At 29.5% G+C, this 72,089-nt stretch overlaps 4 protein-coding genes across 8 annotated transcripts in view; 3 read left to right on the top strand and 1 right to left on the bottom strand.

Annotated features, from left to right (window-relative positions):
- The first annotated feature begins 11,775 nt into the window (after window positions 1-11,775).
- LOC107449196 (alcohol dehydrogenase class-3 chain L-like) lies at window positions 11,776-35,549 on the top strand. Of its 4 annotated transcripts, none has more exons than XM_016064668.3 (11): window positions 11,791-11,942; window positions 15,769-15,795; window positions 20,089-20,190; window positions 21,936-22,077; window positions 24,158-24,246; window positions 25,090-25,212; window positions 27,631-27,847; window positions 29,354-29,481; window positions 32,167-32,302; window positions 33,835-33,973; window positions 35,338-35,549. In XM_016064668.3, the coding sequence occupies exons 2-11, from the start codon at window positions 15,778-15,780 to the stop codon at window positions 35,372-35,374; spliced, it is 1,131 nt and encodes a 376-aa protein (XP_015920154.1). In that variant the 5' UTR covers window positions 11,791-11,942; window positions 15,769-15,777; the 3' UTR covers window positions 35,375-35,549. The 4 variants fall into 4 exon arrangements, with proteins under 4 accessions (XP_071038503.1, XP_015920154.1, XP_015920153.1 ...); XM_016064667.3 differs by lacking the exon at window positions 11,791-11,942 and adding an exon at window positions 15,355-15,664; XM_071182402.1 differs by lacking the exon at window positions 25,090-25,212 and having other exon boundaries at window positions 11,776-11,942.
- Window positions 35,550-39,574: 4,025 nt separating this feature from the next.
- On the bottom strand, window positions 39,575-40,991 carry LOC107449185 (dynein regulatory complex subunit 4-like). The gene has a single exon (XM_016064637.3). The coding sequence runs from the start codon at window positions 40,751-40,753 to the stop codon at window positions 39,632-39,634; it is 1,122 nt and encodes a 373-aa protein (XP_015920123.1). The 5' UTR covers window positions 40,754-40,991; the 3' UTR covers window positions 39,575-39,631.
- Window positions 40,992-45,183: 4,192 nt separating this feature from the next.
- Window positions 45,184-60,623, top strand: LOC107449201 (alcohol dehydrogenase class-3). Its single transcript, XM_016064672.3, has 10 exons — window positions 45,184-45,305; window positions 46,792-46,818; window positions 48,710-48,811; window positions 50,809-50,950; window positions 52,973-53,061; window positions 54,863-54,985; window positions 56,207-56,423; window positions 57,716-57,843; window positions 58,976-59,111; window positions 60,481-60,623. Exons 2-10 carry the CDS (start codon window positions 46,801-46,803, stop codon window positions 60,621-60,623), a joined length of 1,098 nt encoding a protein of 365 aa, XP_015920158.2. The 5' UTR covers window positions 45,184-45,305; window positions 46,792-46,800.
- A 3,819-nt stretch (window positions 60,624-64,442) lies between these two features.
- LOC107446064 (alcohol dehydrogenase class-3 chain L-like) overlaps window positions 64,443-72,089 on the top strand; it is a 37,400-nt gene continuing 29,753 nt past the window's right edge. For both annotated transcript variants that reach the window (XR_011637030.1, XM_071182401.1), the window contains exon 1: window positions 64,443-64,577. Coding sequence is in view for 1 of the 2 variants with exons in the window: in XM_071182401.1 (XP_071038502.1) it covers window positions 64,566-64,577 (12 nt within the window). In the remaining variant the exon portion in view is untranslated. The remainder of the gene's footprint in view (window positions 64,578-72,089) is intronic.

Below are 72,089 nucleotides of genomic sequence, written 5' to 3'. Positions count from 1 at the left end.
TGGTACTTTTAATCATAATTTTTTTCTCTGTGCGTAACTTTAAAAGCTGTTTTATTATGTAATTTTTCTTTTATAAAAAATTAAAATTTTTATTTGGAAATTTTTAGAAGGTTACATTCCATTATAAAAATTAATAAGTTTGTTCTTTTGCTCAGCGTTAAAAGTGTTATTACTTATTTTTACACCTAAAGTTCTATCACTAAAGAAAAAGAACAGCATCTGTCGGAAACAATATCATGAGTTATTACTAATTTCCGCGTTATCAACCAGGCGCGATCCATTATTATAATGTAGACAGAATGTTTTCATTCGATACTCGGCTTCGAAATGTAAGTTTTGTTTCAGCCAAAATCATGCAACTAATGCCTCGAAAACCGCCAAATATAGAAACAATAGGTTGATGACCGTGAACTACTACATTTTTGGTCAATAACACTAAATTCTTTTTTTGTAGACAAATTTCCATAAAAGTGGGCTTTATTTCTTGGAATTATCGTTTGAAAATAGAAAGTGAGGTAAAAGGGGAGTAAATATGCTTTTAAAAAGAATTAGCTGATTAAGAATTTCTTGGTAACGGAGAAAAGCAAAGCACCTGTCATTTTGATCTCTTTGCTAATTTTTTTTTTATCTGGTAATGACTGTTGAATATGGCCTCACGGAGAGAATAATAATGAAGCGTCTCGGGTACTAGACAAGAGTTTTTTTTTTTTGGTTGTTAGTTATAGTTTCTTGACTGATGTTATTAATCTAAAGGTTAAGGAACTCGTTTTAAAGGTTACAAAATCGAACTTAATGATTCCTAATTTCATTGATAGTTTTTTTTTAGAAAAATTTTTATGCTTTAATTTTCTAACTTATAAAGACGTGATAGAAGTATGTTTTCATTATTCTTAAATTCATATTAATGTGAGATTTTTTTTTGTTGATGAAAAAATATTGATCTAATTTATTGGTTGTAAATTAAGAAAATTCACTACAAACAAAATTTATAGAAAATTAATAAGTAAACATACTGGTTTGATATGATGTATTATGTGATTGTGATACGTTTTATTTTAGTTTTCAGTAAATTAATAAAAACGTAAGACATTTTTTGTTAAAATTATCAGATATATTTTATTTGTACTCAAATAAAAAAAATTTACAATAAATAATATTAAATAAAATTTAATTTACTGTTTCCATGTGATAAGAAATAATGAATATTTGTGAAATGTTTTTATTTCTTTTTAATAAATAGTCATATTCATAATAATGTGATGCATTTTTTTCAAATAAAAAAACTGCTATATTTTAATTGTTGTTTATTGAGCAAAGGACGCACCGAACGAAAGCATTTTTTCAACAAAAAAAAAAGTGAGTAGAGTCGTGGTGGCTCAGGGGATAGAGCGTTCGTCTTTCAACTAGGTGAACCGTGTTCGAATCCCAACGAAGGTTGGTCATTACGAATTCCGCATGCGACTCTCACCGACCACAGTGCAAACATCCTCACTGGTAGACAGATCATGAGTTAGAGTGCCCTTTCCGTCAGGCTAACCATGGGAGGTTTTCGTGGTTTTCCTCTCCGTGTAACACAAATGTGGGTTAGTTTAATCTAAAAGTCCTCCACGAAAGCATATTTCTTCTAATACTTGATGCAGAAGTCCCTCTGTCTTCTGGATTGGGTTCAAAATTACAAGGCTTCGGAGTTGAATATTAGTAGCCGGAAACCCGAAATTTGGTCTGTTGTTCAAGAATGGTTATAAAATAAAAGTAAGTACGAAAAAGTAACATTGTGAATAGTAAAAAAGTATATATATTTGTACATAGTGTACAATTATACTATGTACAATTATTTATAATAAAGAATAACATTAATTATAAAAGTAATAAAATAAAAGAACCGTTGCGCTTTATTTATAGTAATTGAGATAATTGAGTAATTATTTGGCGGAAAAGTAAATAAACATGAATCAGAAATAAAAGGAATTGCAACAAAGTAAATGAATTTATAATAAATTTACCAGTAATTCTTAGTAATTTCTACAGATAATCAAGGGAAAATTGTTATAATTTTGTTTACATTTAAGTTTATCGTATAAGGTAATTGGGTAGATAAGAAAACTGACTGTAATTTTTTTATTGCAAAAAAGGTAGATGAGTAATTGTTTAGCATAGAATGAAGTAAACAAATATCAACATAAACGCAAACGGAATTTAATAAAATCGTACATTTTTATATTATTATAAATTGCAATTCATCTGGAAGTAAGCTAATAAAAATCAACCTGCCGAGCTAGATAAAATTAGTTTTACCATTTTGTTCACACTTCAGTTTATTTACTGGAATCATTATAATAGGATTTTATTAATTGTGAGTAATATTGAGTAATTATTTAGCACAAAAATGAAAAAATAAATTGCTGGAATTAAAGTGACTAGTACATTCAAAAGCCCTTTCCCTAATAAGACGATAAAAAATTTCAACATCACATACATAAAAATTACAACGGACATACATACAACGAAATTCTAATTCTATATCGTGAAAAAAAAATGCTGGTAAAATTGCTGTAATGCATTGTTATGACATTTCCGTTATAAGAACATAATTCTGGATTATAGAATCAAATATACTATATTTAGACCATTCATTTGCTAATGCTTCTGCTCATATGGTTAATGGTTTACCGGAAATTCTGGTTTTTAAAAGTATAGCTCTTGTTAACACATATTAAGTATTAAAAGTACAAAATTGAGAAGTAAATTTAACCGAATAAATTATTTTTAAGCCATATCATGATAAAATTACTAAATTTTACCACATTTGCCAAGTTTTATCACCCATTATAAAACTATTTGTTATTGTAAATTTTACCAAAATCATGAAAGCGCTTCGGTAAATATTACCAAGCTTTTTGGTGTTCCCAAACTGCCATAAACACGATAAAGTTTACCATAATCTGATAGTTTTGACCATACTTTTTTCAGGGTACATTCTATTCTATATATTCCATTTTCATACATAATTCAATAAGGACAGCTGTTAATATGTAATTTTAGATGATTTGTAAAAATGAAAACAAAAAAGTGTACAAATAAGGTTTCAGACTATTATTTGTGTGTAGAACTAGTAAAAATGCTATCGAAATCTGTTAAATTGCAGTTGATGTAGGCTCATGTAATAAAAATTAAAACATACATAATTGGAGAATGAAATTTGCATGTGTTTCAAGCAATCGTCTTTCAACTCCGCTCCGTTACCTCCTGCAATCAAACCTGTCTTATTGTTGTTCAGTACGTCCTTTTTCCTGTACTGCCATTTGTCACATTTTGATATCGTTTTTGCTTTTTGCCTGCTTAAATATTTATTTCTAAATCTCAATGAGAGTAATTTTTGGGTTTGAGTTTTGATGAAGATACTAAAAATATGTATGAAGGGTGATCTTTATTGAACACCTTGTATATCCTATAAATATTTTATCGCTTAGTTAAGGTACCAGTACATCACCATACTTCTATAAAATCATCAAAGTAATAGTAAACATGATGTACTTCAAATATTACATTAAATTTTGAATATAATCCATATTTCTATAAAAAATATAAATAGTTTTTGTTGATATATCAAAAAGACTTTTCTTGTAAGGAAAAGGATGTTGATTTCAGATTTGCTACGTAATTTCAATGAAATATCTTTCAAGGTTTATAAGATAGCATTTATTTTTTTTCGAAATATTCCATGGCAAAAGATATACTAATGTGTTTTTCATAGGAAATCGATAAGGACTTTCCAATCCCAAATTAAGGTTTTATTGATTTTTTTCTATGAAATTGGTTTATTAAAATTTTAAAAACAAACACATGTTTGATATTTACTACTATATTTTTGAAAAACACTAATATTCTAATCATTTTTTTCAAAGTATGGATCAGTTATATAAAAAGCATGAAAATATTAATGAATTGCAATACAATGAGAGACCCACAGAAGAGGATTTGTATTCTTTTAATGCCATATAAATAACAAAAACTATTCAAGCACACCATGAAATATGATTCAATAGAGGATACGACACCAACCAACCAACAATGAGAGACACCCAAGACAACTTTTGACTTAGTGGTCGGTTTTTTATGTACTAAAATGGTGTTTTGATAATTTAATCTTGCATACTAAAATGCATATTTAATGACTCAGATAAATATCACTTTCTAATATTCCTTTTTTAAGTGTTGTAAGTGCAAAAAACAAGAAAGGATTAAATGGTAGTGGATAGATTAAATAGGAGACACCTAAAATAACTTTTGACTTAGTGAGTGGGTTTTTATGTACTAAAATACAATCTTGATAATTTAATTTTTCATACTAAAATGCATATTTAGTAAATGCATATATATATATANTTAATTGAAGATTTAATACGACAAACTGCTATAATTTTGCTACTACTAAGAAGTTTTTTTCTCAATGGCCGTACAAGTTTGCAGCTATATATATATATATATATTCTAAATGCAGATAAATATCACTTTCTAATACTCCTATTTTAAGTGTTGTCAGTTCAAAAAACAAGAAAGGATTAAATGACAGTGGTAGCGCAATGAGAGGTAATCTGAATAACTTCTTAACTGGTGATCGGATTTTTGTCACTAAAATGCTATTTCATGGTTTTACATTGTATAATAAAATTCAATTTTACTTATTTTAATAGATACTACCTTTTAAACCATATTTTTTTAAGTATTGATTGATGATTAACGATAGTGATGCAATAAGCTAAGAACCCTGAATAACTTTTAAAGTAATGATCAGATTTTTATGTACTAATACATAATTTTAATATCTATGTAATTTACGATATGCTAAGAAACTAGTACAAATAATAATTTAAACAGCAATCAGGTGCAAAAGTTTACTTTCTCTGAATAAACATACCATGGATTTATAGGTACATATTACAGGTAGTCAAAATTTCGTTATAAGGAGTGTCCCGTAATCACCACTTTTAAAATGTATTTTTAAAACCATCATCCAAGAACGAATTTAAAACAATTTGCATTTATAAAGGGATGTAACTGAATGCTTAATTTCAGAATAAAACAAAACAATAATTCTATCGAAAAATAACGAATTACTACTGAAAAAGGTGTGCAATGCCTTTTTAGTATTGATTTGTTGTTAGTGGTGTACTTTAAAACCTGTTTAGCTGTCTGATTAAATTAGAGGTGTCTCTAACAATCGTGTTCCATATCTATTCTGTTTTTAAGCCATAAAGCAGGTTTTGATAAATGTTTGATGCAGGATATGAATGTTTTTTTACTTAATTTTTGATAAAAATTCCAAAATTATATTTTACGGGTGGTCATAATAAAACATCCCGTATGAAATAAGTATTCTATAAATTTATCATGAGAGCTCTTCGCATTTAAAAAAAGCAAGCTTGAAATATATTTTCTTCACATTGAAAACAAAATAAAGAATTTTTTTTTGTTTAGATGAGTTTCTTGGAAAATCAGAAAAATATAAAAGCTACATTTTTAAATACTTAAGAAAATCGTAAGATTGTTTAAAGTAATTTGTTTTATTTTATAATATAATCAATCGGAAATAATTGTCTAATGTCTTGAAATTGTAGAATTAATTTTTTTCATAAAACAAACAATAGAATAGAGTCACTCATTGTCTGGCGGAGGGAATTATCATCGCCAAAAATACCACCGTTTACGAATTCTAGTTAAGTTGCTCGTGTGACAAGTCTCCCTAGGTAACGGTATACAGGCTATTCTGTAATAAAAGGACTTACATATTTTTTTAAGCCTCGTCAAAAATCAAATCAAAAACACATTCATATTAAGATTCGAAAATTAATATTTAAGCGATGAAAAATAAATATATTTAAAAATTGTAAGCGTAGAGAGAAACACCGGTTAAAGTGCTTTAAAACCAGTTTGCTTGACTGATAAATCTTAGAGGTGTTCCTTAAAAGCACCTTTAAGATCCTCTCTTTTCAACCAAAACGAGCTTTTGTGCTATTACCCTCGTTTTTTTCAGCTGTTATTCGGCAGATTTCAATGGATTTTTTTTGTTTCTCCCTCCCCCTCAATATTAACTAGTGATGTGTATATTTTTTTAATTCAGTTTTGAAAATAATTCAAAAATGACATTAAGTGTCATTCCAATCAAGTCACTCTGATTATGATCTGCATAATTTAAAAAAGAGACCGGTCAAAAGTTTGGGCTCTTTATTTATTTATTAATTTTTTTTTTTGCGTTCTACTCACAATTCCTAAATTAAGAGCTATAATCAAAAACCTGGTTTTAAAATTATTTTAGCTGATGGTAATTTTTAGTAAGAGTCGTTTTCTTTAATTATTTATTAATATTCTGCAAAGAAATTGTGATTGTTAATTTCAAACGACAAAAGAAGAAACAATTGTTATTCCCATTTTTTTTACACTGCACAACTGTTTGTAATAAAAATCAAAATTGAATTAATACAGAATTAATACAATATAAACAAAACCTGCATTAGTGTTTCTATTTTAGTTAACCGTTTCTCTCAAACAAATCTTCACCTTTCGAAAAGTCAGATTTTTGGCAGAAATATCACCCAGACAAGTCTAACTACAAAGTCAAGGTAATTTAAGAATTTTTCATGTTTCTTTTATCCAAAATCTTGGTAAAGATTACTGCAATTTGTTGAAACAAAAAGGAAAGAGGCGTGATAAATTTTCCCTACCCAACAATTTCGGTAGGGACTCTGGGGAAAAACAGGCATCATTACTGCTGTTAATCATCTTGTCGTATCATTTCTAAAGAATTTGAATATTTGCCGAGTAATACATATGTTTCTTGACTAATGGAAAATTGGAAACACTGCTGGGTGTATTGTTAATAACGAATCATTATTCACTCATTTTGTGTTAAAAATAATGGGTAATGGGTATTTTTGGATCTAGACGAATAGCCATTAAAGGTTAAAAGCTATTTTGTCTACCCAGCTGTACGTTGTTATTTCCAGAATGTTGCTTATAAATCAAGGCACTATAAATAAGTGATTAAATTTTTTTTTAAACTTTCAAACGCTATCTCTGCAAATATTATACTTTTTATAACACAAAGAACGACAAGTTTAAATTAAATTTGGTAAAGAAAAATAATTCAGAAATCTTTAGATTTTAAATATTTTCCTCTAATGCAGGCATAATGTGGTACACTTTCGTCTTTCGTATAATTGATGATTATTTTATTATAATATTTAAGCAAAGGAATGTCACAATGTACTTTAAATAGGTTGACAGAGAATGATAGTCATATGATATTCTGTTTCAGAGATGATTCGTGTTATAGACATATCAAAAGTAAAATGTTAAGTGATAAGGTGTTATTTTCTAAACACCCAAGGAATAAAATAATTTTAGAATTATATTTAAGAATGATAGTGCTTGGATACCCTGTAACAAAAATGGTTCATGTTAGAGCCGTAGTAAAAGTAAAATGTTAGATGATAAGTTGTTATTTTCTAAAAAAAAAATTGAAGAATAAAATAATTTTAGAATTACTTTTAAGAATGGTAGTGTTAGGATATCCTGGAACAAAAATGGTTCGTATTATAGCCATAGTAGTAAAAGTAAAAAGTTAGGCGATAAGTTGTAGTTTTGTAAACAACCAAACAATAAAATAATTTTCGAATTAAATTTGAGAAGGATAGAGCTTGAATATCCTGTTACAAAAGGATTCATGTAACAGACGTAGTAAAAGTAAAATGTTATTTCTTAAAAAAACAAACAATAAAATAATTTTAGAATTACATTTGAGAATGATAGAGCTTGAATATCTCGATACAAAATGATTCATGTAGTAGACGTAGTAAAAGTAAAATGTTATTTCTTAAACAGCTAAACAATAAAATAATTTTAGAATTACATTTGAGAATGATAGAGCTTGAATATCCTGATACAAAATGATTCATGTAATAGACATACTAAAAGTAAAATGTTATTTCTTAAACAACCGAGCAATAAAATAATTTTAAAATTATGTTTTATGCTAATACTGCAATTACATTTTTATGAAATCAAAATGGCTGAGTGTTTTAAACTATTTTTACATGTCTTTACATAATTTCAGATTTATGTAATCTTTTTAAAAATCAAACTGCATCAATAAATGGAATAAAAAATGATGTTTTTTTGCTGCAATATTATTTTACTATAAATTGAGTATGTTTGTGTCATTTGATATGCGTCATTTTTCTTAAGACGTGAATGAGAAAAATTAAAATGATTTGAAATATATCTACCTATCGTGTTCCCTAAGTCTAAATTTTAGAGCGTCTAGTCTAATTTAAACTTAAGGAACACGATAGATATATCTGCTATCGAGAGTATGAGAAATCATCAACTGCTGAACATTTCTGGAATCTTTGGCATTTAATTCAATCTCAAAATTATTTCTACCCCGGTCGAATCAGCTCATCTTGATACACTAGAATCCTGTTTTATTCATATGAATGGTGATTCCCATCTTAACAACATTAGTTTGAGTTCCATCCACTTGATCCTCCAACACTTGCTCTGGAGTTCCTTTGCCTTCAGGATTGGGTTCAAAATTACAAGGCTACGAAGTTGAACATTGGTAGTCGTAAACTCAAAATTGGGTTGGCTGTTTAACGACGGTTTCAAAATAAGATCAAGCACATTCCCATATCTCTTCATATAAATAGTGCAAAAACAGAGAAAAAACCAACAATAAATTTGATCTCTTTCTCTACTCTTCCCCAATCCCAGTAGCGGCTGAGAGGAGAGAAGGGTGAAACCCCGATTCAAAAATCTCTGCTATTGTGTCCCTAAATGTTGCTTTTTCCATTATATGCAAGGACTGCACAAAACTTTGAGGGAGCAGTTTATATTATGTCTATTGAAACTAGCCTTCTTACCCTGTGTATTTATTCTTTGACGCTGCAGAGATTTTGATGGAACGAGGAGTAGGTTCTTTTACTAAATTTATGAGGGCTAATTTGAAAAACTGAATCGATTCTTTTAAAAGTAAAACTCTTGGCCCACTCTGAAAATAATGTTGTCGCAAGGGAATGAAAAAGGGAACAAACAATCAAAATAGAAGTGCGGCTGATACCAATACTACTATCATTTATCGATAACATATTAAAACATTCTCCGTTTGTGTTTCTGACCCCGGAAATCAGTGTATTTGTTCGAGCATGGCGCTCTCGGTTTCGGTCATGGTTACCTGATCCTTCCCAGTTCGCGTGCCATATCTTATTAAAAAATATTTCTCTTTTTTATCTGTCACATAGTTTAACTAGTACAAGCAAGTGATAAAATCGCCCACCTTGAATTTGCAAAGCCGGCACTTATTCGTTTCTTGACTTCGTCGTTCGCAAAAAAGGGTGGAGTTCTAAAAGCAACGTAAAAATTATTTCTGTACACGTTTTGGCATCAACCGCTATTCATTATTCAAACTTTGGGATAAATGAGCCTTCATTGTTTCTAGATTTGGTTAGGTTTATTCAGATTAGCTGCTATGGAAATCATGCTCTAGGTCTAGTTTAATGATTTAAGCACGCCAAGGTCGAGGTTTTTTGGAATTTAATATTCCAATAATCGTTACTGTGTACTTAGTTTTTTCTGTTAAAAGAACATTTATCGGCAATAACTGCTGCTTACCATTTATTGTGATGTAAAAGTAGAATTTTGGAAAGTGGACGATAAAAGAAGGGCTGCTCGTAATTTCTTTTATGGTCTGTAATTTAATAAAGCTTGCTAAAGGTCTTTGAAAATTATAATAATTCTTTTGAAGAAGGTATAATTTTACTTTCGATTGCAGTGAAGAGAAGCAAGTTAATTTTGTTGGAGCTAAAATTACGCTTATGTTTCTTTTCTGATAATGATTTGAACTGAAGTATTCAGAAGATCATCCACATAATGATTGAATTTACAGAAAATAGGAGTTACAAATAAAAATTTAAACGAAAATAACAAGTAATAATTATTGCTGTTTTTTTTCTGATATTGTTTTGAGCTAAAACATTCAGGGAATCATGCGCAAAATGAATAAACTTACGAAGAGTACAAACAACAAAGAAAAATTTAAAAGAAAATAACAAGTTAAAATTATTTCTGTTATTTTTCCGATAATGTTTTGAGCTAAAATATTCAGGGGGTCATGCACAAAATGAATAAATTTATGAAGAGTACAAACAACAAAGAAAAATTTAAAAGAAAATAACAAGCTAAAGTTATTTCTGTTTTTTTTCCGATAATGTTTTGAGCTAAAATATTCAGGGGATCATGCACAAAATGAATAAATTTATGAAGAGTACAAACAACAAAAAAAAATTTAAAAGAAAATAACAAGCTAAAATTATTTCTGTGTTTTTTCTGATAATGTTTTGAGCTAAAATATTCAGGGGATCATGCACAAATGAATAAATTTATGAAGAGTACAAGTAACAAAGAAAAATTTAAAAGAAATAACAAGATAAAATTATTTATGTTTTTCTTTCTGATAATATTTTGAGCTAAAATATTCAGGAGATCATGCACAAAATGAATAAATTTATGAAGAGTACAAACAGCAAAGAAAAATTTAAAAGAAAAAAGTACATACAAAAAAAGTAAGATTCGATTGAAGTGAAATGAGGTAGGTAGGTACTTTATTTACGTCACATTAGGGCTGAACAATGGGCTATTGGCGATGGTCTAGGAAAAATCCCTGAGGATGATCAGAAGACATGCCCGCTCAATTTTGATCCTCTGCAGAAGGGATCTCATTTGTGAGGCTACTTCCTCAATTTAGATATAGATCAGAAGGGGAGGAAAATTTTCAACAGATCCCTGTACCTATGATACTGTTCAGAAGGGAACGGAAGGAAGTTCATTTCTTTTAGAGTTAAAATTACAACTGTGTTTTTTTAATTTTGTTTTTGATAATAATTTGTGCTGAAATATTCAAGGGATCATGCACAAAATGAATATATTTACGAGAAGTACTGAACAAAAAAAAAAAAAAAAAAAAAAAAAAAAAAAAAAAAAAAAAAAAAAAAAAAGCATTCATGTTCAATTTAAGTTAAAGAAAAGCAAGTTAATTTTATTGGAGCTAAAATTGTATTTTTTCTGATAATGTTTTTAGCTAGAATATTCTGAAGATCCTGCATAAAATTACTGAATTTACAAGAAGTGCAAGCAAATTTAAAAGAACGTTTAAGTTTGATAGATTGACCGGGTCAAAATGAGTTACAAATGTGTCTGTGACACATAAAATGGACATATGTCACTGTGCAGTTTCATATTTTGGTTTTTTTCTTTTCAAAATTTAAAACAGAACTGCATAAAATGACCGGTAGCATTCATGACCTGCATGTTCAAAAAGACCAGTCCGTTCAAGGATCACACTATCTAAAAATATTTAGTCCGGAGAGGATTTTGAGTAAAAGTTTTTTGAAAAAATAAATGTACAGAAACGCCTTTTTGTGTGAATCTGTCAAAAAAATAGACATTTAAGTAATAATTATGTTAATCAGAGGAATATAAACAGATGTTGAATCAAGATTTGCCGCAGCGCAACAGTCCAGACAGACCTTATTAAACAAGAAACACTGAGATGAGTAGTGAAATATTTCTCTTCAAGGCTAATTTTGTTTAGTTTAAATCTTTTTGCATTGTTGGCAGAAAGATCTACGTAGTAACTAATATACGAACGATCCTGTTCACCTTCACCTTTAACCACCTGTGATTTCTATTACCTTCGTGAGACGAATGGTCAGGAAAGATAAAAAAGAGTAGTTTGTTAAAAGGAAATCTTGGACAAGGAATAAAAAAAATCATACAGTTAAGCTCGAAGTGATTTTAAACTTTAAGTATTTCCCCAAACTATAGTTGCATTTTTGAATATAATTGAACAAACTTTGAGACACGCGACATCTGCAGTTGTTAAATAGGTAAATTTACGATAATATTTTTACTATTATGCAAAGATTTTATGTATTTTATCGAGAAAAATTCATATTAAGATTTTTGTGCAGTTTCATTATATGAGATTATTAGTACGTTTAATTTTTAAAAACTTTATTTTCCTAATTGTTCTAGTAAATATTTCAGACCAGAGAACTCCGAGTTAATTGTAATATATTATAGGATTACTTTTGGAAGTCCATAATATTGTTATAAATAAAATACATAACAGTAAATAATTCTATTTTTAGAAATAATATTTAATTTTTTTAATTCTTTACTGTCGAAACAGTTTTTAATTGCTGTTTAAACTATTATGATTGGCATTAATTAGGGAGATAAATATTTCGAGGTGCTTGATTTTTTCTCCTCTAACTTAATATCTAAATTTCATGAATTGAAAATGTAAAAAATAGTATTATTTATATCTTTGTATTTATTACTCAATAATTTCATCAGTATATGCGCATTTATTTTAACCTTTCAATCATTTTTCTGTAATTAACATGAGCAAAATACTGAATTCATTACTGCTGGCTTGAGTTACCTCATATTGAGGGGTAACTTAAAAACCACCCCATGTTTTCTTCATTCATTAGAATGAAATGTGGAATTGTTTATACATATATATATATTATTATTATTATTATTAGTTGGAGGTATTAACATGATAAACACTCGAGTTTAATTTTTATTGCGATTCTTCCTAGTTGAGGGCATAGAACACCCAAAAGTGTTTTGAAACAATTTTTGACTGTATATTATAAAGTAATATGATGTTTGCATCGGGTAAACAAAGTGAGCATTTTAGCCAACCACATATTGAGTTGTTTCTACAAAAATCATGCAGTGAGCAAACAAGTTGAATGTAATTTTACTTCAATTAATGCTTTAAGTCTAGGCCAATTTTGTAGTTATTTTTTATCCTTTTTCATGCACTGAAAAGCGAAGTGAATAATTTTGAGGCAAATTGTTTTCTTAACCTCAAAGCACTTTTATCAACCCACTAATGTTTTGCCATAAAAAGTGGAATATATATGAAAAAAACGGATGAATGAAAGACGTGTGTACAATTTGTTAATCCAAGTGGTTTCTGCTATCTACCACTTTAGTTTCAAAAAGCATTGTGCAAACATTGGAAACAGATTTAAAGATAAATATTTATATTATAGTAAACAGAACCACTTTATTTCTGCGAAACACTTGTGTTGCGAACCATAGCGAAACACTTGTGTTGCACTTGTTTCTTTTTCGAAAAAACGCGCTTACAGTGAAATCTCCTTCAGGCCACGAATACCGCTGTACGAAGCGTATTTTGCTGAGTACCCCCACCGATATTTTAATAATAAGAGTCTCCGGTGGTCATTGGAATAATATATCGCTCCGTTTGTTTCCATGGTATCATGTCTGTTTATTTGTGTCCGTTGCTTCGCATCAGTTTCTGATCTCGCCACTTTACACAATCAGTTTGAACCTTTGCCGAGTAAAGAGGAGTATAACTTGAAATATTTACCCTAATAAGTTGAAATTTCGAAAAGAAAAATGGAAAACTTATTTCTTAGTGAGTCAAATAGCAGTGAACAAGAAAGATTTCATGAGGCTCACAATAATTTTCTTAATAAATCATTTTAGTAATGCTCTTATAACAATTCAATAGTTTTGTTACTTCCTGTGAAATATCTTTTCAAATACACACGAATATTTTTCGCAAGTAGTCAAATAAGCGTCACCCCAATACGGTTGTGGCGGCCCGATCAGAAACTTTGCTGTCATCCGAATATGGGTGACGCGACAGTCAACGCGTTAAAAGGGCTTTAGATTCAAATGGGTTACGAAAATATAGAATATTTGATCAATAAAAATGATTTTTTAATACTTGAAAGATTTTATACAAGAGAAGGATGTATAAAATATAAACTTTTAATATCTGTGCTATATAAAATCTTAATATATTGATTTCATTGTAGACTAAGAGAACCTGTGCCTGGCTTATCCACTCATAAACTGCCTTAATTACTTCTTAGTCATCATTAGTTTTGTAAAGTTAATATTTCTTTGTAGTTTTATGTATGAACATTTTGTGAACGTGTTATAGTTATAACAAAATAAATGATTTCCAGGATTTGAAAGAAAATCATCTTTGCCTTAAAAAAAAAACCTTTTGGAGAACTAATAACGTGATTCGATAAGAAGAAATAAAGGACAATTATACTCGTTAACGTAAACTTTTATCAAAACTTTAAACAATACTACTGAAAGCAATGAATTTTGATTTTGCATTCAGGTTAATTTTTTTTATAATAAAAGAGGAGATATAATATAAGAGATATTTTGAAAATGCAATTTGAATAATTTTTGATAAAGCTCTAGTCAGTAAAATTATAAAAAAATGGTATGACAATGAATAAAATTAAATTTTGGAACTACTTGAGATTTGAATTTGGGGCGCACTTTTATCATACATGCTACTATTATGACTTAAAGTTCCTAGCTATTTATTCTTATTCTGTTAAGCTGTGTTAATGCTTTTTTGAAGAATAAAATTGCAAACCGTTAAAATAACGAAATCAAAGCATTGGAATGACTTGGTTCTTTCTTATTTTTTCTTTTAAAACTAATCGAATTTTATAGTCTATATGAGATGCATAATTAAAGTAAAAAATAGAATATAGTGTATGCGCAAAAATGTTGTTTTTATTGCAAAACAAGCTTGATGCTTTTGATGCCTTTATCAAGCGTTGCTGCCTTGATCATCGAAAAAAATTCTAAAGAATGTTTACTTTTATAAAGATAAATAAATCAATTCCCTATTTTCTCATGTTTCTCAAATCATAAAAATGTAAAATTTGTTTTTACTTTCATTTTTTCCTTTTGCAGTTAATTTATGATGTATTTTATGCATAATTTAAGTAGTTTACTTGCAATTAAGTGCCTAGGACATAATATTATTATACAACAAGCATGTCCGAAACTACGATAATGGATTTTTTTTAAAAATTGTTAAATTATTTAAATTTTTTATCTTAATGAAAATACACACATGATTCTAATATGTGTATTCTGACATTGAATAATTTATTCTATAAGTTTTAAAAAAGTTTCATGTTAATAAAACCTTAGTGTTTAGTTATTAAAATTCCATTCATTAACAATTTCGATTACTTTTTCCCATTATTAGTATTAATACAAATTGATTGCAATCATTTATGTATATTATGTATCTGTAGATAAGTTATAAAATTTTGAAATTAAAATAACTATGCTTTACAATTTTTCCTTACTTGTTTAATTTCAATTACTTTCTGTAGTTTTTCTAACGTTTTGGTCACAAAACTTAAATTTGATTATTGCAAGGAATCACGTTTGCATATAAAAACTCCAATCCCCCACTTTTCAATTAATTAAAGGATAACAAAGCATCAATAAATATATAAACACTGTTATCATATGAAAATGACATGAGTCATGTTTTCACTTTAGTATAGAAATAAGAAAAAAACGAAACTGAATTTCAAGGTAATCAAGATAATATATGTGTCTAGCGCAACATTTTTATTTTCCTTTACATTCATTTTTAACCTTGTATTTTAAATTGCTTTAAACTTCCTCTTTAAACGCGTGATTCTATAGTTAAACAGAGGCAGAATAATTTACATTTAACAGAGTAACATTTTAATACAACGGATATTTGCATCTTTTGCGGTTATAGGTAAGCTGCTAATAGTATTTTTTTCATGTTCAAATGTTTTTGTTCTTCTCTTTCACGATTGTTTGCATATATATTTTTCTATCTTAAATAAGATTTTCTTCCAGATTCACATAATGGCAACAGCTGGAAAAGTAAGCTGAAAAATCAATTTTGTACTCTTATTAATTTTATAAAATTATTAAAATTTTTAATTTGTTTAAGTTCGAAAATCGTACATGTCAAATTGATAAATGCAGCTCTGCCTTGAAATCTTTCTGCTTGAATTTAGAAATTTTATTTTATCAGTATCCTTGTAATTTCGCAATTATGTATTTTTCTTTTTGGTAAAAAGTACTCTTTTTAATTAAGTCAAATATTGCTTCGCAAAGTCTTTTTTTAATAGATGGCAATATCAGCCTTTTCCTTCTTTTATAGAGTCATATTTCGGATGCAAATAGTACTGTAGTTTTGTGTATATTTTTATGTATAATGATCTACGCTAGAATTTAATGCTATTTAAACATCTGATTGTTGACAGTATTTGCTTTTTAAGATAGCCGACTGGAAGGAAGTCTACGATTTTAACGAAAATTTTTATTTTTTTAATTACTCATATTTCAACTTCAGTTTATTAGCTTTTTAAAACCCATTAAAATTTTTATCACCGATTTTTAGAAATGATGTTAGGGTTGCTTTTTCTTATGTTGACAGACGAAAATGAAACTAATTTTTTTCTGATTTGCTTTTAATATTTGGACTCTTATTTAAGTGAATAAGGACAAATGAAATTAATTTTCACAAATTAATTTTTGACTTTTAAATTCTTTTTGTGGTCAGAATTTTCTAACATTTCAGAATTTTCATGTATTTAAAATACGTTTTTAAATGAATTTTGATTTTGATAAAATTCCTTTTCGCACACTAACACGCATAACAAAAAAAGTTTATTATGTAATTCTTTGAAATTTTGAATGTTGATTTTATGTTAAGTTTGTTGTTTTGTCTAAATTTGAATTTTGTTATTTTTATTGAACAAAAGTAAGAATATTTAGAATTTTTCTTTAAAAATACGAAATTAAACAATGTAATTAGGTATACTGTATTGTTTTTTCTTTTAAATTTCTTTAAGGTTTCAGTTCAAATTACATTATTGATCTAGAAATTTTTTTTTATAAATTTAGGAATAATAGGTCTTTGTAGAGCTGTTAGCGTAACATAAGAAATATATAGTTTGTAAGAGCGAATTTGCTCTTATTTTGAAAAATATTTTATAAATTTTAAACTTCATTTTAAATTTATAACTGTAGGACTCCTGCTTACCTGCTTAGATTCCTACTTATAAATTAACATTTTAATTGTGTCTTTTTTAAAAAACCAGTTCTTAGAAAACCAGTCAGAAACTTTAAGGTCTATTTCTATATTGTTACCAAAACTAATTACAGAACCCAGATAGCAGAAGTTACGTACGGTTTCAAATCTATCTGAATCAACTTCAAAGTATGGTTGTGTTGTTCTAGCTTTAAGTAGAACCATATATTTTTTACTAAATTTATTTTAATGTAAAATTTTTTATCTGGCTTTCCAAATTTAACACGTGTATCCTTTGAATCTCTCTCTCTGTTCTAGCAAACAACAAGAATGTGCAGCGTCAATGTTTTAAATGATGATATCATTCAACATTGCTGCAACCATTATAAAGTGCAGAATTAAATAATATTTTTGTTTTTAAGTGATCAGTAATATCATGCAATCAAATTAAAAAACGATAAATTTATTAAGATAATGTAGTTCAACTTGTCACTGTACTAATATTTGAAAAATACTATGGATTAAAGCGATTTAAAATTTTCACATAAGTTTAATTATTTTCAGAAATTATATTTTACTTAAAGCATTTACATTATTACGCGCTTTTTATACGCTCAACTTCTTTGAATATTGATCAGTGTATCGATATATTATATTGAACTATATATTTTAAAAGAAATTCTTAATTTGTAACAGAAATTCTTAATTTGTAACAGAAATTCTTAATTAGTAACAGAAATTCTTAATTAGTAACAGAAATTCTTAAATTGTAACAGAAATTTAAGTAACAAAATGTTAAGTAACAAAATGTTAAGTAACAAAATGTTGAGTTACAAAATGTTAAGTTTTAAACCATATTTCAATCTTTGTAGAACTATGCTATCTTGTAATCAAGTTTAATCCATAACAATCCGGAAGTTTCAAGTTTACTTCCCTCTAGGTATACTTAAAATAGTTTATCATAATATTAATCATAATTATAAAAATAATAATTACATAAATAATAATTACATAAATAATAATTACATAAATAATTATTAAATAAATTGCAAATATGATGAAAATAAGTGTAATAAAAAATGGTTTTAGCTAATCATACGCGCGGTATTGGATCGAATAAGGAAAACTGTCAATGGTCCATTAAGGGTTAAGAAACGCCAGAAAACAAGGCAATTTAATTCAATATAGCAAAGTACAGCAAATTGGCCCTATGTCAAGCTTTAAAATGTTTAAACTATTTTAACTGTGAAATTCATATAGTTATGTATTTTACAGTGTTTCTTTTGTACGTTATTTGAAATTAATGTCACGAGGTTTTGTCTTTGCGTGTTTATAGTGTAACACGAATAACGACTTCTTGGTGTGACTGAACTCGTTTGAAGTACACTTGTTTCGTGCGGTCAAAAAGTTTGGCCGGCAGTCTGGAACATGTGCCACTAGGATTGATTTTTAATGTTCCTCGTGGCACTTCTTAAGTCACTGATTAAACAATAGCGTGGAAAAAGTTCTTTTGATCTTTTTATTATAATTGAACGCCATCTCTCTAAGAAACTCGTTCAAAGGCGATAGAGTTAAAAATGTATGGCTTGCGAAAATAAATTTGAGACATAGGATTGAAGTAGATTGTTAAGATTCTTTATATATGTATGACGCGTATAGTTCTGATTCCAGTAGTTGCTTTCTTTTAGTTTCCATTTCGAAACATTTATTATTAAATTTCGCAAGCTAAAAGTTTTATATTTTACACATTCTAACTTTTAGAAGTACAATTCTCAGTTTTTACCCAGTGCTCCAAATATGACTGACGATTTAAAAATTCAATTAAAAAAAGTAGGTAAAAATGGGAGGTTGACTGCAGTCTGAATGGAAAATCATAGAATTTATTCTTCTGAAATTAAAAATTAAATACAAAATTAGTCGACAGATGGTAGATGAATGTGAAAACAGGACATTCTGCTCCATGTCAGACTGTAAAATTTGAAATATTTTCAAGAGTGATCCTCCGACTGCCCCCCTTGTTTCTTCAACGCTGTTTTTCGAAACTCGGTTACCAAGGAAAATAAAAAAAAGCTATAGTTTTAGTGCCTTACACTTGAAGCAATGAGATAATTTCATACTATATATATATAATCTTGCCATAAAGAATTATCTGGGCTTTAGAACAGGCAAATAACTTAAACATTTTAAAAGTAATTAAACTTTTTTGTAAAATCAACAATTTGGTGCTTCTTTGTACCTACATGAAAATTATCAAAATCACTGCCATATTCTCAGTTTTTGAAAATTTTTATAAACCCCGGGAATTCAGAATTGGAGTAAGTTTTTAAATATTAAAGAATTAAATCACAAACGATTTTCATTTTCATTAAACTGTGGCTTTTCTTTATATTGACGTTTTGCGCCATTTTCAAAATAAGCGTAGAAATCGCTGGCTTTAGATAGGCTAAACTTGACCTAATAGTCATGAGTAACAGTTTCAAACTCATAGCAGTTATAAAAACAGCAAATTATTAGCAAAAAAGTATCATTTCATGCCTGAATACACTGCTCTTTTAAGCTTTATTCATTTAGCTATGCCATCTATCGGAATTCTTTAAAACTAAATTTAAAACTTAGAATTTCTAAAGTATCTAAACAAAATGCAGAAAACTATACATTGTATTTTGTTTTCTACATTGTGAGTTATCTTTGGGATACGTGGACCATTTATAAGTCATTCAAGTATGTCCATATGTTCTCTACTATTATATTCTAAATTTCTCAATACATGTTTTTTTTAAAACACGCTTTTCACAATGTTGCATTGAAAAAGTCTGAAGAAGATATGTAATTTTTACTTTACTGGAAGCTGTTTAAATGTTGTAGCATAAGTGATAAACACTTAAGGCTCCATTAGAAAACTCTTTAAAACTGTTAATTGAATTAGCTGTTAACAAATCTTTAGTCAAGATCATAAAGAATGATTTATTTTCTAAGCTTTACTTTCAAGGTTACACTTATCTCTTCAAATCAGAGTTAACCTTTCTGTATTTAATTACATTCGCAAAATTTTTAAATATAATGTTAGTTTAACATAAATAGTTGATAAATTTTCAATTTAATTAATTTAATAAATATTTTTGATTTTTTTTCCCAAGCCAATTATATGCCGGGCAGCAGTTCTATGGGAAAAGAGCCAACCTTATTCACTCGAGAATGTAGAAGTTGCTGTCCCTAAAAAAGGTGAAGTGAGAATTAAGGTGAGTATATAAACATTTTGTTCTCATTAGATAAAGATGTTTAAAGATTGACATGTTAGGTATATTCATTGTATTTCTTGACATCAAAAGGGTATATTAAGAAATTAGATTGTTAATATTTAGTACATTGCATTTGGAAGGCCGAAATAGCCTGGTTGGTAGGGCACTGGGCCCATGTCCAAGAGGTCGTGGGTTCGATCCCTGCCATCCCAAGACTCTGGTGACTGATGCGCATTAAATCTGTCGAGTGTCAAAGTCCTCCATGTTCCCATAACATATCAATACCTCTGGGGGTACTGAATTGGAGATTGATCGTTCTCTGATTCAGGTCAAAATTACGATCTGTGAATAAATGAATGGGTCCGCCCTATAAACGGGTGTGAAGTATGGGTGTGACAGAAGTCGAATTCCGTGCCATAGATGGCGCCACTAGAACACAAGAACAACTTCCTTAATGGTATACGTCAACAACAACAGCATTGCATTTAGAGGAGGTCCTACCAACACCTGCTACAAGATATGAAGCTTTTACAGGGGTTACCATAAACAAGAAATCGATCCTTTAGTAGTGCGAACGCTGCTATATTCTTATTTTCCCCTACTGCGCAGTTTAGTTGTTCGGAGATTATGACATTCTTATTTCCCCCGAAATGAGCATTTTACATTCGTTACGTCTGGATTACTGAATTGATCCGTCTAGAAGCCTTCTCATTAGGAGGAGTTGCTACTACTGAAGAAGCTAGATTTTTCAAGGATTTTCCTAAAAAGCTTTTTTACTAGAAATATAAAGAGATAAATGAGCAGAGAAACGTAGACGAAATTGTAAGTTTGCAAAACTCTACAAGAAAAAAATAAGCTGATTGATATGAGTTAATAAAATTGAAAAAAAAAATTTTTTTTATTGACTATCTCAGTACTTTTTTTAACTTTATTCTATTGCCGTCGTAGAACAACCGATCCAATTTTTAGGCTTACGACTATTAATAACTAGCTTCACCCCCCCCAAGGGGCATCCGGAGACATACCGATAACTCGAAGTGCGCGCAAAATAATCACATAAGCAAACATATTCAAAAAGTTTCAAATTAGAGTTTTAACAAATGGGGAGAACGTTAAATATGAAATCCAGAAAGCAGCGTTACTTACAACTGAACTAAATACAAACAAACATTACAATGAATGTAAACAATATTAATCAGAAGAGATTATTGATGTTGCCTCTTCACTAAGGGTAGAAAATTAAATAAAAAGAAACAATTATACATGGGTAACTCAGAATACAATCACAGTTGACAAAACAGTACTTAAAGTATCAAGTTCTAGGAAAAGATTTTTTTTAACACAGTGAAGTGCAGACGCGAGTACGTTTCTCAATCTATTCGAATTCATGCAGTGACTGAGTTCACTTATTCTTTTGCATTAACTTATTCTTTTTATTTTACGTTGTTTTTCTTAATGAACTGAGTTAATCGAAAAGTTGCACTACGCAAAAGGATTTCAAGTAAATTAATCTTCTAAAACAAATCAAAATAATAAGTGATTTCCATAGCATGACGAAATAATCGTTTGGAATCATTTATCAGGATATGGTTTTGTCAGCAACGAAAAAAACAAACAAAATAGGAATTTTAAATAACAGTTTTTTTACAATGTTAACAGGATCCCTCGAAATCAGCACTTTTTTTGAATCAGAATTTGTTTGAATCCTTCAATATTAACAGGGATTTCTCTACTTATTTTTGTAGATTGTATCGTCAGGAATTTGCCATTCTGATGTCCATTTTCAAGATGGAATGATGGATAATTTTGTTTTTCCTGCAGTTTTGGGACATGAAGGTGCAGGAATAATTGAAAGTATTGGCGAAGGTGTCACTAGATGTAAAGAAGGTAAAATTTTTCCAAGGTTAACGCATTCTTTTTATTAGGAGAATCATTGCACAATGCGCGCGCACACACACAAAATATTGATTGATTGATGTATAATTTATTTAGGTCAAAGCTAATTAAAGTCTCTGCTAAAACTAATGAGTCCATTTGGCAAATTTAATTTAATGTAAAAATTTTTGAAATCGGGTAGAATGATTGCTGAAAATTGTTATTTAGCACTTTTTGAGGATAATTTCTTAAGGCAAAATCATAAGGAAATTACCATAGTGATTGAATTAAGATTCAAACAACGATTTCAAATCCTAAAATGGTTCTTAATTATAGATGGATTTATCCGTTTGGGGAACATAAAAAAAACTTTTAAACAATGATATCGATGATTCGGCATTTATTGATATTACTACCTTATGAAGTATTTGATATCTTGATATTATAATTAAACAAAAATTAAGTTTTCGCCTTTTTTTTAAATAATGCTTCAGATTATTTGAAAAAAAGGTATGTTTTGTTCAACCGGAATCCCATGCTTTGTTTTTATTTTCGAGATAGTATATGTTAATATTCAGATCACAAAATGGAATATCAAGTCTAGAAAAATGGGCATTTTTGACACCTGCTTCTTTTTATTTTAAATCAAAGTTCAAAGGCCGAAAAAGATGCTCGTGACATTTGTACTGTGTATGGAGAGGGTGCCATTGCTGTAAGAACAGATCATGATTGGTATGCCAAGCTTAAAAATCGAAATTGGTATCTGAAAGACGCGCCTTGTTTTGGCCACCCAATTGAATTCGATAAAGAACGATGAAATTAACTTTTGCACGAAATTTTGCATCAAACGACTAAAAATTTTGTAGCCAACCAAATTCATCATAATTGTTTAAGCAATTTTAAGATTTAGAACATAGCCAACCCCTGCAATTAAGTATACTCGCTCAGATTTTCGGAGGATTTCTAAGATGCGAATCATCTTAATAGATTTTCCCATCTCTACTTTATGTACTCCTAGACGTAATTAAAGATTTAATTTATACATGCAATCTGAAAATCTGTACTATGTTATGTTGCATTACTTTTCATGCACAGATTTTTCATTGTAGTTCTAAAGCTTGCGACAAAGCGATGCATCACGATGACCTTATATGACCTTATGACCACGTATGCAGCGCCTTTCTAAGATAATGAGCTTAACTACCGGTTAGAGTTAGACCATCATTATATTGCTCGTCTGTAATTTTTCATTTCAAATTTATGGTTGTTTAGATCCAATAATAACTGTTTGGGTGTTTTTTTTTATTTCAATTCTATAAACTGTTAGAATGTTTCTTTTTTAAGGATGTAGTGATGCACGAAGCACGTTTTATCTTAGAACGTAAGCTAAATTAGGATTTGATTAAATATTTTAAGATATCCCTGTTTTCTTATTTTTAATTTTTTTTCTACAAGGAATAATATGCATATTTATATGCTTGATAAACATCATTCCTCTTATTAATTTAATCGAAGATCTCATACGCATTTGAAAGATACTGCATGGTTGTTTTTCGATAAAATTGTCAATTAAGATTGCCTATAGTTTGATTACATCATAGAAATAAATAAATTAAAAACGGAACATAGACAGAGACACTAATCCAAAAGTTGCTGAGTATCAATTCTTCAAATGAAATAAACGTTTCCTTTTAGTGTTGCTAGTGGACTATATTGTGAGTAAAGAGAAAAGAAATTTTGAAAAATTCGGTGTGGAATGCCCTTATTCATTATTTGTTTATGCTTTTTAACAACTATTTAGAAAACTAAAGAAACTTCGAAAAGACATGATGAATCTATACTGTGAAAAAGTATCTTGTTTTTATCCTGAAATTTACTTTTTATTCAAAAATGCTTAGACAATGAGACGTTCAGATTACAATCGAGAAAAACATGTCCAATTGAAAATATATGGTTGGTTGAAAAATATCTGATAATCATTAAGGTTGAAAAATCGTGGTTTATATATCAATCAATCGCATAAAATTATCCTTCCATATGTTGCTTCTTGCTTATAGATGGAATGGAAAAAATTGCTTTACTTTATTTTCAGGGGATCTAGTTGTGTTGGCTTTTGAATCTTATTGTGAGGAATGTGATTTTTGCAAGAATCCAAATTGCAACATGTGCATGAAACAACCGGTAAATGAAATTACACTTTTACATTTTTATTTTAGAGAGTAATTTATCATATGAATTGAAAACTATTTCTTCTCTTTTAAAAAGTGAATTTATGCAATTAAATATTAAAAAATAGACTTTCATGTCTTTTTGTGCATCAGTATGCACGTTTTAAATGCAAATTCAGGAATATACCTTTTTTTTAAAATTATTTTTTATTCTATTATTTTTTTAATTGCAGAACAAAATTGATATCTGCAAAAGATTAAATAAAATAATAAAAAGTATAAAAAATAGAATAATAAAAAAGTGAAAAAAAAATATTTAAATTTATTTGCTCCGAGCTAACAAAAATTACCCAAAAGTAAAATAATCTATGTACTAAAAAGTAAAATGAACGAATTAACGGTACTAACTCGTTAAAGAAGAAAGAAAAAAAAATTGCTTGACAATTTTTGACGTCAATGATGCTTAATTAATTTTGGTACTAAGTACTACAACTTTTGTGTACATCGATGAATCTTCAAAAGGTACAAAAGGTATTAATTTAGATATAATCTATTATATTAGTACATTTGTTAACTATTAAAACTGCATCAATACAGGGTGGATTTATTATAGATACTGTGGAAAGGGTTTTTTACTGTCCCTCAACAAGAACAAATACTACTCCAAGAACAAATACTGGAGAAAATTGATTGGTATACACATTATATACAATTATATTGCATTTTAGCTTCTTCACTAATGAAAAATATCCTAGAAGAATCTAATTCACAAATTTATATGTTTTTCATCAAAAAATTCAATATGTTTTTATACTGGTACCAATTATTTTAAAAAGCATTCACTTTTTTGTTACAGAGGAATAATTTGCAGATGGATGGCACATCTCGTATTACATGCAAAGGAAAATCTTTGACTCAAATGTTTTCAATCAGCACATTTTCTGAATATACTGTAGTTTCACAATTTAATGTGGCAAAAGTAAATTCCTTATAACTACAAATTTCAGCTTTGTGCAAAAATGCGTAGTGTTACATAATACTTTACATCCATTGATAATTTACGATTTTTTCTCCATTCGAAGTGATGTATTTAGCTACGAGTTTCCATGAAAAATAATTCCCTTTCATTTGTGGGAAAAGTGAAATACTTTTTTTGTCGTATGCCTTATTTTTTCTTAATAACTTTTGTGAATTATTGCCGTCAGTATTTCTTTGCTTTTTAAAAGCTTATATAAACAGTACCTAACAAAAATTTAACCATTTAATTACATAAGTGCAATAGTTCTTATAGTAGGATATAAACTCAGTGGCACGACAGCCCACAGAGAGTCAAGGCCTACTGTGCCCATCTCAATTTTCTTGACCTTTGGGCTCTAAGGTGCAAGGGCAGATGATCCGGTTGGGTGGTCAGCCCAACGCGTAAACCCCAGTGTTTAGCTCCCAAGCATGCTTGGTACTCATTTTATTGACCCACTGAAGGGATGAAAGGCTGAGTCAACCTTGCCCGGCTCAAGGATCGAACCAGGGACCTGTGGCACGACAGCGCGAAGCACTACCGCTCAGCCACCGGGCGTCATAGTTGTATATAATGGAATTTAATTAAAAATCAAAATCTAGTTAAATATAGAATAGTTAAAATTTATCTGAAATTTTAAAGACTCGTATCTTTGTTCTACAGGATGGACCTGGCTGAAACATGCCGAGGTTTCAGTCAGAAAATTAAAAGTGAAATTTTACCAGTAGGTGGTACTCTAACGAAGTAAAAAGAGAGATAAGAGTACAAAACTAAAAGAACAGTGGAATATTTTAATTATTTACATACTTATAATCACATTTTGTAGGTAAAAAATATGCTAAAAATGTGCCATGGTACTATCAACATATATAGGCATGTTTTTTTTTTCAAGAACAGCAATATCTAGAAGCAAGGTTTTCAACTATTTCTTTTAGACAGAAACTAATATCACGTGATCTACGCTACATATATCCGAAGTTTTATTCGAATATGTTCAATAGGATAAAACCTATTGAATAGATTCATAGAGCGTTCGCCTCCCAATTAGGTGATTCGGGTTAGAATTCCAGCGATGGTTGTTTGCACCCGGCTCACACCGACTACAGTGCTGACGTAAAATATCCTCAGTAATAGACGGATCATAGGTTAAAGTTCCTTTGTCCCTCAGATTTACTGGGAGTCGTTTTCGTGGATTTTCTCCCCATGTAAAACAAATTATCGCACCGGCCACAGTGCTAACGTAAAATATTTTTAGTGGTAGATGAATCATGGGCTAGAGTCATCTTGCCGTCAAGCTAACCTTGAGAAGTTTTCGTGGTTTTCCTCTCCATGTAATGCAGATGAGGGTTAGTTCAATCAAAAAGTCTTCGAGAAGGCAAATTTCTCCCAATCATTGATTCAGAAGTTCTCTTGTCTACTAGTGTTGGTCTAAAATTACAAGTCTACGGAGCTGAACATTAGCAGTCATAAACTCAAATATTGGATAGGCTGTTCAACGACGGTTTTAAAATAAAATAAAATAGTTTCGCATTTACTAACATCCGAGTACTGCTAATTAAATTTAAATTGGCCGTTGACAATATTGGCACAGGCTATTGACAATGTCAACCGTCATCTATCGAAAGGTACCTTCATATAGAATCAAGTCAGCATGTCTTATATACTAGTGAATAGGAATTGAACAGTTGTAGTTACGCTACATTACTCTTCCACCAGAATTTTATCTGTTATAGATTTCTATGAATGGATACCACTAGTTGATTAATTGCTGTTTTACGAGAGACTGTAAGAGCTGTATTAAGGTCACCGGCTTTTAAGTGCTGGTCGTGAGAGCTATATTAAGATCACGGTTGTGGGTGTCATTTTTCGCGTGCTAGCAGTCAAGTTGTGTGATCGAAACTGAATAGCAACACAATGTTGCAGTCACAAATAGCAAGTCAACTGTTCACTACTGACAATCCATTAAAAGCAGTGTTCAAAGCAAAGTAGATGTACTAGTCGAGGTAGTTCAGATCACGCCCGGGTCGCCAATGTGGATGCACGCCACCGACAATATCAACCTTCATTTATCTGAAGGTACTTCCTGATAGAATCGAGTTAACATGTCTTATATACTAGTGAATGGGAATTGAATAGTTGTAGTGGTAATTAAGTAACAAAACCATATTGATACTATTGTTGCAAAATTAATAAATACTAAAACCATCTTAATGGAAAGATATTTCCTAATTTGTGTTGATGAACAAAATGTCATGGTGTCATGCATAACTTAAAAAATGCTATTGTTTGGAAATTTTTTCAATAGTTTTCAAACCAAAATTTTCAGAAAAATATTTTTAAAAAATCTAGTTTGATGAGCTTTAACATTAGCTTCTTAAATAGGTTAACCCTAAGGCAAACCTGTCCTCTTTATGCCTGGTGGGTTGCTGCCTGCCGACTGGTTATGGAGCTGCCATAAACGCTGGCAAGGTGACGCCTGGATCTTCCTGTGCAATATGGGGTCTCGGAGGAGTTGGCATGTGTGTTGTCATGGGCTGCAGAGATGCTGGAGCTTCTAAAATTATCGGAATTGATCTTAATCCCAAGAAATACGAATTAGGTGATTTTATAATTCCCTAAGGTAGTTAATTTTGCTTTTCAGTTTTTAAATAAAAATTCTGCAGAGCTAGTTCCGATCATTTCGTTTTCTTCTTCTAATACTGATATCATACCATTGCTATTTTTGGAGATTTTATTCTTCGCCAAAAAGGAGAAGAGTACAGTTTGTCAAAATGGCATCTGAACTTGGAAACAAATGAAGTTAGCTTTTATTTTAATAATGGCACACGAGATACTTTTATAAAAATCAGAAGTAATTTTTTTAAAGTGAAGATGAACGTGGGAAAAAGAAATAAGTTCAAACTAAATTAGTTATTTTATTTTGGTGAAGCGAATCAAAAATATATGTTTTTCGATACTTTATAGGATAACACATTATTTCTCAGAAGAAAAAAATTGCAATGTGTTGCGAAATTCCCGCAGTTAAGAATGAAAGCATTATTTGGTAAAAATAGTTCATTAAGTTGTAAAAAAGAAAAAAAAAAGGAATTGCTGAACAATTAAAATCGTGGGAGGGCCATAAATGTGAAAAAAGTTCTTATGCTATCTAACAGGAACGTGTAAATTTCAAGTACATATTTCTTGGAAATTAAAGCTCTTAGCAATGTTTTATGTTATTTATCTTCTCAAATCTTTGAATTTGCTTTATACATGTTAAATAAACATAAAGCAACTTAAGGTCCACATCGCCAGGAAATTTAAATGCAACATCGCTCATTCCCTTTTTAAGATATTAAACTAATTTTTAAAGACTCTTGATCGCAAAAGCGGTAATTTCGAAAGATGATAACAAATGTTCCTAACACTTTCAGAAATTATGTGATCATTAGGAAGTTGCAAAATTCCGTGGTCTATTGATATAAACGTGAAAACAATTCATTGGTTATTGTAAGATCAGTTCAAATGATGGTAAAGTTTTGCAAGTGCTTAAATGAACTTTTTAACACATGCGTGGAGGTTTTGTAGTAGATAACCAGTTCTGTACTTGTTGATAGTTTCCTGTTTATAATTCCTTGTTCCCAATAGTAAGTGACATAAGTGTTAATGTTAACTCAATGATCGAACTCATGATCGTCCTTCTTTCAGCTGGAGTTGTAAGAATTTTTAATTATTACTTTTGCTGCAGTTCATATCTTGTTGTCTAAATTATTATCGTAAAATAGCCAATGAAAACTATTTTTACGATAGTTAATGAAAACTATTTTTTACAATTATAAATGAATACTATTTCAAGCTCATTTTTTTCATTTTAAAGTTAATTATGGGGTACTTGAATTAAGTTTACATTGTACTTGAATTAAGTATTCTAACCTATGCAAAAAATAAGCACAAATTAAAAACAAATCTACAATATTTTCATACTGCAGTATATATTACAGAAAAACTTGTTACACGAATTATTAAACTTCAATAAAGCTTTGCTTTTAACTAAGATGTAAATATTGACACTCAGAGAAAAATTTTATTTTGAAATAAGGCATGTATAAAGTTTTCTTTGTATTTTTAGCCAAGGAATTGGGAGCTACTGATTTTATAAATCCAAAGGAAGTTCCTAATGTTCCAGAAGCTTTAGCGAAAATGACGAATGGAGGAGTTGATTTCTGCTTCGTGTCTGTTGGAATACTTTCTGTTATGGTAATAATTAAGATATTCCTTAATAGTCATAAAACAGCTTTGTATTACGCATAATATTAAAAGCATATAATTGGAATAATCAAAATTACTACGAGAATATAGTATCAGATCAAGAGTTGCACCAGTGTATAAACAGGTCGGAAAATTCCAAAATATATTTTTTTAATTGAATGTATTGAATTGAATTGAAGGAATTTTTTTTAATAATCAAATTATGGAATTTTGTGAATACGCCATGAAAAATAGAGAAATTGTTAAGTTTTACTACTTTTTTGAATATTCATATTTCGACATTAATATTTAAATATTAGAACTTTCTTTTATCAAATTGTGATAAGTATTAATTACCAAAACATTTATTGTTTTAAAGAGTTCCATATCCTTTTTTATATCCCAATTTTTATATCCCAATTTTTATATTCTTTCTTATAAAAAATATAATTACTTATTTTAAGATTTCACTTAATTAAACTGTGATAAAAACTACGTCTTTATTACGCATCAATTAGTTTTTGAAGTAGATTTACACCCCTTTTTGATTCAATAGCTTTTGCAGGATATTTTTGAACATTTATTTACTATTACAAGGATTTTACTTCATAAATTGAGAATACATTTAAATATGAATCCATAATTAAGCAATAAAACACAATCATAAAAGATAATATAATTGATACTTACACGATTACGCACACATTTATTTACTTTAAAAAATTTGTTTCCCTATAAACATACATAAAATATTTACTTTACTTTAAAAGAAAAGTACCTTAAAACAAATAAGAAAGCACACTTAAAGTCGTAAAATTCTTTTTTCTTTTCTAAAAATATTTTTCTTTTGTTTTAGATTCATATTAGCTTCTATATTTTTCACGCAATTTCTAATTCCAAATAAAACTCTTAATTTAAGTGGAAATTTATGTTGCCACGCTATAAATACTTTAACTGAAGGACTCCAAAATACAGTAATCGATAACTGCCAATATTCTACAGCTGCTTTTGATATTTACGGAAAGCAAATAAATCGTCTGCAGGCGAATGGAATTCGTGCATTTAATGATAATACAATTCTTCTTCAAGAATATGAATGTCGGATGATATGAGAAGTGCTTTTTAGTTCCTTAGGGAATGATAGATTATTATTATTACCTGCCTTTTCGCTAATGCGCGGAACTTTTAGATGAAATTGGGGTAAACGACCGACACACTATTAAAAGCGGTTCTACCTTTATTTGTAAATATGACTCCAGTATAAATAAGCATTTTTAAACGGTTCGAAAACTGTACATTTTAATATATGTTATCTTTTAAGTTTCTATATATGGTTTAAAACAATATTTTGTGACATTTTAACGTATTAGAAATTCCAAAGAAATCGATTTATTTACTTAAATTTTTAAGGACATTTCATCGCATATTATTTTACATATTCGTAATCAAATTTTTTTCTATTTAAGTAGTTAATTACGTTTTGAGAATTATTACAATAATTTATGCTACACTGTTGTGTTTAATTTACTTTACTTTTAGAAATTTGTCGATTATATGTTTGTTTTATTGAGCACTAGAAACAAAATCGAATATGAATGTGTAAAGAAATAATTACCAAAACCAAATGAATAATTATCGAATTAGCGAACAGTTTAAATGTGTTTTAATGCTTCAAAAGTATTTAATTTCAAATGAAACTAAAGGAGGTTAAAGGTAATTGTTGTTAACGTGTTACATTTAAATATTGCACTTTATTTGAGTAAATTTTTGCTGCTGCTTTTAATTCCATTTTCCCCTTTGCCATTTTAGTAACGGTTTCTTTACATTGAAATAATAAATTGAGTTCCGGAATGCAATTTTATTTTTTACATATATATAATAAGGCTATTGATTAAAGAACATCTACTCAGCAAAAAAAATTACAGTAAAAAGTACTGACATTTTGCATGCCGGTACTTTTTACCGTATAATGTCACGGAACCTGAAAAATCTGATATACCATAATTGTTATAGTAATATTTACTGAGTCACAGTAATTAAACAAATTTTACTGTAAGTACGGTAATACGGTATAAAATTTTATGATTTTAATAGATTTCGAAGTATAATGGATTTTACGGATGCTGCACTCTGGGGGTCAGTAATTTAATCGTATTATTCGTAGTTTTATACAGTGTAATATATGCATATTATTCTAGATAAAATTTTTTTATTAGAAGTTATTTTCTTAATATGAATTAACTTGCATCTTGCGTATACATTATTATGCTTGATTAAAACTTTTTATTAAAAATTACCAGGTTTCGTCACAAATGCGCTTTTTCGTTTTATCTACTTTACATATTTATTTACTTATGCCTGTAAAATTTTTTCGAATTATTTTGTTTTAAAAATATGTATATTTTTTTCGCATTTTCCTAGAGAAAATTAAATGCATTCATATTGATATTTATTGATTTGTTTTTACTCATCTCATTATATTATTCTTTGGATAATTTTCCTAAAAAGGTATAAATACATATTTATCGTTTAGAAGTTTTGAAGATAAAACAACTTATTCAATTATTAACGCTGAGAAGACACTTTATTAAGTAATATTTTACAGACCTTTCGATCTAATAATACTTTGTAAGTTACTAACCAAGGATTTTTATTAATGAGCTATTTTGAGTCATTTTTTCAATATCATTTCAGAATGAAGCATTTAAGGCGAGTCATCCCCATTGGGGAAAGACAGTTATAATAGGAATGGGTGATATGGGAGCAGCAGTCAAAGCGGGAGTTCTCGATCTTCTTTTTGGAAGGCAATTGATGGGAACATTCTATGGATGTAAGTACCGCATAGAGCATTTATTAGATAGAATATTATATTTCGCGGATTTTGGATTGTTTTGATCTCGATTCTTACCAGGCAAAAGTTTTTTTACTAGAGAATCTACAATTAATCTATGAGGCCGGAATAGCCTGGTCGCAAGGAGTCGTGAGTTTGACTCCAATCGACCGAAGACTCCCTGCGTAGTAAATGGTGATTGGTGCTCGTTCAATTTGTCTGGTCCCAAAGTCCTTCAAGCTTCCACAACAAATCAATACATCTATGGGTACTGGATTGGAGATTGATCATTCACTGGTTCAGGTCAAAATTATAATCTGTGGATGGATGAAAGAATGTATGAATGGATCCGCCCTATAAACGAGCTGCGACGCATGTGTGACTGAAGTCGCATTCATGGCCATAGATGGCGTCACTTAAAGACAAGAAACGCACCCTCTGCGTTACGTTTTTCCTACTATACGTTTGTCTTTCTTAAGGATGTCTCGCTTCTGAAGTAAATTTACTAACAATCCAGAGGCCCTTAACGACTGGCTCTCTTTTATGGAGGTTTTCCTCTTGGTTGTAGTTTGTCGTAATTATAATGCAATCTCTTGTTTCTTTTAAAGTTTGATACCTGAACAAAAGTTTACAGGAGATCCGGCCGTTAAATGCAGCTGGATTAGAAAATCGTGTCCCGGAAATATCCCGATGATTTATCCTCTTTTTTTTAGCTTGATAACAGACTTTCAGCGATTAAATTTTGTTTCGTGCGTTTGTTTCGTAAACTTGAATATCGTTTATGTCTTACGAAGTTTCGTTCATTTCAGCTCTAATGACATTAAATCATCCTTCCTTTAAATTCAAAACACGTTTTTAAATGTATAGTTTCCTCATCATAATGTCATGAAAAATTCTGCAACCATTAAAATGGTTTGAAAGATTGCATGAATTCATTTTCAGAAATTTCTATAATAGAGAGCGAGCAGGCTTGGATATTAATGTATAAGATTTCAATTTGAGTTATTTGTTTTGGTACATAAAAAAATACAAATGTTTTAAAATTAATTTTTATTATCAAATCTATTTTATTTTCAAAATTTTTTTTTAAAGAAGCATTTTTTACTGGTTTTGACAGAACCGGTTTTGTTTGACATAAAACTAATCTAGATTTCTTCTTTTTGACAAAAACCTGTTCTAGATTCCACAAAAAATAAAATTTTCTTAATATTTAAAAAAGGCATTTGCATGAAAAATTTTATTCCATAAAAATTTATTTGCATTTATATTGCTTTAAAAATGTATTGTAAAGAAAAAGAACGATGTTTATTAAGAAGTTAAAACTGTTTTTAGACACAATCGGGTAAGATGTTGGAATTTGAAATGCTGTTAAATAAAAAGAAATTTAGTCTTGTCAAAGCAAATGAATTTCTCCAAAAATTGTTTTTTTTAATTATTATTTGAGTTTAAATAAATGTAAATTCACATGGTTCAATGTGAATAAATGAAAATTCTGCATTTCCAGTACTTTAAAGTTTTTATTTACTTTTCAGCCTACAAAGCAGTGAGAGACATTCCACAACTAGTGGATAAAATTGTGAATGGAAATATACAAGTTGAAAAGCTCATAACGCATCGTTTAACACTGGATAAAATCAACGAGGGCTTCAAAATGTTAAAATCCGGTGAATCGTAAGTTGCTTACTGCTCATTCTCTATGAATGTTTCTTTTTTAACAAAAACATGTTTCTTTTTTAACATACAATTTTCATTAAGATTGTAGTATACCTTTAGAATTAATGTTTAACAAATTTGAAATAAATTACTCAAACTATGGATTTGTTATACAGAATAACTCTAAATTATCATTTTAAACCTTGATGTACGATAGCAACTCATTGTAAAAAAGTAAAAATATGCAATATAAAAGTTCAGTTACAACTACAGTAGATCCTTAGAAGTATACGAAGTTTATATTTTCTTATATGTTGGGTTCATAGTTTTTGATTTATGAAATGATAACTTTGATATTTATAAAGACGTTTCTTTGAAAGATCGATTTTATCATCTAGTGTGTAATTAATTATGATCTGAGGAATTAAATAAAATGCATTTAAGAATTGATCGATTAGAAACTTTATTCACTTCAAATTTAGTATATAAATTGAAAATAACAGCCAACTTGCTTCGAGCACTCAAAAAAAGGCGCTCTTTTTCAAGACTTGCCAGAGAGGCCAGAATAGTAAGGGCTAGAATAATAGGACGGGCTAGAAGTAATAAAGGTGGTTTGAAAAATCTAATGTAGCCATCGAAAAATGGAAAAATGAAGTTGAAGAACAAATTTGAAAATAACACAGTAGCTGAGAGAGAATAAAGATAATAATAGAACAAGAAAAACCACAGTGGTCGAGAGAGGCATATCGGGGTAAAATGCATTTTCTCGAGCTCTGGAGAGGTGGTGAGGAACTAATGTCGTTAACAAGGGAACATATTAGAATAAAACAAGATTCCAAGGCATTAAGTTCAGCTGATGTGACTAGGGTGGAAATAATTTTGGTATAGACGAATCTATTGCCTTTAAGTTGGACCTTTAAGTTGCCTTAAGTTAAGTATTTTATTGTCATGCTCTAAGTTATCATGATAAAAGTACCAAATTTTACCCCATTTACCAAATTTTACCACATTTTATTGTTAATTTTACAAAATGTTTATCAAAGTGCTTTAGTTGAAATTGCTGAACTTTTTGGCATTTCCATAGAGCCAGAAGCACGGTAAATGTTACCATATTCTGGTCGTTTTTTATTACCATGCTTTCTAACTTAAAGTTTCTCTATTTTCATTATTTTTCATGTATATACACATCAATCTATCACAAATATAATTCGTTAAGAAATTGTCCTGATTTGGAATTTTAGAAAAATTTTTAATTCTATGATGAGACAATTTCGCCTACATTTTTATGTAAGTAATTAATTTTAAATAAAATGCTTTTTACTTTTTGCTGAAAGAGTATACTTTTACTTTTTTAACTAATAAATTTCATTTTATTCTTACAGGCTAAGGACTGTGATAGATTTTAACAAGAAGGAATAGATAAAAGAACAACAAACTCTGGCAACGTTATTTTTGATGGAAATTAAATTCAATATTGTAATAAAGATAACAATATTATGCTGGCTGCTTAAGATTCAATAACGCATTTTATTTTTGTACAATTGTTTTTTTTCTTTTAATGAATATAATAAAATATAAAATTATTTTTGTTTAATTTTGAAATAATTGTTATTCTATGACTAATGAAGCTGGAATGTATTTATTATGTGCTTAGTTAAGTTGACGCCCTGTGGCTGAGTGGTAGGGCTTCGCGCTACCGTGCCACAGGTTCTGGGTTTGATTCTCGGGCCGAGCGAGGTTGACTCTGCCTTTCGTCCCTTCAGTGGATCGATAAATGAGTGCCAAGAATGCTTAGGAACTAAACACTGGGGGTTCCGAGTTCGGCTGACCCCCTGACCGGAACATTTGCTCCTGCACCCCAGAGCCCAAGGTCAAGAGAACTGAGATGGGCACAATAGGCCTTGGCCCTCTATGGGCTGTCGCGCCACTGAGTTTAGTTTAGTTAGTTAATGTTGAATAAAAGGTTCAAGGTTTAGTTATTTCTTATGTTTCAACATGAAGATCTTATGAGTTCTTATTTACCGACTGGAACTTATCTCTACTCATATAGGTTCATAATATTTTGATTTGCAAAATCAAGGAAATTAAAAATACCCTTATGGTGTGAGGTTTAGCTGTAAACTCAGTAAATATCTACGATTTTTCTACCTTGTGTTAAAATATAAAACTTTGCTAATCAAAATATAATTTTTAATCAACTTAAAACCATAAATGAATTAACAGAATATATTTACTTTTTTTTGTTTCATTTTTAAAGGAAACAATTTAAGGGTTCTCTTTCACAAAAAAGGCATTTTACTAATTCTTTGCTTATACCAAAACAGTCAAATGCCATTCTCTGCGGAGTGTTAAATGTTTGAGGTCTTATAGAATTAGCAACATTTTATAATTCTGTGATGCCAACTAAGAACGTCTTTCTTATTTTTGTGATTGCTGGTTTGCGGTGACTCAGGACTGCGGTTCTCGCCTCCCATTGAGGTGAGCCTAGGTTCGAATCCCAGTTTTGTCTGGTCGTTACAAATTCATCTCCCGGCTTGCACATACCACATTGCTGACATAAAATATCCCGAGTAGTAGACGAATCATGCAATTGAATACCCTTGCCATTGGGATAACATAGGGAGGTTTTCGTCTCCATGTAATGCAAATGCGAGTTATTTTGTCCAGATGTTTAATTCAAAAGTTTCCTTGTCTTCTGGATTGGGTTTAAAATTATGAGTTGAACATTGTCATAAATTCAAAACTGGATCGGCTGTTCAACGCCGGTAATAAAGTAAAATTTCTGCCGACGTGTAGAGCTTGTCGTGAACAGTTTTTGTGACAAAAACATCCTGACGTATGTAGCATATGTTATCTAACACAAGTTGTCTATCTAGCACAAGTTGTTAAATTTGAAATTCGTAGTCAAAAAAGAAAATTTTGGATCGCAACGGATAATTATTGAACAGAAATAAAAATGGATTTCTCTTTTTAAAATAACTAAAGTTTTAATGAAATTAAATTAACTATGCGTGAAAATAAGTCAAAAGAGAAGAGGAAATGAAATGAAAGTGAATTAAGAATGTCGGGTATATTATTATAATGCGAAAACTTTTATGATTCGAAATTTTCTTTTGTATTGAAATGGTCCGAGCTGGTTTTGAATCAAAATTTCTAAATCAAAATAATCACAAAACAAATAATCAAAAACAGAATAAAATTCCCTATTGTAAACATTTAAATATTTTCAAATTAATTTTCAATAAATTTTAATCAATTTGGTGCTGGAATAAACATTTTTGGAAATAATAAGAAAAGCAATCTAATATACAAAGGGCACAAAGTATTAGTAATTTCCAGTAAAAATTTTTAAATTTCATTGCCTGAAGGACATACCAAGAAATAAGACTGATTAATTAGTGTTGAAGATTTTAATGCTATAAAGCGAGGTATAGTTTTAAATGATAAATTTAAAAATAATCGTAAATAGTTTCTGATGAAGAAAAACTTAAAAATGAGACTTTTGAAAATTTTTATTTTCGAGGAATTACTAATTTAAATTTTAGATTTTTGTTATTTAAAACTACGAAGTTTAACTGGATAAGGTACGTAAAATTCCGATCATTAAATCAAAAGTTACACAAACCAGAAGAGTCGTACCTCAAAAGAAATTGTTAAATGGGGCAATGCTGGTTACCTACTATTCCTCTCATGTATTTTATAATCCTGGTCGAAAATATATAAATAACAATATATTACAAATATAAAGAGCCTACTAGTCTTATTCATAAACAGATAATACAGAGAAAAATTCATAATTAAAAAAATGAATTTCGAATTAATTTTATACCCTATTAGCGATAATTATTTTCACATTTTTCTTATTATTATATTCAATTAAATTTATTAGAAACTCTAAATTAATTGATATTCTCTTTCATTTTTTATTGGATGTAAAAAGGGTTGCAAATTACCCTAAATTAAAAATTTAAATTTGAATTTTGATTGCTGTCTTAGATTGCTCAGAATACATGTGAAGTGAGATGAATCATTTGGACACTGGTATCAGAGACAAAAATATTACTAACCGAAATCATTCGTGTGAGAGGTATCAATCTCAATGGAAATAATATTGTCTCTGAAATTCTGTGCAAAATAACCAATAAAATTCTCAGGAAGGGCACGATAATCATTGCTTATAAAGGAAGTTACTCTGATGAAGGGAAGATTTAAGAGGTATTAATATACCTCTTAAATCTTCCCTTATCGTAAATATGAATTCTATTCCTTAATCTTAAATATGAATTCTATTGTGTTTTCAAAATTATGTATGAGAAAAGGTTTCTTTGGTCGAATATGAAAGATCTTCGTACCACAATTCATTGTTTGGCACAATTCTTGGAATAAATACGAAAACAATGGGTGGATTATGGTTCATGATCGAAAACGCTCCGTTAGCGCAGTCGGTATAGATTTCACCTATTTCGCTGCTGGAGAACTGGGTGTCTTGTTCGATCACGACAGCTATATAAACGCTTGGCGTATATACATAGAGAGGATATTTCCGTATCGTGATCTATCGCGCCAATTACAATAGCCAAGGTGCCAAATAAATTTTAAACTTGCAAATTAAAAAGAAAATCATGTAGATATTTGCCCGAGGGTGGATGCAAGTTATACCTTTCGAGTTGGCCCCGTTCTGTGATGTTTTTTTTTTAGTTTCTCGCAGGTCGTTGCCCTGAAGTTGCCAAGATTTGGTGATTATTCTGCCACAGATCACGATACGGAAATCTCCCCTATATGACAAGGTACACGTTATATCTGTTGTGACTGAATGTCCCCAATTTGGTAGTGGCCTAGAAGTTTAGAGAAAAGGGCACCAACCTATGCGCTATCTACGTCATAGTCAAAATTACGTGGTTCAAATTCTAAATTTATCTAATCAAAAATACTTGACTTTCCTGCCATGGCCGTTAAACGATAGAGCCTGAACAATGGGGTTAGATGCTTAGCCATGGTTGGGTAGTCTGCGGAGTATGAGCAAGTGGGTACTTTATTTACGTAGCACTAAAACTGCACAATGGGTTATTTGTGACGGTCTTGCAAACATTCCTGAAAGATGATCCGCAGACATGCCATCATAATTTTGTTCCTCTGCAAAGAAGGCTCCTCTGCTTTTATAGTCCGAGGAATTGCGCGAGAAATAGAGTATTTTGTGACAGAATAGTTCAACGATGACCAATACCGCGCATCCCATGCAGGCTGATCAAAGTGGTCACACATCCGCTTACCTGACATCAGCTAGTGATACTTGACTTCGGTGTTCTATTGGGAATGGTGTCTTTACGTCTAGTTCATTGCGGAAACGAGAGTGGAGCATAACTAATGAGTGGCAGTGTATGCATTGATCTAAAATCTTTAATATTCTTATTTTTAATGATACATTAAGAATGGTTATAAAAATGTACACTTTATACAATAATACTCTATATATAATAGCAGCTCCTATACATTTTGTGAGTTAAATTACACTTCAAAAAAATGCATTTGTCCTAAGAAGCAGAATAATTAAAAGCATTCTAGGTCAAAAATTTTACCTTTTCATATTATAAAGAAAACAATCATCTTGTAAGTTAAATTCAGGTATTTTAAAATATTAAAAAAAATTGCCTTTATCTAATTTTTGAAAACTTAATATCAATTTGTATAATCAAACAACACGTCAATTTTGTTTTCCAGAAGTTTTGCTTTTCGTTCAGCACTATCACGAATTTTACGCAAACTGTCTGTAAATTGGCATCTAAGATTGTCAGTTTCCTTTTCAACTCTATCGATTTCTTTTTCGAGAACTTCGTTCTCTTTTCTTAACTTTTCGATTTTTCTTTGCCTATAGAAATCTTTCGATATAACTATGTCATTACCGATGACTTTTGCACTATCCAATTTTTTTGTACCTCGTCCAGATTTTCGTTCAGAATTAGTTTCTAAGTCTCGGTTTTCACTGATAATATATTTTAGCTTTGATTTAGACTTTTTAATGCTTTCTTCAAGTTCGTGTATTTTCTGTTTCAGTTCTTTTATAACAGCCAAATCCTCCTTAGTTATGTTTTTGTAATACTCGTGTAATTGTTCTTTGTACGATAAACAAGAATTACGAAACTTGTGTTCTGCGATTCTCTTAGTTTCTAATGCTTCCGTTTCAATTAATTCAATATTGAATTTCAAGTCGAATGTGGTATCCTCAAGCATTTTTGTAAAGGCCTCAGTATTTTTCTCTATTAACTTTTCCTGATGCTCTTCTAAATCTTGTATTTTTTCAGCTGCGCTATACATAGCTGCTCTTTTTGCAAGATGGACCCTACGGCTGTTGACTTCCAGAACTTTTTCACTCTCAATAAACTCCTCTTTCAAACGATTTAGCTCTTTTTGGTGGCGTTGAGCAAGATGTGCTATTTTCGTTTCTGTGTCAGAATTGACCATTTTTTCATGCTGTATACTAGAAAATTCTCTATAGTTTAAGCCTTGTTCTTTGTCATTGATTTCTTGCTGCACTTTTAGCTGTAAATCTTCCATTTCTATGTCCTTACACAAAAGTTCATTTTCCATTTCCAAAAGATCTTGCTGCCGTAGTTGGTAGAATTGTGCCAACTTATCGCCAGAACTTCGGTAGAAACTACAATGTTTTCTCATTTCTTCAATGCCTTTTTCTAACATACGGGCGTATTTTTTCAATTCGTCGGTCGTCATTGTGTTAACATCGTAGCCGACTTCTTCGTCCTCTTCTTTTTTCTTTTTTTTATCTTTCTTTTTCGGAGGCATTGTTTTTAAAAGTATATTTCACTTATATTACCAGAAATCAGAAACACTTTAAGTCTCTATGAAGTTGGTTGAAGAATTTTAAGAAACTGCTTGTAGGAAACCGAATCGAATAAAAATTTGAAAGTTAAATAATGCAAAAACAAGCAAATTGCTGAAAATTTAAATTTTTCTTAACTTTTTAAAGTGGAAATATCATCTAGAAATAGTTGAAATCAATAATTAAATTTCCATTTCTCAATAATACATAATCAGAAATTTTTTACATTGCATCTTTCTTTAACTTTTTATATTCTCATGTTAACCTTAGAGTTTCTGAATCATCAAGACAGGTAAGATACTATTACTGGACAGATTTTAATACATATTGATAGATAAAAACAATGAGATACCTGCAAGTGACGTAATATGGGTATCTCAATCCTGATTGGTTGTTGAAATGTGGAATTTGTTTACGTTAGCAACTGTTCGTTCCATTCTACTTCGAGAAAGCCAAGCCCTTCGAGAAGCCAAGAGAAAAAGGCGTGTACTGCATAAAAAGATAGAGTTTCCATATCGTGAAGCTGCTGATGCATTAATGTATCTTACGGTAGGCACTAGACCAGACATGGCATACACTATTAGCATTGTTTCACGTAAATTAGAAAATCCCTCCAAAGAAGATTTTATCAAAGTAAAGCGAGTATTTAGATACATTGTAAGCTCCAAGCAAAAATTCATTATCATGCTAAAGACCCGGAGTTCTGGAATGCTTCTGTGATACTGACTTTGAAGCTTACATGAAGATGATAGGTCGACGAACGGTGATGCTATATCCTAATTAAATCAACGTCAAGCTATGGTAGCAATATCAGCCAACGAGGCTGAGATAGTTGCAGCAAATGAAGCCAAAAAGGAATTCATATGACTTAAAAAACTTTGTAGAAGAATTTCCTCCTTAAATAAAATGTCAATAATTTTTGTTGACAATTGTGCATCTGTCAGACTAGCTCAGAATCTTGAGTTTAATCGTAGAACTACGTGCATCAGACTAAAATTTCTTCATTTGTTAAAAAAGTTTTCGAAGAAGAAATTAGCATACAGCAGGTCTCAACAGAGTTTTAACTTCAAACTTTGAGAGATGTGCAATTCAGTTTTCTTTTTTTTCCTTTTAAAAAGGGTAAAAGTTGAAGTATGCTAAATAGAAAAAATTGCAATTTATATATTTTGTAATCTGGTAATCTGGCCAGGTCAGTAATTTCATATATGAGACCAGCTTTCTGTTTACATTTTTATCGTTCTTTTTTTTTCTTTTTGTTACTGTGCTGAATAAGCACTGATTTAACTTTAAGATATCAGTTTTAGTATTTAATTTTTGCTTAACTCAATAATTTCTACAAAACTAACATTTCAACGATGCTAAATAATTCTCACAAGTAATTGAACAAAAAAGATCTTAGGACGGAACTTTCGAGATATCGTTTAACTTTAAAAATGATTCGTTTGTAAAGATTCCTCTTCATGTAGTAAAATACTAATATTACCGTTCGTTCGGCGATTTCTTTATACGCATTACGTTAGCATTTTTAACTAGAGGGTTTTTGCAAAATCTCTTTCTATTTTTCAAGTGGCCCCAAAGTACCAAAGAGAGATCAAAACAATGTAATTATGGTGTAAAATTTCAAATTTTAAATGGATACATTATAAAGGAATTTAACATTTTAAAACCAAAGGGGGATGTACCTCCATGGTGAAATTTTGAGCAATTTTCATTATTACTATAGAGAGCGAAGTTAAGATGAAACAAAACACTAATTTTTAACTAAATTTCATCAGTGAAGTACAAAAGATGTACAGATATACAGTCTTAAGTTAACGTATACTTTTAATTAGTCGCAATTAATTTATTAATGTACAGCGTAATGTTTATCGACAACTGGATAAATTTTACAGATACAAGTTTGATGATCGTTTTTTTTTCTTTTTTTTTTTTTAAAGTTTATTGTAAACAAATAAGTAAAACATGCCTTGATTAACTTCAGTCAATTCGTGATAATCGTGATTTATTTATTAAATAAGTAAAGTTTGCGTCATTTTATCATTCTCTGATTTAGCAATTTAATTTCCTTAAACGAATTATCTTTCATTTTCCGCACGGTAGAAAAAAAATTTCCTAATAAGAATTTTGAAGTTAATATTCATTTTTGTTTCATGGTAGAACATTTTTGTTTGTTTTGGGTTTTATTTTCTAATTTGAAAAATATAATTATATTTTCGCAATACTTATTATACCAATTTACTGGTGATTATTTTAAAAATAAATAAATACATAAAATGTGATTATAAATATCCTAGTATTATTATAGTTAATGTCTATTAACCTACGTCGTTCAATCATGTCAATCATGCCTTTTATAGACTTTAATTTGTAGAGGATGTTATTATTTCTCGTAGTAATTTTTCATTCTTTTTTTATTGATTATTTGGTATTTAAAAATAAATTATTTGTTTCTGTACATTATATCAAGAAAACGAATCTTTTGGCAGTACTAAGTTACGCTTGTACCGGAGATCCACCAATCAACATGAAGTATCAACACTCCTCAAAGGGTACGCCGACATGTCCCTCATCTGTGGTAAGTTACTTACACGGATTCTGAAAAAAATAATTCAAAATAAGCAAATAAATAAATAAATAAAACCTGAAATTAAATTCAATAACAGCTGTTGTAATTATAGCAGAAAAAAATAATTTTGATTTCACACTGAAAAGCATTCCGGATCAAATTCCGGTCAGAAATACTGGTAACCGAGTGCAGCATTTATAGAATCCATATTACCATAAGAAATTTTAACCGTAATTTTTACAGTATTATTCATTTAGTTACAATCATTCGATAATTTTATAGTAAATATTACTGTATTTCAGATTTGTTGTTCCGTAAAACTTTACGGTAAAAACGCATTTTACGATCAAAATACTGGTACCACGGTACTTTTTACCGTAATTTGACCTGGAATTTTTTGCAAAGCAATTAGCAATCAGCTCGTTAACCGAATATTTAAAAACTATAAGAATTTTCTTTTAAAATATGATAAAAAATATTTAAATGATCTCCCTAGAAATTTACTTTTATTAGAAAGGGACCGAATGTCAAAAAATTCTTCGATAATTTTAAAAATTAGAAAGATGAAATTTAATAATTTTAGAAAGACGAAGTGAGAAAAAAAGTTTACGTTTTTGAATTTTATTATCTTGTACTACAGTTTTCTCCATCTAATTTGTTTTGGGATGTAACACTGGAGTAAATGTTTTGGAATTCAATTGTTTGTTCCAAAAGTTATATTAACAAAAATAATGGAATATTTATATCGTTAAGCAGAGAGCTTGAATTCTTAACCGTAATTTAGAATAAACATTTTCCATCTATTAAATTGAAATGAAATATTTATTATTAGTTGATAAATAAATAAATAATCAGATTTTATTTTTTATAATCATAAGAATTGCGCTAGACAATTTTATTGAAATTGATTTTAGATATTTAAACATTTTAATAAAGTTATTTTTGACATAAATCCAATTTTTATTGTTGCGAAAACATGATTTGTTGATTTATTCCATTACTATAAACATAAATGATTTTTATAGCAAGAAAGTTTTCTAATTTTTGGGTTTTAATAACTTTCACAATAGTATTCGGTCTCAAAAAATATTCTTAAAATTCTGTGCATACTAGATCAACCAGATGTTTTTCTTCTCTTTTGGTATTGTTTCTAATGCTGCTTACCAATACCAGTATGCCTGCTTGGTGAGGCCAGAGTGTGCAATTGTTGTTTTTCAGTGGCGCCATCTAGGGACAAGAATATGACTTCACACGACACAGACAAGAATAAGACACACGTTACAGCCTCTTTATAGGGCGGACCCATTCTTATATCAATTCATTCATCCACAGATCGCTCTTTTGACCTGAACCAGAAAACGACCAATTTCCAATTCAGTACCATAGAGGTAGGATTTTTGTGGGAACATAGAGGACTTTGTGACCAGACAGATTTAACACGCACTAGGCACCATTTGCTACACGAGGAGTTTGCAACCCACGAGGATCGAATTCACGACCTTTAGCACATGGGCCCAATGCCCTACCAACTTGGCTATCGCGGCCATTCTTTTTTTACTTCTTTTTTAATATATAATGAGTTTAAAATAAAAATGCACAAATGCAAAAATAAAAATGCACAAGTTAATAAACACTGTAAAAAATTCTGCATTTATATAGTTAAAATTAGCTTACATTTAAAAAAAATTATTTTGTTTAATAGTAACAAAAGACGAAACTTAGCTTATCGTAAATAAGATTTACGTTAACATGGAAAAGCATCACTCAATCAGAAAAAAGAGAACTCTCTTTCAAGGACACCGCTTCATATCTTGCTTTCAGAGACAAGGATTTCTGAAAGCTCTCTCAGCTTGATAACGTCGCGGAAGTTACTATGAAACAAGCGTTTTAAATTGAACAACAGATTCTTCCTCTAGTCGCTGCTCTGTTTCCTGTTCTGATATAATTAAGTGAGTAAGAATAAAAATTCGATTGTACTTTCTACTTAAATAATTTTATGTTTAGTGTTATTTCAGTTGTTATTCACTTTTAATGTGTTTGAAAATTAAATCTTATAGTTGAATTGTCGAATGTATTGTATTGTCGAAATATATTAAATTACAGACGCACTGAGAAAAAAAAAGTATGGACAAAACTACCTGAAAATGGTAACATTTTCTGAATCTATGGGAGTGCCAAAAAACTCAGAAATATTTACCGAAGCACTTTAGTAATCATTGTGGTAAAATGTAATAAAATATTGCCTTATAATGTGTGATAAAATTTTGTAAACGTAGTAAAATTTGGCTTTATTTGGTTAAATTTACTTACGTGGTAATAAGAACTACAATTTTGAAAACCAGAAATTCCGGTGCACCGTTACAATATGAACGCAAAAAAATTACCAAATTAGCGATTTAAATACCGTATATTTCTGTTTTTATTACTAAAAGTATGGCTTTTTTTTAAAAACGAAAAGTCATAACTATACTGTGCACTAATTTTACCAGATTTTTCATTCTCATAACAAGCTTTGCATTCATATTTTTTTTAAAAAGAAAATATCAAAATTTACTTTCACGTTTTAAATATGACAGGGACTATTTTTTTGCAGCTCCATCATAGCGTAGTTTGCAACATAAAAGTATATTGATGTGTGTCATTTTATTAATGATTAATAGAACACATTTTATTTCAGAAAACCGCCTTTAAATGGTTTTAGGGAGTCTTCTATTGCTTAATTTTAAACTTATAATCAAATAAATAACCAAAAAAGGCAAGGCACTTTTTGAGTAACTAACTGAAAAGTAGAATTAATAACAAAATTGCTGTTCAATCGACGAATTCAATCGAAGAAAGAATTTTTATGTACTAAAAGAAACTATAGCTGTGAATGACTAATAGGTATGCAGATATTAACAATTTATTTGTAAATGCATATATTTGATCTAAATTTTATTAATTAGCACTGTTACTTTTTTCTGAATATCAGAAAAATATGTGAATGCATTTTTAAAAGAATGTTTTGGGAGTATGATAACTAATTTTGTTAAGCGTGATTTCAAATTGCGATGCTAAATGTGCAAATTAATATCCATGAATAGTTTCAGAATCTATCTTTAAGTACATGAAATATATATTATTGTTTGGGGGTATTGACTGAAAGTTTTCATGCGTACTCAACTTTTTTTCCACTATATTATCAATCGATTTTTCTTTAGATTCTTACGCTATTTAAATACCCTAAAACCTTTATTTCGTTCTTGAATCATTTCAAATTTTTTTTATACGTTTTCCTGTATCACTTATCATTTTTTAAAAAAGATGATGAAAATTTTATACAATTAAAAACTAGATTATGATAAATATTTTATTGTTGTTTACAATATGTAATTTAATAATTTGTAAGATTAAAATATATAAATAAAAATTACAAAACATATTTTTGCATTTCAGTTCTTGGCTATGTCTACAGCAGGTAAGGTATGAATTATTAAAAATATTATTTTATTCCTAAGTTTTCATTTTAAAAACATTTGGGAGAACTCAATAAATGCTTTGAATTGATATCAGTAATTTTCTTGAGTACTATGGAGCTTTTGCCCACAATTTTGTTAGTTTTACATAAAAATATCGAATGTTTTAGATTAGTATTTATTTCTGCCTTATGTTCTATATATATTTGTGACCATTACATTTATTAGAGTTATTATCAATCACTGAATTGATAGTAATGACTGTCACATGTCTTTTATACACAAGTATTTATAACCGTCACATTTATTAGTGTTAACAATCACTGAATTGATAGTAATGATTGTCATATGTCTTCCATGTATAAATATTTATAACCGTCATATTCATTTGTGTTATTAACAATCACTGAATTTAAAGTAATGACTGTCACATGTCTTCTATATATAAGTATTTATAACCGTCGCATATATTAGCGTTATTAACAATCACTGAATTTAAAGTAATGACTGTCACATGTCTTCTATATATAAGTATTTATAACCGTCGCATATATTAGCGTAATTAACAATCACTGTTTATTCCTAAAATCTGCTACACGTACCTGCTACACCTTTTTATAAGTATTTTTAACAACCATATTTATTATCTTTTCTTTAAAATCATTCAAATATTCTGATCAGTGTCAGAATGGTTCAAATATTTATTCTGTAGTATGTTCACGGAAATGATACACCGAAAGTAAACAAATAAGTTGCCGGAATCTTGATCAGGGTTTTCGCTTTACTGGATTTTTTCTGCATTTTTTATTTTTACAGAATTATTCTACAAAAGAATAACAGTTTAAAATCATTTGCTTTCTTAAAACGTGGTTTTTTCTGACGCTTTTATACAGGACTAAAAGTTGAACTGTTTTAGTTCTCCATCCTTGTATGAATCAGAACAAACAAATCACAATAAAAAAGGTAATAAATATTCTCCACGCCAAACAGCCAAACACGTGATTGACATCGCCAAATGACACATGCAACTGTCTAAGGGTGTTGCATAAGGGTGTACAGTAGACAAGTCCATATTTCCGCTTAAGGGGTTAGGGTAGAAGATATGTATGGAATACCAGCAGTATACTAAATACGGCATGAGACTCGATGCTTGTACAAAATTCACTAAAAATCGTAAATATTATTTTATTTTAGTTAATTGAATTTTAACATATTATGTTTTATTAATATGACATTTTTGTTTGAACGCCTTTTTTATGGCATATAAATCGCTACTCTACTCTTGTAACTACTCAAATTTCCCATATTTTCACGGAACTTATTCTCCACAGCAGTTTTCTTCAAAACATTTAACTGTTATCCTCAATATCATTTTACAAGATATAATCTTTGGCATACAATATCGTAAATCAAAAATGCACAATGCGCAAAACAATTAATTAATTAATAAAAACGGACCGCCCTGAATAACTTTAGATCTAAAGATCGGATTTTTACGTTCTAGAGCTCAATCTTAATGAGTCAAGAGGCTATTCATAATTTTTCATTATTTTATTTAAGAATGATCGAAAAAATTTTGAATTGTAAGGTTTACAAATTTTTGCATCATTTTAAAGAATGTAATCTTATATGGCAAAATAGAAAATTTGAACAAAATCGGTCGAATAGTTCCAGAGAAATCAAAATTTAAGTATCTGACTTTTTCGAAAATAAATTTCTATATAATTCAATTATTGTATAAGGTTGTGTATGATACATATTTCTCACGAAAAATAGTTAAAGCTTTTATACACCTTGTTCCAAAGTAAAAAAAAAACATTTAACACACAAAGTAAAAAAACATAAACACGCATAATTTTTTTTTAATTTCTCATTTTATGCTTCATGCTATATTTCAGCCAATCACTTGTCGTGCAGCAGTTGTATGGGAACAGAATCAACCCTACAAAATAGAGATTGTAGAAGTTTCTGTGCCAAAAAATGGCGAGGTGCGAGTTAAAGTTAGTAATAAATTTTATTTTTGATATAGAGTTAATTTTATTTGCTTTACAAATAGTATAAGATTTTTGTGGCATTTCTTTCTAAGCCATACACCAGCATATCAGTTGCGCCTGAAAAATTCCTCATTCGAGAAATTTTAAATTCTTATTATGTAAACTGAAGTGGATCAACTAACTCCATCTTAGATCATTATGTGATAAAGAAAGTTGAAGCACAATGAGTGTACTGTTTTTCTATCTCGTATAATTTGGGCTACCCTCTGTTGGGCAGAAGAAATAAGCTGGAGGTGTACTAGGTTTAAAATAAGAGAGGTAAAGAGACTCATATAGCACAATTCATGAATAATATTTACTTTTCATGAATAATATTTACTTTCCACGTAAGTGCAAGCGATTTACTTTAGCTAATTTTTTTGTTCCACTAGCAACGATTGTTATTGTTGTTTTAAAAGCTTCAATGTTTAGAATAGATTATACTATTGAATACAAGTATTTTTCGAGTGTAATGTGATAAATAATTAACTTACTATAATAATTTATTTGAGGAGCATATTTTTATCTAATTTAAACAGTCATGACAAGTTAATTAAATTTAAATTCATTGAACAAAAAGCGAACTTAATGATAGACACTGAAATAAAAAGGAGAGAAAATCTTAATGAAGTTGATGAAGCAATATGCGAGGCTGAATTTGACGAGTTGAAAGCATATATTGATTGTTGGCGTCTTTTAGAACGGGAACTTGTAAAATTTGCAATTTCCGAGGAATAAGATTCTGTATTTGGAGAAAATACTTCGTCGAGAATAACGATATTACTTTATCCTGAAATTCAGCTTCCGGTTTTTAATGGAGTAATCAGAAAATGATTAGATTTTTGGAACAATTTCAAAAAATTGATAAAGATTCTAATCATGATAAATTTTTGCATCTATCACAAGCCATGGTAAAAAAAAAATATATGCTGAGGAGTTGAAACGTTTTCGGCAATGTGGAGACAGCTTTATAAAACCTATGGGCCCCAACTTAACAGTAGATTTGTAAAAAAGGAGCTATTAATTCAAGTTTTTGTGAGAGATCTATTTTCTCTTGTCCTACAAAATGATTGCAATCAAAGAAAATCGCAGAGAGGGCTCTATGATATGTTAGAGACTAAATCACGTGTGTTTAGGAGACCTGAGGATAACCAGAGATAACCAGACATAACCAGAGATAAATATGCATCCATGCTGTTTCCCACGATGATGGAAAAAAAAACTTTGACAGTTCATGCTAATAATGGGCATTCTTTATAATGAAATATTTTATATTGCATCCAGTTATATTGTAAATAATAATTAAAAATAAAAATCAGGAATTTTTGTAGGCCTTTGATTTGTAATTTAACTTCAAAATATATTACTTCTAAGGGTATAATCACATTAAATTAATTGTATTCACTAGTTCTACTAAATTTTGTCTACAAAATTTATCAAATGTTGAAAATATTTATCAGTTTATGTTATTATTTATTAACACTAAATAGCCAATTGATAAACAAATATTCATTAATCAAATAGTCAATATCATCATATAAGCAATTTTTACTGATTTGAGTGAAACCGTAAATAATTTTTTTATGTTCATGCTATTGATTAAAAGAAAATTCATGATTTAAAAAATTTAAATGCTAATTGCATCACATTTATGCTTTGAAAACACATTTTGATTTCGAAAATCTAGTAATAAAGACGATTTTTTTTCATTGGCTGTGGGGTTAGGAGGCTGAAGAATTTATAAATCATCTTAAAAATTCGATTTCCTTTAAGTTTTATATAAAAAAAAACCCAAAACGCAAATTCTTTAAAGCTGTTTCATAACAGTTATTAATTTTAAGTTCAAAAACGGGTAATTCTGGTAAAACTGGTTATTCTAAAACTGGTAAGAGAAATAACGACAATCATCTATTTAGTTTTTTTTTTAAATAAAAAGCAAACCAATGAGTTGTTTTCATTCTCAGTTGACGTCATCAGGAATATGTCACACAGATAGCCATTTTCAAGAGGGAATGTTCCCAAGTGTCGCGTTTCCATTAGTTTTGGGACATGAAGGAGCAGGAATAATTGAAAGCGTTGGGGAAGGTGTTACACATCTAAAGTCAGGTTAGTAAATTTATATTTTCTTAAATATGTACAGAGCCCCCCTCCCCCCAAAAAAGAAAGAAAATGGACCATCCTGAATAACTTTTGATTTAATGATCGGATCTTCATGTTCTGGGATTCATTCTTTATGATTTGAGATGGTGACTACAAATATGCTAATTAATTAGTACTGACGATATTTCAATAAGTTACAAAATCAGACACAAAGACGAACTTTATCAGAATAAACATAGCTATTTTTCGATGGATTCGGATTTCTGATCCTTAAAATATAGGATGTAGCAGCAATCTGGGAAATATTGTCCCCATAGTTTGATCAGTAGAGCGATCCAAAGTTTGAACCTTCTAGTATTAATATTAGTTTTTTTTTGCGTATTTTTCCATATCTCGAGAACTTTTAGAGCGAATTGAATCATTTTTACACACGATTATAAAATTCGTCAATCCAAAGTTCTGTGCAAAAAAATAAATTTTAGTACCTATTTACAATTTTTTATTATTTTTATCAAAAAATTTTGATTTGTAAGGTGTGCAATTTTTTTACATCATTCAAAAGTATCTAACTTTACATGGTGAAATACAAAATTTGAGTTAAATCGGTAGAATAGTTATTGAGAAATAAAATTTTAAATATACGACATTTCTAAAATTTGATTTCCCAGGAGCTATTCAACCAAACTTAAACCAACAAAGATACAAAATCTCTCTATTTTTTACGTTATCCAGTACTGACTAACTCTATTTTTATTTATTGATATTATTTTTTTAATTTTTTTCTATTTTTCTATGGATTTTTTTTTTTAAAAAATGGGCCTGTTCCAAGCCACGTGAGTTTTGAGCCCGCTCCTAATTTTTTCAACTTTTGAGGAGTTAATTGGTTACAGTTTACGGTTGTTATTTCCCTTTTGAATTTTCAGTTGATTCAAGTTATGATTTTCCTTCGGTGTTATTATTTTTAATTTAATAACTATTATTTTATCAACACTTTGAATATTTCTATCTGAAGTTTTTTTCTTCAAATAACAATAAAATAGATAAATTCTTAAAGGATAATAAAGTACAACTTATGATTTTTACAAACTTAGGAAACATTACTTCTGAATGTGGTTTGATCGTTCTACTTTAAACGTACCAATAAAATTCTTAATTTCTTAATGTATATGTCATATGAAATTTTGTCTCGCAGTGGACTGATCGTTAAGACACGGCTCCCAGCAGATCACCGAAGTCAAGCATCACTGGCTGCGGTCAGTGTGCGGGTGGGTGACTACTTGGATCAGCCTGCGTAGGGACCGAGGGTGTGCGGTATTGATCCTCGTTAAACTATTCTACCGTAAAGTGCTCGACTTCGCGTGCAGGTCGTCGGGCTACCGAAGTGGGGGTGCCATCCCCTCTGCAGAGGATCAAAATTGTGATGGCATGTCTTCGGATCATCCTCAGGGATGTTTCCCAGACCGTCGTCAATAGCCCATTGTGCAGCTCTAGTGCGACGTAAATGAACAACAACAACAATCATATGAAATTTTATTTTGATAAAATGCAGCAAAGGATATTGTCGGTTCAGAGTTGGGAAATATTTTTTAAAATGAAAATATTATTTTAAAAACAATTGAATTCTACTACACAAAATCATTTATTAATAACAAAAAAGACAAAGAAAGAATGTCTCCACCATTCTCTTAAAATGAAAACCAATGAAACTTTTCAGTTTATTTTCGAACGCTACCGTCTGAATAGTTTAGAGCGGGCTCCAAAATCCGACTTTTTACCTAGTACATAAATCATTGCAATTGAAGGCCGACAAGGCATTGGTGTATAATGGGCACATTTTAGTTAATAACGTTTTTAAAAACTGTGTGTGCATCTGAAAATATATTTATATCGAATGATCTATCATCATACTTTAAATACTATATTTCTGATTCGTCCTATCTAAATTTTTTTTCTCTCATATTTGTTTTTTATTTGTTTATTTATATTGTAAAAGAAATTTAAAAATAAGCTTAATTGATTTATCTTTAGGGGATTTAGTTGTGTTAACATTTGAAGCATTTTGTGGAGAATGTGATTATTGCAAAAATCCTAATTGTAACATGTGTCTGAAACAACCGGTAAGGTATAGTATAAATAATATGCAGGTATTATGAGAGCTTTAATATATTTAAGTTGTTTAATATGGTTAAGTTGTCAACTTCATACACCTTGGTAGGTTGACCCTTTAAGGTTTTTTTCGAAATCAGCTTCGAATAAACCTCAAATCAACCTTGGCACCTCAAAACAACCGCAAAAATACCTTAAATTTCTGCAAAAGTATCCATTCAGAAGCTTTCCTATTCATATGGTAACAGTTTACCTGGAAATTCTAGTTTTCAAAATTACAATTCTTATTATCACACATTTAGAAAAAAAATACAAACTTGATAAGTATATTTAACCAAATAAATTGTTATTTTTGCCATGCTCTTAGGTATTTTGATAAAATTACCACATTTACTTCATTTTATCACACATTATGAAACCATATTTTATTGTTTTTTTTTTTTTACCAAAATCACTACGCAAGCTCTTGGGTAAAAATTATCGAGCTTTTTGAGATTCCCATAAGGCCAGTAAATTTTACCATATTCTGGTAGTTTCGATCATACTTTTTTATTCCGTGCGTAAATAAATTTTTGTTTGAAAAAAATAAACTGATAATTTGTTTAATTTTGTATTATTTTACTACCTCTTGTAACCTTTTCTCGGAGTTGTAATAACAATTTTATTCAAACTAAAAAATTGATTCAAATGGCTATAAATGCAGAGAAACATATTGTTTCGAAACATTACAACATTGATCATTCGAAACACGATTCAATATAATTCAACTTAATGATCTTTTTCAGACAGAAAATAGATTCCTTTTCTTCTTTATCGACCGACGGAGGATTATGTGAAAGCAATTTATTTATTTATTTTAAACTTGATTTAATATTTTTTACTTTGTTACATTCACTTATAAGAATCTAGTTTCAAATTTTAAAGCAAATATTAATTATTTTTGCAATAAATAAATAAATTGCTTTATAATAGTTTTACTTGGAGGAAGTTGATTTTTTTTGTCTAAATAGGACCCTTAGACCAAAGAAAATTAATCTTATTCTGTTCTTGAAAAATGATGTTTACTAAATATTTGATAATATCACTGAAATTCTTAATTGCTAGGCGATTAAAGACTGATTCTTATTTTAAAGATACATTTTCGTGCAAAAGGAAAATACTTTTTCAATTTCTACTATTAGTACGCACTCTCTCTCTATATATTTATATATCTTGTTCAAATATTCAATTGTTGATAAAATATTTTTTATTCATCCACTCAAGCTCAAATACATTTTTTTAAACTTGTAGTGGATGTATTTTTTTTAAACTTGTAGTGGATGCATTTTTTTAAACTTGTAGTGGATGTATTTTTTTAAACTTGTAGTGGATGTATTTTTTTAAAACTTGTAGTGGATGTATTTTTTTAAAACTTGTAGTGGATGTACTTTTTTTAAACTTGTAATGGATGTATTTTTTTTAAGCTTATAGTGGATGTATTTTTTTTAAACTTGCAGTGGATGCTTTTTTTAAAAACTTGTAGCACTTTTTTCAATGATTAATTTATTAATTGAATTTAATTAATTAATTTTAGTTTCATATCGGAATTTTTTTTTCCCTTTTATAAGATATTTAGCATGATATAACTTCAGAAATAAATATTTTGCCACTTAATATTGTGATTCTGTCATATGTTTATACACATTTATATTAATTGTAATTATTTAATAAATGCAACTAAAATAAAATTTTTCTTTATTGATTTAAGTAGAAATTGATTTAAAATTTTTTTATATTACTTGTTTAAAAGAGAATCTTTATGCTTATTTTTAGAGGAATCATCTTCAAATGGATGGCACATCCCGCATGTCATACAAGGGGAAATTCCTGAGTCAGTTTTTTTCAATAAGCACTTTTTCAGAGTATACAGTGACATCTCAATGGAATGTTACTAAAGTAAGTTTCGAATGTCAGTTACTGAAATTAACCCTTTTTGGTAACCATCCCTTCTTGGCATTTCTTTAATAATGGAAGTAAAGTTTAATTTATTAAAAAATCAACGTTAAAATAATTTGAATGTTAAAATAACTAAAATTTTTTCAGTGCTTATATATCCTGTGGTTTCTATGTTAATTTTGAGAATGGTGAAATGCAAATATTTAACGTAAATATGCATTGACGATTAAATTATCTAACATTTGGAAATTTATTTTAGAGTTGCATTGCAAGATCTCATAAAAAAAACTAAAATTTGGAATTATTCATTGATATTCATAATTTTTATTTCGGTACAAGAAATTCACCAATTTGGCAATTTTTGAAAAAGTTTAATAACTCTTAAAATACATTTTTAAATCAAGACAATTTTTTTCGACTAGATCTATAGTTAAAAATTAAACTGTGCTTCGAGTTTAAAGCTCTTAAAATGTGACTTTTCAGTTTTTTTTAAAAAAAATCCTTGAAATTTTAAAAAACACATTTTTAAACTTTTAAAAAACATTTTTAATTCGAGAAATTTTTTTCAGCATGATTTATCGTTAAAAATTAATTTGTTCTTTGAGTTTTACATTTTTTAGGTTTCAGTCTTCTTCTACCAAGAAAAGCTGTGAAAGCTTTAATTTAAGACAATGTTTTTCCCCAAGAGTTAGAGTTAAAAATTAAACTGTTCTAATTTTAAAGCACTTAAACTTTACCTTCTTAGTTTTCTCCCTCCTATCTATTTTTTAAGCAAATTTTTGTTTTTGTAGATGTAGATCGACGTGTTAGACAACAATAAATTGACACCATTTCATACTCGAATGCAAACATTCACGAATGGTGCAAATGCGCGTGAGCTTGGTGTAAGGATTCTCTTTTTTTGTAGATTTAACTGTGCTCTTTCAAGTTTATGTGATTTGTTGTTAATTTAAAATAAAGTTTTTTTTCCAAATGATTGTATGAGTTGTTCAAAATCAAATTTACAGAAGTATGACACGACCCATTTTATAGTGTAGTTTGTGCAAATTATGACATTAGTAATAATGTATTCAAACTACCTCATAGTAAGTTTTTTCTTTTAATTGGCGAGGATAGTATCAATCTTGTGATATAAACTGATCTTGAAAATATTTTATAATTTAGGAAGTTTCATGAATGCTGGTTTCATTCATATATATTTTAATTTTTTCTTTTAAACAGGTTAATCCTAAAGCAGACCGAATCACTTTATGCTTGCTTGGTTGCTGCGTGCCTACTGGCTACGGGGCAGCAGTTAACACTGCTAAGGTGACTCCCGGATCCACTTGTGCAATTTGGGGTCTTGGAGGAGTTGGCATGTGCATTATTATGGGTTGTAAAAATGCTGGAGCTTCTAAAATTATTGGGATTGATATTAATGACAAGAAGTTTGAATTAGGTATGAAAATAGTACATACATGAGATGTTTATTCATTAAACTTAAAAATTAGAAAAGTTAATTGAAACATATTTTATGTGAGCAAATTTAAAGGTGTTTTAACATCTTTATAAAAAAGTTACTTTGGGCTGTTTTAGCCCAGTGGCCTGGGAAACATTCCAAAAATATCTCAACAATAATTTCACTTTTCTTAAGTTCACAAGAGCAAAAACTGCTCCTAAAACATCATTAAATGTTTCATTAAGTGGGCATCTATTACTATTTGTGAAATTATTATGCGAACCATGGTGAAATTTGAATAAACAATCAGAATTGCTATAGTCTTCGGTCGCGAAAGCGGGTTGATGCTTTAAGAGAATAAAACACTCCTCAAAAATGTAACGGACTGCAATTAATACTATTTATTAAGTAAATGGAGAGCGGTCAAACATATGCTGCCCTCCACCGCAGATATTTCATACTCACAACTACTCTTTTTCGAAGTTTCACTCCTTATAGTTGCTATTCTCATGTACAGAGGGCACTGCTAAAGTACAATATTTAACAGCATTAATGAACGTTATGTGTGTATGCATTAATTTTAAAGTCCTGGAAGTTATTGTGAATGATTGACTCATATGAAAAAGCCGTTCTACGGTTTTTAGTTGAAAAATCATTGAACCATTAAAGATTAGTTGGATAACCTGAGTTTTTATAATGGTAGGTAGCTACTTTATTTACGTCGCATTAGAACTGTACATTGGGCTATTGACGACGGTCTGTGAAACATCCCTGAGGATGGTATGAATACATGCCATCACAATTTTGATCCTCTGAAGAGAGGATGACTCCACTGATTTGTACTTTACGGACCAAAGAACTGCACGCACGCGAAATCGAACGCTTTGAGGTAGAACAGTTTAGCAGTGACCGATACAGCACACCCTTGCCTCGGTCTCAACAATCAATCGATTAATCAAATCAGCTAATCGAAATCATGCTAATCAAAGTGGTTACCCAAATGTTAAGATCTTACCATCTGTTAAGATCTGTAATCTTACTGACCGCAGTCCTTGTCATTCAAAAATTCTGGTGTCCAAGCCGTAGTCATTATTGCATTATTTCGGAATTTTACTGGGAACCATGTCTAAACGATCAGTTTATTGATGAACTGTTTTTTTATAACTTGCTTAAGAAAGATTATTTTATGTAGTCTTTTATGAGGATATTTGAAATTTATGTAGATACTTTAGTTTTGCATTGAATTTTGGTTTGATAAAGTTGTTTACTGAATTGTTATTTTGGATTTATAGCCAAAGAATTAGGTATGACACACTTCCTGAATCCCAAAAAAGTGTCCAATATACCAGAAGCCATAGCAAAATTGACCACAAGAGGAGCTGACTTCTGTTTTGTCTCAGTCGGAGTAGTACCGGTCATGGTAAGTGTTAAATTCATAAATTTCTTTTACGCTACTCATAATTAAAGAGCCTCGAAAATAAAGGTTGAAATGAAATTTTTGAGTAGAAAATTATTTTAGTCTTATTTGGTTACATAAAATAAGTCTATTTTTGTTTAAGTTTCGAAGATCTCAGTAGATGAATGCAAATAATAATTTTTGAGTCATTCAGAGTAGAAGAATGTTTCAAGTGCATTTGGGAACAAACTGTTTGCGAAATACTTGTCAGTAAAAATAGTGTCATGAGCTTCAAATACAGAGGAAAAATGTCGATATGTTTTGAGTGAATGAATTAAAGCACTCATTCTTAGGTAATTTGCACACGAATGACGTATACAAATAGATTTTTAAAAAAATTCAAAGTTGATAACGAAAAAAAAAATAGAAAAATAAAGATGAAAGAAAAAAAACCCTGTAAAAACCACAGTATCCGAGGAGAAGAAAGATGTTTTTAAGAGGCAAATACACATTTGGAATAGAAAGGGCGACACAGAATTGATGTCATTAACTATAGAATAGGGATATGAATGAACAAAGATATGAATTAATGAACAAAGATATGAATTAATGAACAAAGATATGAATGAAAAAAGATTCCAGAACATCAAGAGGAGTTGATGTGAAAAGGGTAGAAATAATTTTGTTATTATCGAAGTTAAATTTATGGCCAAGGTTCCAACAATAGGCGGCAATGTCAAATTAGCGTGCAGTTTTAAACACAATAGCTTAAAAACCTTAGGAAATCTGTTTTTTAAGAGAAAATTAAAACACTACGAGTGCAACCGCAATAATGTACAGTTTAAAAGGATATTATTGATAACAGTTAAAAAGGATTTAAGTAATATTAGGACTCATCAGTTGGAAGCGTGTGTGTAGGAAATTAAGGCAAGGCTTAATATTGAATTTTTTATTGTCAACGTATAAAATTTATCGCTAATTTTTTATATTAACTAAAATGTCAACTGGAAGCTTTATATCTACTCATCGTTTCAATTTTAGAGTAACACGTACTGTCATAAATTTTACTTTTCAAACAACATAGTTTTTCAAATAATTCCGTAATCACTTACTTTTATTTAAATTGCAGTTATTAAAGGTACTTAATATTTTACAGAATGAAGCTTTCAAATCCAGTCAACTACATTGGGGGAAGACAATCATAATAGGATCTGCTGATCAAGAAGCTTTCGTTAAGGCGGGGGTGATTGATCTTCTGTTTGGTAGACAGCTATGTGGTTCTTGGTGTGGATGTGAGTACCTTTACGTTAATAACCATTATTTAATTGTTTTATTTATAGTTTAAGCTCAAATTTGATTTATCAATAATTTAATTCACTTTTACCATTTAGTTATTTTAAGTTAGTTTCAAAAACCGACATGCTTCTGACTTTAATTGTTGAGATTGAATGCTATTGTTTCACGCAATTAAAATGAATTGTTTATTATAGAGGCATGTAATCTGTATGCGAATTGTTTACCGCAACAAGCGGGGATTTTGCCACACATTCCTGAGCCCAACACTAGAGAAGTCAATTGATTTCTTGGATATAGTCTACAATATGCGGCCCTTCTTATGGTTGGAGATTTGAAAATATGCCAATATATATTGTTATTATTGTAATTAATTTGCGTCACACTAGAGCTTCACAATGGGCTATTGGTGGTGGTCTGGGAAACATCCCTGAGGATGATCGGAAAACATGCCATCACAATTTTGATCCTCTGAAGAGGAGATGGCACTCCCGCTTCGGTAGCCCGATGACCTGCACGTGAAGTCGAGCACTTTACGGTAGAACAGTTTTACGAGGACCAATACCGCACACCTTCGGTCCCGACACAGACTAATCCAAGTGGTCACCCACCCGCACACTGACCCCAGCCAGTGATGCTTGACTTTGATGATCTGCTGGGAACCGTGTCTTAACGATCAGTCCATTGCGGGACGCCAATATATATGAAAACTAACCAAGAGCCAATCACATAACAGTAAACAAACGTTCTGGCAACCCAAAGAAGACGTCATTGACAGCAGACAGCGAAAACGGTGTTTCATCAAAACTGAATGAAAATTTTCGCCAAACCTAGGGCCCCTCGACTTAATATCTTAACAATTATTTTAGTAGCTTCAGGAAATAAACAATTATCTCTGGCTTATTTTTGAAGGTAATTGTCTCCAGTTAGTTTTAAGTGACAGTTGTCTTCTCTTATGTTTGATTCGAGAATCACTTTGGTAGTTTCAGAATTGGTGATAATTGTTGCTGTTTTTTGTTGTTGTTTGACAATTGCCTTCATCTTCCAGGAAGCAATTAGTTAGATAGTTTCAGGACTCGAGACAATGGTCTCCTTTTGTCCGAATAGTGTTTTAGACCTTAGACTCAGCTATGTGTCCTAGGACAAAACATTTGGAGAGGTAAGTGTGTTCTGGAAACATTTTTCAGTCCTGGAATTATCTTAGGGAGCTATGTAAGATGTCATAGGCGAAGTTTAAATTTTAACTAATTCGTTATAATTTTTCATACGTTGCTAAGTATAAGTTTTTGATTCTAGTGCATATTGTAGAATAAGAGAACAACAACTTCTGCAGCGAGTATCTGATTTTGAGCACATTTTTTTCTACAGCTTATAAAGCAGTTCGTGATGTTCCTGATCTTGTTGAGAAGTCTATGAAGGGAGATATACAGCTTGAAAAACTAGTTACTCACCGTTTGCCTCTTGATAAAATCAACGAGGCTTATGAGATGCTTAAAACTGGAGAATCGTAAGTTAAACTAATTTGTTACAAATAAATTGGATTCTATCTACAATAAATGAAATTTGGTAATGAATCTTAATTTCCTGCACAAAATTTCCTTCTCTGTTTTTTTAAAATCATAGTGTTATTTTCTTTTTGTACTCATGATTATATCTTTTGATTCAATATACACAGTGCTTCAATAAAAAATATTGAACTAAAAAATAGAAACTTTTTAGATTTGGGTAAAATGGCAAGTTTGGCAACTTTTTTGGTAGAGGGAAGTGATGTGCAATAATGCGATTTTGGTGTTCTATTTTTGATCATAATCACGATATTGTAGTTTTTAATATGCAAATAAATAAATGAATCTACACGAATAATTACTTAATAGTTAATTTATATCTTCTTTGACGACAATTTATAATTTCTTCTTAATTAATAATTAAATTAGTTTCAATGTAAGTACTATTTTTAATCTTAAGAACACGCATAAAATCAATTGAATGTTATAAATCCATAAATCTTCCGTTAAAAATCCAATTGTAATAAAAAATCTTTTATGGCTTGAAACACCCTTAAGTTGGTTTGGATTTACTTTCTGCTCGTTTTTATCAAAAGTTGAGGTACTACATGCTTTCTGTGCTTGATTTGAACATTAAAATAAGAAATATGGGAGAAAGGAACATTAAATATTTTTTTTTATGAATGCAATATAAAAACTTGCGGCAAAGGCTTAAAGACTAAAATTATTTAGAACAAATAAATAAATAAATAGCCCACTGGGCAGTATAGTTTCGTATTCGAGAAAACAGTACATCACATTTTTATATGAGCAATGCATTGGCCGCAGCCCATGTAATGACCATGAAAGAATATTTAAAGCAGAAACTTGTCTGTCAGTAATAACTATCGGTTTCAGGTCTTGAGATCTGTTCGACCAATTTATCTGGCAAATACCTCCACATTAAAAAAAATTTCGTGTATGATACAGTTTTAGCGGCCGGGGGCAGTCTTCAACCAAAATTGAATCAGAACACAACTGATTCCTTAAAAAAGTGAATTTAGGTGTTCAAGGACACATCCATTCGTTCTGATACCGATAAAAAAATCTTTAAAAAACATGGGGGCAAAGGAGGACTGTACGAAACATTGAATTGGTTCTGATATTTAATGTTTCTTTAGTTGATTCTGATATTTAATGCGTAATCGTATATTTTTATAACTGAGAACTTTTTGCGCATGCGCAATGTCTACTTTGATTTGATCAAAATAGATGTGAAATGAGAAAAAACGATGATGGGTTGCTTTGTGTTTAGTTTGATGTGCATACGCGTTTACATATGCCTTATGACTTCAGAAAGTGCATATTTCAGTGTAATACCATTTCTTTCAGTAGGAACGTACTGTAATAAAAGATTTTGCTTTCGCAGATGAATAGTATTTAGTACCAGGTTAATGGTTGCAATATTTTTCATAACATTATCATAGGGAAACTACAGATTTAAAAACATGTTTTGAATTTGAATAAAGGATGATTTAATGTCATTGTAGCCGAAATCAATGAAATTTCGTAAGACATGAACGATATTTAAGTTTACGAAACAAACGGACGAAACAAAATTTAATCGCTGAAAGTCTGATTACAAAGCTTAAAAAACAGGATAAATCATCGGGATATTTCCGGGACATGATTTTCTAATCCAGCGGCATTTAAAAATCGAATCTCCTGCTTGGAATTTTCATAAATAAAGAGCTTTATTCTAAACTTTTGTTCAGGTATCAAATTTTAAAAGAAATAAGATATTGGATTATAATTGCGACAAACTACAACTCAGAGGAAAATTCCCATAAAAGAAAAGGTTTCCGGATTGTCTGTAAATTTACTCCCGAAGCGAGGAATCCTTAAAAGAAAGACAGACCTTTACCAGGAAAAGCATAAAGCAGAAGGTAAGTTTCTTGACTTTAAGTGACGCCATCTACGGCCATGAATACGACTTCAGCTACATTTACGTCACAGCTCGTTTATAGGGTGGACCCATTCATACTTCCATTCAGATAGTAATTTTGACCTGAACCAGAGAACGACCAATTTCCAATCCAGTACCCCCAGATGTATTGATTTGTTGTGGAATCATGGAGAACTTTCATATCATAACCATAAAAAAGATATCTAACTGAACATAGGAGCTAAAATTTTTCTTAGGTAATGGGCACTGGAGAGTACAGGACACAGATTGGGGAGTGCAGTACACTGGAAACTCTTCATGCGTTGAAAGGGATGTAGGAAATATTGTGGTGTCAACGTTAGGACTCGAACCTCAACTCTGTCGGTTTTAAGACAGAGAGATTAGCCCTCTCGGCTATAATATGTACGCAGTTTCAAGGAACTTAGTGGATTCCTTAGGCTGTGCTTAGTTGGTTCGATAAAATTCTGGTTGTTTAACCGTATTAGGTTAAAGTAGTTAATGAATGGTTTTCAAACAGTTAGCCGTTTGATTACCATCTTATTTATGGTTATTTTACTGTTTAGTTGAGTATGGTAAAATAAGAATTAAATAAACTATTATTTAACAATTTTTTCCCGAGAAATTTTTAACAGTATACTAGTTATGATATGAAATGAGTGCCATTCTTCAGCTTATTTCAATTTTTAACCAGACTATTATTTTGCCGGACTATAAAGTTTCAGTATAACAGAATTTTCAAGAGATGTTTTGTTTAGTACAACAATAATCACATTGTCAATGTCACTAACGCGAACTGTTCCCGAACCTAATTGACAGTTCATTTTGATTATCAGTTGATGCTGCTGTATACATAAAGTTAAATAGTGTAAGTCTTAACCGATTTCCAGACATTCTTTTCTAGCTTTAAAGAAAGAACTTATTGTATAATTGTCAGCCTTATTGTATAATAACTTTCTACAAATTCTTTGCGTTTGGAATTCAAAACGCATCAAACTAGAGTCAAAATATTTGAGCAAAAATTCGAATTTGTCCTTTAGAGTAAGAGCAATAAATTGATCACGTGGTATACCTTTAATAGAAAAACGAATGCCATATGATGTAAAAACACTAAGGATGATGTAACATCTTTTTAAAAATATTTTTCTGAAACTAGTTAAATAAAAATATCTATTTTATGTGGGGAAAAAAAATTTTGATTCCAAAAATCACTTACAAAAAACCAATATGATTTTGCCTTCAAATTCAAATTCAATATAATTTAACCTTTTGTTTAAAAGTAGACAAAGCATTTACAAATTAGAATTTTGTATACACAATATTTTCATTTGTTAAGGTCCGTCGCGTCAATTTGTTTCCTTATCCCTAATTCAAAAGAAGCGTAAAATTGCTCTTTTCAGACTGATAGCATTTTTTTATACATAAATTAACGCGTTATGTAAGTCAAGATCGGAAATTGTACATTTTGATTAGCTGTTAATGCTGCCATCCATTTAAAGTTAATTAGTGTAGATCTATATCATTTTTTTCCTAGCCTTGAAGGTAGAAATCTGCATCAACCATGTAGTAAAATAATTTACTACAAATCTTTTGCTTTCCAAATTGGAATGTGATGATCAACGAAGCGGCAGATTATTCACTTTGACATCCGAACAAGAATCTTCGAAAATAAATTGATAACCTTGTGTAATCCGACTGTTCTACTGGCATTCGTGACAATATGTTGAAGTTTCTAAGACATAGGTGGCATCAAGGTCGCCCGAAAGATAGGTTTCGTACCGAAAACAATACTTTAATAAGACAGTTCTCTTTTTTACGCGAGAAAGTGCAATGAAACCCCGTGAAGCAGGTCAAAATAATTATCAACTGCTGTCATATGGGTATAAAAATATGGTCTGAAGTTAAGGGGAGGTGGTTATATATTTATACACCTATAAAAGCTATATTGGATGGCTTAAGTTATCAGTAAACTGATCAGAAAGGTTTTAGTTTGGTAGAAAATAATCATGGGGAAATTGGTAAGTGATTGTTTCACATTTTGCTCAGGGGAAATTTTGAACTATTTCAAAAAGGACAACAATAGCTCAACTTTCATAAGAATCTTCCTGATTTAATCTTAGAATATTAAAATAAAAAGCAATTTAACCATAATTAGCGTAGTTCCGAAGAAAAGAAAATTAAATAAATTGATTAACAATTTGAATAGAAAATGAAATTGATTTCTGGGTATAATGAATTGTAGTTTAGTACTTATATGAATTCTCCTTCGTTGCAGTAATTTTACTTTAATATAAATTGAAAAATCATCAAATAAATAAAATTAGAAAAGAAAAGTTGTAAATAAATATAAAAATTGAGTCAATACATAAATTCAACTTCAAAAAAGCTTAATAACAATCTGTTTTGACAAAAAGTTTCACGTATATTTTTAAATTTACTAGTTATATTTGAATCCTTATTCATTTTGCTTTCATCTTGGAAAATAAATAACTTGCATCGTAAGTTTCAAATAATGAACTAAAGTTACTGTTATTAGACTTATTATGTTTGCATACTGAATTCAAAGTGAGTTAGGTACCAACTTTTTATACTGTATGTAAAATAATGAATAAGGTAATCATCTTTCTAAGCAAATACTGATAAATTAGATATTTTTGTCCTAATAGTGCATAATTTTTTTTCATAGTATTATACAACTGGTTTTATTCATAGTAAGAAAATATATTTTATTTTATAATTTTGTAAGTTTAAATAACACCGAAAGAAAAATAAGCATTGTATTTAGAAAATGTAACTTTTGATGCAATGATTATCGTTTTTAATCTATGCATTCTTTAAGGTTCAAAGATTAGAATTTAAATATGCTTATTATCTCACTATTTATAAAATTAGGTTACTAATTATATTATCTTATTAATGTGTCTTTTTACTAAATTTTTTGTTTATCGTTGCACTTTTTATGCCTCATCTAACAGTCTAGTCGGATTTTTAATCCATTCGTTTCAAATTATCTCAAAATTATACAATAGATATGCTCTTTCTATATCCTCATTTAAATAATAGTATGAAAAATAAATAATTATTTTTTATATAAGTTGCTTTCAAGCACAAAAACAATGTGGAAATTATATTTCAGAAAGGTTTCAAATGTTACGAAAGCTAGAATTTTTTCTTTTCTTCAAATGATCCCTGAAACGTTATTACTAAGTTTTCAAAGCGTAATAATATCTACTTTTCTACAAAAATTAACAAAATATTTTTGAAATGAAAATTATATTTTTAAAGTATTTTTGAGGTTATGATTTTTTTTCGTGGCATTCCAGTTTATAATTGTGATGTTTTATGCTATATGACTTATTAAAAGCACCGCTTTTTATTTCACTTCTACTTTTACGATTTATTATCTTGCGTAAAAAAGTGGCTAAGAATGCAACATGTCTATTTATACCCCTCAATAATAAAAATGATAAGTTTTTATGTTATTTTTACTAATTTTTTATTAACATTTTTGAAACTTGTTCAAAATGTTATCTTGGTTAAACTGCTAATATTTCAACAAATACGTTGTTGGAATTATTATAACTTTCATCTACTTTTAAGAAGTGAAATTTGAATAAATGTTTAATGTATGAGCTATTGTTGCGACTAGTTTTATTATGAACTTTATGTGCATTGCCACATTATAACTTTAAAATTCAAGTCTACACGTTACGTTTGCAAAGCGATTTTATATTTCTGTTGTGCATATTTAAACTGGAAATCAGGATTCTTTCTGACAACGGAAGTGGAATACGTTATTTGCAAAACTGGAAACTTGTTACGAACCAAAGGGAAATTAGAATTGTAAAGAAACTCATGACCCCGTTTGGTTCATCTGTGCTTCACCTGCAATGGATTCTGTCCCATGTGAACTTAAAACATTAGGTTATTGTTGATGGGCCAGACAAAGACGACAATTCCATGATTCAGATTAACGCGGAACCACTGACGTACCTTAAAGTATACCAGAGTAAAAAAGTTTTCTATAAACATCTCTTGTAAACAATCACCATCACATTTCTGGTATCTTAGTGGGAGTCCTAATGCTTCAAACAGTTTTAAAGGTTACAGAAGAGATCAGATTGCTTTAGCTCGATTGTCCACTGGACGCTTAAAGTCCTCATATTTTCCATGGTGCTGAGTATTAAAGTAGAACGAGCTCATGGATCTGATCTGATATAGATCAGAGGGACGTGTCACATCATCAAATTAGAAAAAAAAAACCCTTGATGTATAAGGGAAAAAGTACACAGAGGAAAAAAGTGTGTTTAAAAATACTAGAATATGGTAAAAATTACCGTGTTTCTGACTCCATGAAAACGACAAAAAGTTCGGTAATTTTTACCGAAGTAAAAAGTTACTTTTCTGATTTGCATTTTTTACTAAATGTGTGGTAATAAGATTTATAATTTTGAAAACTGGAATTTCCGATAAGCCATTACCATATGAAGCGAAGAATTACCAAATGAACGGTTTTAATTTCATATATTTTGGTTTTATTAACCAGAATTACGTTTTTATTTTATTTATTAAAAAAAAATTTTTTTTTCCTCCCGCAATGCTATTACTCTACAGTTAAGTAATTTTTCGAAACTTTTTTCTTCCGTATTGGTTTATTTTGGGTAACAATTGTTTCATATAAAAAGGAAGTTATGCATAATGCTCATATAATGTAGTTAATATCAAGAGTTACGCAAGTCAGAAGGGGAACATTATTTTTGTAATTGAGAATAATTTTTTCATAATTATTATAATGTTAAAATTTTTTTTTAAAATAATAATTCTCAAAGTTGCAATATCTCTTGACAAATGTATTTTATAGCTCTGTGGAATATTTTTTGATTCGTATGAATAGTTCCTAAGATATAGCAAAACGTAATTAAAGGATGAAATTAAAATTTAAAAGCATAAACATTCGCCTGATCTCCTAACTAAACTATTGAAATGATGTTTTCAAAATTTCTGCCCCCCCCCCCAACTTCGTTCTTTGAAGTGCGTAAAAAATATGTTCATTTACAAAGAATATGTTCGTGTATCTGATTTCATAATTTTACCTACAGACAGCATATTTGAATTTCAGTGTGTGTAATAATGAACTGTTGGTAACGAATCTTACTTTGTGAAAATGCAATCATCAGATCAAAATTCACCGAAGGTGATTATTTTCTTTTCAATTAATTAGACAAGAACGTTCCTAAGAGAATCAGAAACATTTTTTATTTTATTTTTTGAAACGTAAAAAGCTTCTTTTTATTGAAATTACAATTAAAACAAACTTTTTATTTACGCTTCAGAAAAGTCTTAAAACTAGTTTTATGTACTATTGAGTTACTTTCAAGTACATAGTGAAAATAAGTATGATCGTGTTTCTGGTTCTTATGGGAACACCAAAAAGCTCAGCAATTTTCACCAAAGCTATTTGGTTAGGATTTTGGTTAAATTTACAATAAAATATAGTTTTATAAAGCGTGATAAAATTTGGTAATTATGGTAAAATTTGGTACTTTTTTCATAGTTCCTTAGACGATATCATAAAAACCATTTATTTGGTTAAATTTACTTTTCAGTTCTGCATTTTTACTAAATGTGTGCTAATAAAAACTATAATAGTAAAAATTGGAATTTTTTGTAAGCTGTTAGCCGTTCGGCTACCGTCCTATTAATAAATTTGATTATGATAGCATAACTACAAACAACGTTTTCAGTGAAATGCACTCAAATCTCAGGGCTAAAGAGAATAGAAGGGCTGGTTCACTCCTTTGAAGAAACTCTCGCCGCACCAATCCTCCGATTTTCTCTAGTGACGTCACTTTGGCGCAAGGCTCACACTTTTACTTCAAGAACAGAGCGTTCGGCCTTACTAACTCTTACTAATATTGGAGCATTTCTTTTTGTGACATATTCTAAGACATTTGCTATTTTCTATAATGACTTTCCTCAGTTTTTGCCGTGAATTTACGAAATTTTAAAACTATTAACGAAATGCCGGTTTGCGCGATTGCAACTTGCAAAAATTCTGATACAAAAACAAAAGGAAAAAATATAATTTTCCCCGTGTTCCCTAAAGTAACTGAACAACTATGTAAAGAATGGATTCCGAAATGACACAGTTTATATAAAACAGCAATACATTTTTTCTATCGTTAAGAACTTTTATAAAAATTCGTTATCTAAATGGAAACCGCCTCGATACTTCAAAAAGAAAGGCATGTGAAAAAAATTAAAAAATGGATAAAGTCAAAGAAAATTAAAACGCAAGTATAATTAAAATATATAGTGTACAGTTGAAATTCTCCTAATTTCATAACTTATTTCTTGAATGTAGTTATTCTAAATATTTATGATTCTTTTAAAAATTATATTCTCTTGAATTTAAATATCTATAAATTATATCATCTTAAATTTAAATATCTATAAGCAATTGTAAAATTTCTAATGTCATTATGAACCTAAATTATTATTTTGTTTCAGTAATTAGCGTTTAAGGTTGATGTTTCCTAATGATTAAGTATGAACAAATTGCTATTAACGGCATATTTTAAAATCGTGGATTCTAAATTTAACTCAACTTATTGTAATAAAAGAATATGTAGATAAAAAAGTGTCGATATATGCTTTCATTTTTTTAATAATTAAGTTAAAACTGAACTTTTAAAAAATAAAGTATTTATAGTGTCATTTTCGCCAACTAGTAAAATATTTTTATAAGTTTAAAATGGTATTTCTTTAATATAATGGCCAAGAAAGTTTTTTAAAACTATGTTTATGAATGGAAATAATGTGTTAATTGCGTAAAGTTTGAAAGCTAATAACCAGAAAAAGTCTAACTTATTTTTACAAAGAGAAAGATGCAAAGTTATCATAATATCTTAATATCTTTGCGTGTGATCTTCCGAGATCTGTGGATACAGTGACGTCATGAGAAGGGAAATCGTAGCTTCAGCTCTAAGAGCGGAGTGAACTAGCCCTTCTATTCTCTTTAGCGCTGCTCAAATCTAGCGTTCATAAAATATGGCGATATAGTACTGGCCTTTTAGTATTTAAGACTTTTAATTAGTAATAGTTTCTTTAAAAAAATCATTTTTTTTTTCAATTATGTTGTGCTTATCTCTAAAACTTTTTCTAATGATATAGATATCGATGTAAGGATGAAAAGGCCTTATTGTTATATTATAATAAAAAAAGATGCTACAGTTTGCAAACGCAAATAATTATTTGCTGCGAATTTATAAGTAAAATTTTAAAAATATGAAATTATTGTTAACGATGTTATGTTAACGATGAATGAAAGAATATCAAAGTAATATGATTATTAATTATTAAAAAAGTTTAGTATTAAAAAACAAAGCAAAAAAGCTTTAGGCGTTGACATTTTTTAGAACAGCAAGAAAAGTGTTGTCTTCTCTATAATTGGATAGTAATAATTTTCTAAAGAAATTGCTAAATTATAATTGCCTTAATACCATTTAATGCGTGCAATGTGTTATTGTAAATGTAACACATTAACTTCTAATTAATAAGAATGCCTAAATTAATTATAATTTCACGTTAATCATTATTTTTAGAATTAGCGGGGGCAAAATTATCTCTGCAAAGTTTCGGCAGCGAAGATTTGACCCAATACCACTAACAATAATATCAATTGATAACTTTTTTAAATGTACGTAATGTATGGTTCTGGCATGATATTTTCATTTCAGCCTCTTTTTTGATGCGCACTGGGATTTTATCTGAATGTTGTAGTGAGATAATATGAGCTAAGCGCTTGAATGAACTTAATAAATAAATGAATGAATTCATTTAATAAATGGATCAGAGAAAATGTCTGAATGTAAATTTGAATAAAATGAAATAGATGAATGAATGATTAAAATATCGATGAATGAGTGATTAAAATTTGTGAATAAATAATTTAAAAAATTTATAAGAAAATTATTGTGTCCTTAACCATTTGCTTACTGTGCTTAGCAAACTTTTGCTATTCTGTTCCACATATTGTACCAGCCGTAAGCAAAGGGTTAAAATAAATTAATGAATAAGTTAATCACTTAATTTATTGAAAACATAAACTAATGTAGGGAAAAAATGTTATGCATGTTTAGTTACTAGAAATGCATGCATGAATGTATGACTAACTGAATGAGCCAAATGAAGTAATAAATAATTCAAATAATGATTAAAAATAAGCAATTAAAAATAATGAGTTGAATTTAAAATACGTCAAATAGGTTATTGATGAATGAATGAAGTAATGCTTGGTTTCGTTAATTGTCCACTAGATAATACCAATTTTTCTTGCTAATTATTTTATATAATTTTATTGCTATTGAATTTAAAATTTTCTTGGCATTAACATTTGAGTGACTGCGTCACGGAAAAAACTATTCACTACAAAATTTACATAATTTACTGATATTTCTGTTAATTTGTAATGAAGGCGTGATATTAAATTAAATTGAAAATATACTAAAATAACAAAAAATGCATACTTTCTTTCAAATTTAAAACTTACATGTTATAAGTATCTCCTTTAAACTATATTCGTTGTAAAACTATTACTAAATACTAAAACTTTTACAAGTAACTCACAAGTGCTTTCCAAAATATGTTCTACTAGGTTTTAGGCAAGTAAAATAAAAATTTCAGTAGGAAAAAGCATAATAATATACTTATAATGCATAATAATATACTTATAATGTATAATAATATAATTATGACGTTTAATAATATAATTATTATGTATAATAATATAATTATAATGTATAATAACATAATTATAATGTATAATAATATACTTGTAATTATTTATCAGAACTCATATGTAAATTTATAGTGAGTTTAAAAAAGAAAGTTGCTGCAAAATTACAGATAAATATTCAAAGGAGACTCGGTAATTTTACAGAAATAAAGCAAGACTAAGTCCCGAAAAAAAATGACCGTTTTTCCTCGAAAGTTACTACTCAAAGAGCCATGTCGAATAAATGGGAGGTTGTTTACCCATAAAGTAGATTAGAATATCGGAAAAAAGCCTCTTTAATAAAATTCACAGTAAAAAACCTACAGTTTCCAGAAATCTGTTAACGAAAATTCCGATTTTGTGCATTTGAACTAGTACTAGTGCACATTCTCGTTTTTCTCTCTGTATTTTTACAGGAATTTTGAACTGCTAAAATATTTTATAACTTCATTTTCATAGAAACTTTATATTTTTGGTTAGGATCCAAAATGTTCACAGCAGTGACAATCGATGTAATAGAATAATCTATTCTATACTCATATTTAAATATTTTTGAAGAAATAATATCTCGTACAGCATTGATAAGGCGGTTGTAGGGTTAAACGAAAAATGCTTTTATTTATTTATTTAATAACTCAATGGTATCGATATGTTGTATGGGAACAAAAAGTTTAAAATGATACCAATTATTTTGAAACTATCACCCCTTTTTATTTAAAAGTAATTTTTAAAAAAATAATTAAAATGAACTAAT

The sequence above is a fragment of the Parasteatoda tepidariorum genome, chromosome 6 (genome assembly GCF_043381705.1).
Source record: "Parasteatoda tepidariorum isolate YZ-2023 chromosome 6, CAS_Ptep_4.0, whole genome shotgun sequence".
In the NCBI taxonomy this organism is placed as follows: Eukaryota; Metazoa; Arthropoda; class Arachnida; order Araneae; family Theridiidae; genus Parasteatoda; species Parasteatoda tepidariorum.
The sequence above is the reverse complement of the archived record's forward strand: the minus strand, read 5'-3'. Positions and strand labels throughout refer to the sequence as shown.

What these genes read in the sequence shown, in the direction of transcription:
- LOC107449196 (XM_016064668.3), top strand. An exon ending in CACAATTTAATGTGGCAAAA is followed by an intron (nt 25,213 to 27,630) that starts GTAAATTCCTTA and finishes CTTCTTAAATAG; the next exon opens with GTTAACCCTAAGGCAAACCT. An exon ending in TCCCAAGAAATACGAATTAG is followed by an intron (nt 27,848 to 29,353) that starts GTGATTTTATAA and finishes TTGTATTTTTAG; the next exon opens with CCAAGGAATTGGGAGCTACT.
- LOC107449185 (XM_016064637.3), bottom strand. Translation starts at nt 40,753, where the DNA reads ATGCCTCCGAAAAAGAAAGATAAAAAAAAGAAAAAAGAAGAGGACGAA.
- LOC107449201 (XM_016064672.3), top strand. An exon ending in ATGGCGAGGTGCGAGTTAAA is followed by an intron (nt 48,812 to 50,808) that starts GTTAGTAATAAA and finishes TTTCATTCTCAG; the next exon opens with TTGACGTCATCAGGAATATG. An exon ending in TCGGAGTAGTACCGGTCATG is followed by an intron (nt 57,844 to 58,975) that starts GTAAGTGTTAAA and finishes AATATTTTACAG; the next exon opens with AATGAAGCTTTCAAATCCAG.